Source organism: Myzus persicae, unplaced genomic scaffold, assembly GCF_001856785.1.
Source record: "Myzus persicae strain clone G006 unplaced genomic scaffold, MPER_G0061.0, whole genome shotgun sequence".
In the NCBI taxonomy this organism is placed as follows: Eukaryota; Metazoa; Arthropoda; class Insecta; order Hemiptera; family Aphididae; genus Myzus; species Myzus persicae.
The window spans coordinates 39,515-104,705 of NW_019104236.1; the positions used below are offsets into that span (position 1 = coordinate 39,515).

The 65,191-nt window shown below is 30.3% G+C and overlaps 6 protein-coding genes across 20 annotated transcripts in view; 2 read left to right on the forward strand and 4 right to left on the reverse strand.

Annotated features, from left to right (window-relative positions):
• LOC111040351 (protein PFF0380w-like) overlaps positions 1-4,895 on the reverse strand; it is a 25,908-nt gene extending 21,013 nt beyond the window's left edge. For 5 of the 10 annotated variants that reach the window (XM_022324239.1, XM_022324237.1, XM_022324235.1 and 2 more), the window contains exons 1-6: positions 4,466-4,894; positions 4,333-4,396; positions 4,067-4,174; positions 2,983-3,090; positions 2,796-2,876; positions 1,522-1,581 (exon numbers count right to left, since the gene is read on the reverse strand). In XM_022324239.1, the coding sequence (XP_022179931.1) occupies positions 1,522-1,581; positions 2,796-2,876; positions 2,983-3,090; positions 4,067-4,174; positions 4,333-4,348 (373 nt within the window). In that variant the 5' untranslated portion in view covers positions 4,349-4,396; positions 4,466-4,894. Of the gene's footprint in view, positions 1-1,521; positions 1,582-2,795; positions 2,877-2,982; positions 3,091-4,066; positions 4,175-4,332; positions 4,397-4,465 lie in introns of all 10 variants that reach the window. The other 5 variants (XM_022324240.1, XM_022324234.1, XM_022324233.1 and 2 more) reach the window with 4 other exon arrangements.
• Positions 4,896-5,140: 245 nt separating this feature from the next.
• LOC111040357 (homeodomain-interacting protein kinase 2) lies at positions 5,141-18,639 on the forward strand. Of its 2 annotated transcripts, none has more exons than XM_022324246.1 (21): positions 5,141-5,671; positions 10,399-10,749; positions 11,163-11,387; positions 11,460-11,552; positions 12,146-12,364; positions 12,518-12,692; positions 12,801-13,021; positions 13,083-13,271; positions 13,386-13,595; positions 13,686-13,892; positions 14,581-14,811; positions 14,882-15,164; positions 15,224-15,315; positions 15,392-15,492; positions 15,556-15,742; positions 16,006-16,163; positions 16,747-16,965; positions 17,036-17,206; positions 17,855-18,061; positions 18,130-18,303; positions 18,493-18,639. In XM_022324246.1, the coding sequence occupies exons 2-20, from the start codon at positions 10,405-10,407 to the stop codon at positions 18,287-18,289; spliced, it is 3,693 nt and encodes a 1,230-aa protein (XP_022179938.1). In that variant the 5' UTR covers positions 5,141-5,671; positions 10,399-10,404; the 3' UTR covers positions 18,290-18,303; positions 18,493-18,639. The 2 variants fall into 2 exon arrangements, with proteins under 2 accessions (XP_022179938.1, XP_022179939.1); XM_022324247.1 differs by lacking the exon at positions 5,141-5,671 and adding an exon at positions 5,981-6,209.
• A 4,714-nt stretch (positions 18,640-23,353) lies between these two features.
• Positions 23,354-34,792, reverse strand: LOC111040355 (glucosamine-6-phosphate isomerase). Of its 2 annotated transcripts, none has more exons than XM_022324243.1 (7): positions 34,774-34,792; positions 27,817-27,945; positions 27,618-27,719; positions 27,240-27,422; positions 26,501-26,685; positions 25,066-25,239; positions 23,354-23,924 (listed from the first exon to the last, which is right to left on the reverse strand). In XM_022324243.1, exons 1-7 carry the CDS (start codon positions 34,790-34,792, stop codon positions 23,874-23,876), a joined length of 843 nt encoding a protein of 280 aa, XP_022179935.1. In that variant the 3' UTR covers positions 23,354-23,873. The 2 variants fall into 2 exon arrangements, with proteins under 2 accessions (XP_022179935.1, XP_022179936.1); XM_022324244.1 differs by lacking the exon at positions 34,774-34,792 and adding an exon at positions 31,957-32,258.
• Positions 34,793-36,566: 1,774 nt separating this feature from the next.
• Positions 36,567-38,067, forward strand: LOC111040356 (signal recognition particle receptor subunit beta). Its single transcript, XM_022324245.1, has 5 exons — positions 36,567-36,782; positions 36,880-37,046; positions 37,123-37,262; positions 37,324-37,455; positions 37,514-38,067. Exons 1-5 carry the CDS (start codon positions 36,692-36,694, stop codon positions 37,707-37,709), a joined length of 726 nt encoding a protein of 241 aa, XP_022179937.1. The 5' UTR covers positions 36,567-36,691; the 3' UTR covers positions 37,710-38,067.
• Positions 38,068-41,358: 3,291 nt separating this feature from the next.
• Positions 41,359-49,179, reverse strand: LOC111040360 (histone acetyltransferase KAT2B-like). 4 transcript variants are annotated; one of them, XM_022324249.1, is made up of 15 exons: positions 46,925-48,046; positions 46,454-46,547; positions 45,975-46,141; positions 45,771-45,905; positions 45,527-45,660; positions 45,202-45,396; positions 44,996-45,117; positions 44,853-44,931; positions 44,533-44,644; positions 43,803-44,008; positions 43,140-43,360; positions 42,920-43,080; positions 42,638-42,862; positions 41,967-42,054; positions 41,359-41,620 (listed from the first exon to the last, which is right to left on the reverse strand). In XM_022324249.1, the coding sequence occupies exons 1-15, from the start codon at positions 47,108-47,110 to the stop codon at positions 41,421-41,423; spliced, it is 2,325 nt and encodes a 774-aa protein (XP_022179941.1). In that variant the 5' UTR covers positions 47,111-48,046; the 3' UTR covers positions 41,359-41,420. The 4 variants fall into 4 exon arrangements, 3 of the variants coding, with proteins under 3 accessions (XP_022179941.1, XP_022179942.1, XP_022179944.1); XM_022324250.1 differs by having other exon boundaries at positions 45,020-45,117; positions 46,925-48,042; XM_022324252.1 differs by lacking the exon at positions 46,925-48,046 and adding an exon at positions 48,506-49,179 and having other exon boundaries at positions 41,360-41,620.
• A 3,000-nt stretch (positions 49,180-52,179) lies between these two features.
• On the reverse strand, positions 52,180-57,217 carry LOC111040359 (transcription factor egl-13-like). The gene is made up of 6 exons (XM_022324248.1): positions 57,050-57,217; positions 55,765-56,398; positions 53,841-53,951; positions 53,679-53,732; positions 53,233-53,376; positions 52,180-53,026 (listed from the first exon to the last, which is right to left on the reverse strand). Exons 1-6 carry the CDS (start codon positions 57,197-57,199, stop codon positions 52,665-52,667), a joined length of 1,455 nt encoding a protein of 484 aa, XP_022179940.1. The 5' UTR covers positions 57,200-57,217; the 3' UTR covers positions 52,180-52,664.
• Between the last annotated feature and the right edge of the window lie 7,974 nt (positions 57,218-65,191).

Genomic DNA, 65,191 nt, shown 5'->3' on the forward strand with positions numbered 1-65,191 from the left:
ACTGACTCGTGTCTCATACATGTTAAATTTTGTGTTTTTACATGATTAAGATAAATTAATTTTATACTACCATACAAAGGAAAATTTGGTAGCTTCAATGTAAATTTTTTAAATTAATATTGTGATTTTTTTGTTATCAATTTACAAAATGTATACAATGCCAGTATTTACAGCTACTCCAAAAATATGTGTTAAAACCTTAAAATGATTGAAAACTTATCTTAGATCAACTATGAATGAAGTTATTCAGGACATATTTATTATTACATTTATAACCAAACTATGCAGAATATTTTTAATTTGTTTTGTACTTAGGATAGGCTAAATGTACTAGCATTGATGTCTATACATCGGGACATACCATTCAATGTGGATGCAATTAATAATAAAATGGCTCTAAGTCCTAAGGAATTGGATATTGTTTTTTAATCTCATGTGTTTTTTTTATAACACTTAAATATAAATTTTAAATTGTTGTAATAATAAATAACTAACTATTAGGTACCTAAGTCAGCAATTAGTTTACTAGTTAACTACTTACATAATAAGTTAGTTGATCTTGGTTTTATTATTATTACAAAGTTTATAATACAAATATACCTATATTATATAACATAATTAAAAACTCAACAATTTTACATGGACTTATAAATTTAATATGGTATATTTATTTAATAAAGAGAAATGGGGGAGGTTCTGATTTCTAAAAATTATCTGGACCCTCCCCATGACAAATTCTCAAATACGCCATAGGTTATACTTAGCTAATAAAATACTACTTTACTCAGAAGACTAGAAGCATATACAGAAGATATATTAGAGGAATACCAAACTGGATTTAGAAGAGGAAAGTGTACTACCTATCATATTTTTGCACTAAGATAGCTAGTGAAAAAAATGTATGAGTACAACAAAGATCTGCATACCCTGTTCTAGACTACGATAGTATTGGCAGATACCAACTGTAGACTGCACTAAAAAATTTCAGCATACCTATGAAACTAGAGGAGCTAGTTGAAATGTGTAACCAACAGACCTTGCAAAGTACATGGGAGAGACATCCTAAGCTTTTAAATGTAAAACCAGTCTGAGACAAGAGGAAACATTTTTGCCAATACTTTTTAACTAGGCACTTGAAAAATTAGTTAAAGATATTCAGGATGAGAGTAAGATGGAAACAATAGGAGTAAACACACTTTTGGTGTAAGCAGATGAGATTGAAAAAAAGGCAAAGAGATTATTAAAAGCTAGCCATCATTTGGGTTTGTTAGATAATGAAGTCAAAATAAAATATATGATAATGCCAAGATAGGTGATCCAAAAGAACAACATCAAGGAATGGATACGCATTCGAGCAAATGGAAGAATTTAAATATCTAGGAGTAAAACCAATGAGAAAAATAATCTGCATAACAAAATCAAGTTTAGAATGTGCGAGGTGAACAGAAGTTATTACACTATGAAAGAGATTGGATTTTAAAGATTGAATTTTTATGAAAAATAAAAAATATTTATACATACCAAAACCAAGTTGCAACATCTTTTTATGGATTTTTTTTGAAGGTTTTCTATTCCTATTAGCTAAAATCAATGAATATATATATTATACAATTTATTTTTTCATATTTGATACTTTTATAATAAATAAACAGTTAATATTTTGTTTTAACAGAGCTAACTAACTATAGTAGTTTTCAGCAAAAGTGGCGCTACTAGTTCTCCACATGGACAGGTAAAGAGCAGGTTATTAATGAGTAATTAATTTAAATTTGCCACGCTTTGTTTGACACATATTTAGTAACCACTGCGTAAAAACATCCACCAATCAAGCTAACGCTGTGAGCCACTTTTACTGAAAACTAATATAATAATAATATATATATATACAGAAGCGAGGTGTGAGTCTTTAGGTCAGGGAGACATTGATTAAAAAATCAAGGATAATAACATTATTATTGATGGATACTCATATATTTTTGACCAATATCACACAAGAAATAAACAAATCGGAAATTAAAAACCAGATAGTTTGCAACCATCGATGCCTAGACGACGACAATAACTGAAAAATAAAACAAAAATATAAACGGCAAGATGAATCTCGTAAAGCAAAAATAACCCTAACTCACTTACCAATCCCTCCCGCACACCATATCAGAGTTTAAGAGATGTCTTGTGCTTATTTGTATCGTGAATTTATACTGTGTTTTAGTGTTTGGGTGTTTACTGACATGTCTAGTAACAATGGGCACCACAAACTAACCTACAGGGCTTGCAACTAGTCTATCCTTTTTTTTTTTTTATTTTACACAATATATATACAATCTGTACAATTTTGCACAATTAGCATATTTGATAAGAGTTAAAATATAATACATGAGTACTTGAGTAAGAAGCCACCCACTAATGGCACTTAACTGGAGGTTGTATGAAACTAGCTATATATTTTTTATTTTTTTTTATTTTTTATTTTTATAATTTTTATATTTGATATTAGTTCCCTAATATTAGTTATTATTATTATTATTATTATTATTATTTTTTATTCCCTTCTATTAGTCTATCCTAAGAATACAATAATGGTACACCAAAAAAAATGATTTTGAAAAATAATGAAATAAATACATACATGTATACAAATATATGCACATTATTAAAACATTCAAATTTGTAAAATAAATATTTTATTACATTTATTATTTGAATTATTTGTTTCTATTTTAAATGGGTGGACGTTGTCTCATTGTTTCCTATCCGCTTCGCCACTGTATATGTATAAATAAATATTTTAATACCTGTTTCTGATTTATTTCTAATATTGTTAATTCTGGAACATTTATCCTTAATGACACTTGTTTCTACCAATTCACTGTTGTCTATATTATAAAATGAACATTTGAGAAGAAAAGTTTTATTAGAATAAATATTTAAAAAAATATACACTATTTATATTAGGTCAATATATAATTTTAATTGACTTACTTGTTAGTTGTTTTTTTAGTTTATTTCTCGTCATATAACCATTTTGTGCTGTTAAGACTGCATTATTTATTTCTGATTGAGAATGTTTAATGGATTTTTTTCTTTTATCTAAAAAATGTGCAAATACCAAATTAATCATTAGTAATCATAGACTATTTGTGAAGACGAGATAAATCTACAAAAATAAATACAACCGTTTTAGGTTTATATAACTAATATTATTTAGTAATCCATGTAATAAAAATAAAAAGTTGTTAATTGGTAAACACATCTATCAAGAATGGCTGAACCAATTTTTCTCATTTTTTTTTTCGAAATTCTTAATACTCCAAATGAGGTTTTAACAGAAAGGCCTTTTTTATATAAATAATTGCCATTGGTTGCATATAATATTATAGTACCTACTAAAAGTAGCAAATTAGTAGAAATTAATATTTTTATTTTATATAAATAGTTGCCACAGGTTACATAATATAATGTATACAATTAATCCATACCAAATAATTTTAACTTATAATTTTGATATTTGGTCACTATATTTTTAATTCTCTCTGGTTTATCCAAAGTTATAGACTCAAACACTACTGGACAATAAAAATTGATACCAATAGATTCTTTAAGATTTAGTATTTAAAGTTTAATTTTTCTAGGTAGCTAAAAAGGAGCTTGTTCATACATGCACTTTTTACAGCTTATGAAAAAACAAGTTTTTTTCGTTTAAATTAAATTTGCCATTTTTTTACAAATATGTTTATAAAAAAAAGACAAATCTTTAGAATGAGCAACACCAAGTAGTCAGCTAGTTAATATATAATTATTTAACAGATACAATCAGTTATTTAAAAATATACAGCATAAGCCTGAAGAATTGACCCAAAAACGAGTAAAAATATCTAGTTTATTATTTACAGACATATTTCTTGATATAAATTGATCATGTAATTTGTAGGTACCTAATACAATTTTTAATTATTATCTTAAAATTTTAAATGTTTAAGTTCATCACATAATAAATAAATCCTTAGCTGTTTTTATACATTAAAAAAAAAAATATAATGTATCATCACAAATAATAATTACTTACAGTAAATATCATTATCAGTTACATCAGTTTCTGATGTTCTAAAAAATGACCTTTTTCCATTTTTATTTTGAATGCATGATACTGTCTCGCGATCTGATGACAATTTACCTTTAAGTGGTAAAATAAAAATAAAACATAAGCATCTAATGAGAGATTTTATTGAATAATACATTTTTCTATGCTTGTCTTAAACACACAACATATAGTACTACAACGTTTTCATGTTAAGACATGACTATGTAACAGATATACCATTAAATACTTACTATTACTTGGGCTCATTTTCGAAGTTTGAATTTCAAATCACTCACGGCCGCTTAAAAATAGTTTCTGAAATTAAAACAAAACGTCCGGTTAAGTTTCACGCGGTTATTGCAATCACAGCCGAGTAGTATGTACCTAGTACACCGACAAGGACGAGTCAGACGAAAAGCATGAGTTTAAATCAGAAATCCACATGTTCACTCGGATCAAGGATAAACGTAATAAAACGTTTAACCGATTCCCGCTTCATAATACTTATTAACAAACCAGCAGGTCGCGACTAGTAACTACGTGAATGTTATAGATACAATTTAAAAATAACCTTTTTGTGGACAATAGTATTAACGTAATTCGTAACTATTAGGAATTAGAATATTCGTCGACTCGTCGTGCATAGTATCTAAATTCAAAACTACACTTATGAAAAGACCGACATTCAATATAATCAGTATTCGCTCACTTTAAAGCCGCTATCACACCGGCGGACAAAATCGAAATTTGTGATTAAAGAAAGAAAACAACAAACGAACCATGAGGCGAGAATGAAAAAGAGATGAGACGAGGCCACGACGGAGTGAGCGCAAGAGAGATGAACATGCTTACCGCATTACACTATTACGACAGTACGGCGTAGTAAAAGTGTCAGAAAGTGTTGCCAACTTAACTTATATTATTATTGTGAGCCTGAACATAATAATGTTATTAGTACACCGTGGGAAATTAAAACTATTGTATGATACAGGCACTGCGGTACTACGTTCTTTTGTCACGGCAGCCGCGTTCGCGATTTTGCGTAGCACTCAAGCAGTCAAGCACTTGGGGCAGCCAGCGGGCACAGTTTCGTTTACGACCCGGAACAGTGCGTACGTGCGACGGTCCCGTCTCACCGACCACCACTACGACTCGTTAGTGGAACACTATTGATGACCGCAACAGGAACAGCATTTTTTTTTGAGCCGCAGTCCCGCGCGGCCAGTCATTCGGCGGCCGATCGACGCAGTGTGTCTCCGAGACGCTCGTTCGGGCCATCACACTCTGCTGGTGCGATTTGTTAGCGGTTTCCATCTCGCCCGTGGATAAAAGACTGCTGAGATCCCCCGAGGGAGTCTACAGGAGGAGAACTTGGTCATCTGTTGTCTACAAGGACGAAACTGTCTGGCGTTTTGCGCTGGTCGCTCTACACGTTTGGTGGCTTAAAACGACGAAACGTCGAGCAATATGGCTGTGTGAAAAGTGGTGCGAACAACGATCACAAACGAACGGATTCGGTCGCTTCTAGACGTGGGGGAAGAAAATAATGAAAATTTGTTCTGGACCGGCATATATCAAACACCGTCCCAGGTAAGCTGCCGGGTGTTTGCTCGATCTATAGCTGATGTTATGCGAAATGTCGTTTTGATTTAATTACCTACCTGCACATTTTTATTATTATTATTATTATTATGTTACGTATAATATCACTATTATTGTTTTCACCCTTCCCCCGCCGACAAGTCCCGTTTACCTCCCGCCGCCGACCATCCGTCTACGACACGCGGCGACGGTGGCGTGTTGTGGTGCACTACCCACTGCCCGCCGCCGCTTCTGCCCCGTCCACGTCTGGTGGTAGGCGATGGGTATAATAGTACTAAATAGTAATAGTAGGAGTAAAAGTAGTAGCAGTTGTAGTAGTAGGTAGTGGTAGTAACATCAGTACAACAACTACAGCGAATAGTGTCGGTGCGCGCGTGTGTGCGTCGTCGGTCGTCACAACGGAATAAATGTGTTTACCGAAGAGTGAAAAAATAATAACAGAACGAGGTCAATATGGAAAGGCCGTCGTCGACGTGTTACCTGGCTATTGTGTTTTATTGCGGTTTTATCTCGTTATTGCTGTCTGGTACGTTTGCTCTAATATTTTCCGACTTTCCTTGCTACCTACGGTTCCTCTTGTTTGTTTGTCCACGTTGTGACGTGAACAGACGTGAGGCGAGCTGCTGATGACGCGCGTCATAATCCGAGCAAATGTTGAACCACTTGGCACCTGCCACGGTCCTTCCACTCGCAGCAATATAATATACGATTAAAAACCTTAATTGATTGTTATTATTTTAGATGTACACTGTTGACGTCAATAACAGTGTTTATCTTTGATTTTTTTTCGATATCAGATAAATAATAATAATATCTAAAAAAATTCATAAAATAAAAATTTAAGGTATATTTATGTCTTGCACGTATATAGGTACATTTTCCCATTATTGTATGTAGATATCAGTTGGAAAATATTTGTGGGATGTTTGTGTTCCATTCTCTAATTGTGTGACAGATGCTCATAATTATATTTATTCATATTCAAAAGCATGTTCTAAAATAATATTTCTAATAATCTTGTTAAAACCGTTTGAAATCCATCACTTTCTTATTGATAGTTGTTTGAGTTGTTTTATTTACCACTAAAATCACGAGTATCCGTGGATCTAAAACTATTTTATTAACCAATAGATTACAATTCAGTTATTAACCCTGATAAATGATTATACATTAGATGACCTAACTATACTATGTTAATTTAAATCATTTCATTTTAAATGTCTACAAAATATGAAGTACTTTTTTATTTGACTTCCTAAGGAGAAATGATCCATATTGATGAATTAATTGTTCCTTGTTTTTCTTGAGTTAATATCAGTTATAGAAATGGGTAGGTAGGTATATTAAGTAATTTATTCATTTAATAATGTATAGAATTATAGTTATTGTTTTTATCTACGATACAGTAATTATTTGATATTTGACTTTTTAGAAGATATAGTTGAATGAACATGTGAGCTCAAAAATCTAGTTGAAAAAGGGATGTTTTGTTTATTTACCAGAAACCCTTTTTTTTTATTTTTCACTTATGTAATTAACTATACTGAACACGATGGTGAAGTCAGAATTTGGTGGTTAGACTTAGTTTGAAGTTATGGCATAAAAAAGTTTGTTATTTTACGATTTTCATTCATTCGCTCATCATTCTTGTTTACTTATCTATTACGCATAACGAGGAGGACCTCGAGTTTGGTGACCAGAAGGGGTAGGCAAAGGGAGTCACTATATACTTATATTACTCATATTTAATGGCAAAATTTAAGTGTATAACTTACTTAAGTTGAGTTTATTCTCCTGTAGGCTGTAATAGTTTTTTATAAAATATTTGTCATTTGGATCATTTACAGTTATAAGTTTAATTTAAGATTGAAGCATTGATCTATATTTAAAAACTAATATATCCCCCTGGAATTTTCATATCACTAGACTGTCCGACTAAACAAATTCTGATCTCACCATTATTCTTAATTTTTTGTAGTACATAAATTTCCAAAAAAAAAAAATATTTGTAGGTTAGTAAACTATAACGATGTGGGAATGTGTAAAAATTGCAAAATACCAAACTTCATTAGGCCATAACTTAAAAATTAATTCTGACTTTACCATCGTTTTCAATATAGTTAACTACACAAGTCTAAAAAACAAATTTCAAATAAAGGGGCATCTGATAAAGTAACAAAGTTCCAAAAAAGGAAATAGTGTTAATACAGCTTTTTTTGCAAGAAATGTATACCTTTCAATTTGAATTAAGTTTTGATTGGTGCTTCTGCGACAAAAATTCATTAAATACATTTTGTCTTCTACTATGTTTTGTACTTAAAAGTCGAGATTTTTCAAAATGTATTCTCTTTGTAAATGTTCAGGTAAATGTATTCAAGGAAATTTTCAATAGGTACTTAGGTTTTTTCATTTTTTTTATATATAGTTATATATTTATATAGGTACCTAATGCTTGACAATAATAATATCATATTTTGATTGAATTTAGATATTTCCACAAAGTCGTAGAAAATTTTTTTAAATGGTTAAGTTAATTCAAATAAGTACCTACCTACATACATTGAAATATAATTTTACAGTAGGTATCATCTCTCTTATATTTTAAAAAGCATTCAAAGGTTGCTATTTATCCATTTATTTTTGATCTACATTCTTGATTTATTGTTTCAAGTTAGTATAATAACTAGCTTTTATATAGGTACAATGCTTTTATTTTTATTTGTTAATTTAGTATTCGTTTAGTACTCAGACTTATATAGGTACCACTTACATTTAATGTACTCATTATATCAATTTGTAAGTATGACAATGTATGAAATAAATAAGGTCATTGTTCAGACATTTTTATTTTTTATCATTATACGATAGGTATCTATTAAAGATAAATTTAAAAAATGTATCTAAGTAGTTACAACATGTTATTTAATCATAAATATGTGTCAGTGACTTAGCCAGGGATCTTAGGACGCTCTTCATAATATCAGGAAAATGTTTAAATGTTTTCAGTGTTCTGTAAACGTTTTAGGTAAATTTTACTATGTATTGAAGTTTGCAGTGAAGGTTGCAGCAACAGCCTGAATTGTTACATACCCTGCAAGGCAGTAAACGTATAAGTAATTTTATTAGTAAAGCTTTCCTTATACAACAAATTATTAGCTCCTCCTCACTAAATTCTGATAACATCACCGACAAGTTTTGCTCTAAATAAATCAATGTATTGCTAGGGGAAGCTGATCATTTATTGTATAAGTAGGTAAGTGTATTCATTGGTCTTATTTGGAAGATTAGCAACTGAACAAATGTTCTGTAAGAAATATAGATAGAAAGGAAATGTTATACAAAAGTGTAAAATTTTATGAAAAAAAATATATAGGTAGTGTTCAACATTTACATCCTCCCATACTACCTAATGTAATAGATGGCAGTGAGGAAACACAAACATAATACAACAATTGTGAGGGATAACAATATATTGGGTGGGGGCCATGGTATCCTCATTGACACTATGGCACTGTTTCCGTGTTGTGCAGTGAGTGTGCCATGTTTCTGTATGAATATCGTCATTACCTTCTAACTATCTACTGAAATAAGTATTTAAAAATGTGTTAACCACCTTAGATAAAATATGACTCATTGTGATTTTTACCAAAAATACATTGTTGATACTTGTGTTATATATATAGAATAAAGTACAAGAAAAATTGTGTTAAAATATTTTAATGTTTACAGTTTCCATAGTAAAGAATAATCAACTAAAAATTATCAACCATATATAATTCTCGTCATACATTATGTATTCAGTTTAGAATATTAAATATAAGTTTAAAACAAAAAACTTGGCTTAAAACTAAAAAACGTATGTTATGATATCCATTAGTTTAGAGTTTTCTAGTACCTATAAGGTTAAGACTTTTTACACAAAGTAATTTTTACATATTTTATGACTTATAACTTACCTTAGTAAATAATACATTATAAAAATAAAATATATCTTGTACTTGTTCTTATTCGAGTTTTTATACCTACAGTTATTACTTTAATGAAGTCGGGATTCAATCTTAGATTATTTACTAGTGATATGTTTTAAGAGGTTACTAGCTGATGGCTCCAATTGTCCCAATTTTCTGAGATAGGCACATTGTAAATTGTGTGCCTTTATAAACTATATTTACCTATATTAATATTAAACAATTTTTTTTTTTTGCTGCATAATTAATTGTATGGACAAATCATCATACATTAAATTACTATTAAGTACCTAGGTATGTATTACGTCTTTACTAATAAGACTGTTTTCAGTTTTGGTATAAGTATCAAGTCACTTATTTTTCTATACATAAGTATTCATTTAATGTTCTATGATACTTGACTAAATAGGTTCTACTTATATTTATGTTTATCCTTGTTACAATGAAAATTATGTATAATAATTACACAGTTCTAATTCAATTTTTGTAGTTAAACATAAAATACCTGTATAAATAATAGCCCTAATTATAATTTGATAAATTCTTCTTCCATTTGTAATGAATCAAATTACAAGAATGAATAGGTATATTACTTATGCTTCTATTCAGATATAAAGTTGTACTATTAACTACTAAGTACTAAGTTGATATTTACAGCTTGTAGATTTTGAGCAATTATAAAGAGTATCTACATGTATAATAATTCAAACATACCTATATAATATTATGTATTACATTATTTTACAGAGTGACATGTACAGCAGTCAATCACAAGGTTTGTGTTCAGAAAGGTTGGTGGCTGACGAAAGTGTCTCACTTGTCACGCATCACAAAAAACGCAAGCTGGACCAACTACATAACGCCGCTTGCGGCCCTGAAAACTACCACCATAATAAATACAAATTGAGTTCGCTTCACCACCATTACGAACCAATTGTTGAGTTGGTGCCATATGAACCTATTAAGTACCGCAAACATCATGGTACTTCTATTGCACCATCCAACATTAAGACCAGTCCATCATCTGCACATAATCAGAATTTCATACGGGCATCAACCATCAAATTATTAGATACATACCAACGCTGTGGACAAAAGGTAATAATAATAATATTATCTGAACTGCATTTGTTATCGATTTTAAATTAGATTTATTTATTATAATTTTAAATTAGCTTTAAATTCTGAAATATAAAATAATAATATATTCATCTTAGTTAATTTCTTATTCTTTTTTAATTTATTTATTTATGTATAGTAGATACTCTTAATAACCAAGGTATTTTATCATAATGTTAGTGAAATTTTTATTTTCATATATCCTGCCTGTTGATCAATTATTGTGTTAATTTTTTCTTAATTGCTTTTTTAAACACTCATAATAATTGTATTATTTTATTATTATTCATTCTTAAGGGTCCTATCCCACTTATTATGGAGTATCAAATTTATTAAATACACTTTAATATATTTATGATATCAATTTATGCTATTTAAAAAAAAATGTATAGCGGAAATCGTGTGAAGGCGGTATAACAAATGGTGTGGATTCAAGTTTTGGAGTTGGAGGAGCAAATACTGCATCAACTACTGCTACTACTACTACTACCACAACGGGGCAACAAGGGAAACAGGGTGCTGATGGTGATTATCAGTTGGTCCAGCACGAAGTACTGTACTCAATGACGAATCAATATGAAGTTCTGGAGTTTTTAGGTCGAGGAACTTTTGGTCAGGTAAACACAAAATAAATACAACAGTTGTGTTAGTTCAAAACATTAAATAATAATAAATGTATTATAATTTAGGTTGTAAAATGCTGGAAAAAAGGAACAAATGAAATTGTTGCAATTAAAATACTAAAGAACCATCCTTCATATGCTAGGCAAGGTCAGATTGAAGTGAGTAATCTATACATTCCTAATAACGTATGTAAATATTATAATAATTTAAAATTAATTTTTCCCAAAACAGATAGGTATATTTGATATATTTTGATTTTTTGCTAAGATTTATCGTTGAAATAATTAAATATTAAATAAAGCTTTATTAAAAGGATCTATATTATAAACCTGTACTTTTTCTTGGAACTTGCCAATTAGGGTTGATATGTAAAATCTGCCGTGTAAAACATTCTTTCTTACGCTTAACTACATTATTTTCGAACGATAATAAAGTATAATAAAATTCTAAAATTTAATAGAGATGTACAAGATGGATTTTGATAAAGTACATTTTTGTTTTTCATGTTAATGTAAAAATATGTCTTAGGCTACAAATTAATTTTGTATTTAATCATACCATTTTAATATTTAAAATAATATTATAAGACTAATAAATTTAAGGATAGTAATAGGGAAATTTTGAATATAATATACATTTAAATTGCTGAAAAGTTATATTCAAATGTATATATCATGAATTATTTGTATGAAGTTGAGTAAAGAAATAAATCTATAAACGATAATAATTTGAAATAATATTTATTCTTTAGGTAAGCATTCTGTCACGATTGAGCCAAGAAAATGCAGATGAATACAATTTTGTTCGGGCGTATGAATGTTTTCAACACAAAAATCATACTTGTTTGGTGTTTGAAATGTTGGAGCAAAATTTATATGATTTCTTGAAACAAAACAAATTTAGTCCACTACCTTTAAAGTTCATTCGACCAATATTACAACAAGTATTGACAGCTTTGTTAAAACTAAAGGTAACTCTTCAATTTATTTTGTATCTGTATTTAAATAGGTAATTTCTATGACAAGTTAATATAGTATTTTCCACTAATTACATTAATTTATAATTTATTCATCATTCAACAGTTAAGGGTTGTATACTTACATACTATTTTCTTGTCCCTCAGGATTTGGGTCTCATTCATGCGGATTTGAAACCAGAAAATATAATGCTAGTTGATCCTATCCGTCAACCTTACAGAGTTAAAGTTATTGATTTTGGTAGTGCATCACATAAAAGTAAAGCTGTATGCAACACATATTTGCAAAGCCGATACTATAGAGCCCCTGAAATCATACTTGGTAAATATATTGATAATTATTTTATATTTAGTCAAATGTATACTATACACATATTGTTTACAATGTTAGTTATGACGTACATTAATAGTTTTTATGATTAAAAACTAGGTTTACCATTTTGTGAAGCAATTGATATGTGGAGTTTAGGTTGTGTAGTTGCAGAACTATTTTTGGGTTGGCCATTGTATCCAGGGTCATCAGAATATGATCAAATACGTTATATATGCCAAACACAAAATTTACCAAATTTAGACATGTTAACAAATGCATCAAAAACCTCAAAGTTTTTCTATAGAGATGTTACTTATCAAAATAATTGGAGACTAAAGGTAAATTAACTAATTACATTCATTATGGATTTTATTTAAATGAATATAAAACTTTTAATAGATAATGGAAGAACATGAAGCTGAAACTGGAATTAAATCTAAAGAAGCAAGAAAATACATATTTAATTGTTTGGATGATATTGGACAAGTGAATGTGCCAACTGATTTGGAAGGAGGTGAACTTTTAGCAGAAAAAGCAGATAGACGAGAATTTATTGATCTTCTTAAAAGAATGTTATCTATGGACCCGGTAATTATTGCAAAAACTATAATTTAATTTAAATACACTTTTAAATCTGTTATTATTTATTTTATTATTTTTTAGGTTTTTTAAATATTATATTAAAGTTATTATATTTTACAGGCTAATAGAATACATCCTAATACTGCTCTTCTGCATCCATTTGTTACATTAGCACATTTGGTTGATTTTGCCCGATGTGATAATGTTAAAGCAAGTGTACAAATGATGGAAGTTTGTCGACGAGCCCTACCTGATCATCATTCAAGTTCCGGGCAAGCCGTACTAGTGCCAGCAACTAATGCCAATGTCACTCTTGCTTTTAATAACCAGGTATTTTTTATATATATTTTCACACATTTTTGATAATTTATTTTTACCCATAAATAAATTATTCTCATTTGTTTAATTTAAATTTTATAGTATCAGTTATATAACAGTCGATCAATGGCCCGACAATATAGTGGTAGCTCAAATCAACACCAAGCTCATCTATCAATACTTTGTTCTGCTGGTCCTGGAGCTTATCAAACTGGAACATCACCTCCAAAACATGTAGCTGTTATGCCACCTCCTCCTCACCCATCACAATTACAAATACAGCATTCAACTAGTTTGATCACACAACAGGTAATTAGTATTTAATATTTATGGACTGTTCATTATAATTTCCAGTAAGTAATAACCAAAATAAATTATAGGTACTTAATAAAAAAGTAAGAAGAAAAAGGTTTTTTTGTTTTTGGTTTGGTTTTAAATGTATCAAGTATTTTTGTCAAGACAACATCCACAGTATTGCTTTTTTTAACTTAAACACTATAACAAAAAGTCTGGTCTATAGTAACCTATACATCCAAAAATGTAGGCGTATGAGTCGTATCTCTAGACCAGTCGTTAGTACTGATGAAAAACTTATGATTTATTACACTTTGAAACATTCCATTAAAAATAATCAATTATGATTCGCCTTACAAAAGTTAGGTATCCTATATATTTACTATCAACAATTTATTGTTTTTTAATATTTTCTGTAATCGAATGTGAACCTTACATTTGTATTACTTGAAATATTGGTTTTTACACAAAACTATTGTATAATTATCTATTTTGTTATTATATGGATAACAACTGTTAGTACATGGTACCTAATCAAGTGGTTTTTCAGTACTAAGTTTTCGGTTTCCCTACTATATACAACTTACCATTCCTGGATATTATCTGTGAAAACAGTATTTACTGATTATTCAGTAATTAATTGTATTGTATATTATTTTATATCAGGTAAAATATTTATTTAAAAAAACATATTATACTATAGCCTGGTGGTGGTCAGCAGCAATATGTGCCTGTGTCTATGGTTGATGGAAGTCGTCAAATGATTGCTACTTGGCCAGCTCCTCCTGGACCTCATCATCGTCAAATGACTATTGTTCCTCCTGGAGCAGGAGCAGCTTCAGCAGCATGGCATTCTGCATCTGCTGCTGCAGCTGCAGCAGATTGGGCAGTTCCTAGGCCACTGATTGTTGATTCGGCTACTGCAATATTACAAGTACTACTCTTTATTTAATATTCTTTTAATACGTTGAGCAATTATTTTACAAATACACAATTTATTATAGGATCAACGTCAAGTTGCTTTTACTACAGCTGATGTTTATGATGGGCTGTTGGAAAGCCCCACAATGGTTGGTACAATTTGGGGTAGTTCAAATAATAAATCACGTTCAACAAAACACATGGCTCCGCCTCAATCGCATCATCATCATTCAAACTATCAACAGGCACCGCCTGCACATCACCACCATCATCATCATAGGCAAGATAAAAAGGATACTGTTATCAACACTACAAATCAACTCAGTCCAGTGAAAAAACGGGTCAAAGAAGGAACTCCTCCTCAAGGTTAGATTCACTTATCATTTTAAACTTTTCCATTTTTATATTTTAAAAAATACTTACAGAATATGATGGAAGAATTAATAGGGGAAGTTTATTATCTACTTCAGACAATATTCCAAATTGGCACCAACCTTCTCCTTCTTATAAACAATTGGTAATTTATTAAATGATTAAATTAACTTTAAAATGTGTAATTAATTACAATGTTAATATGAATATTTATTTTGTAGATTAACAATAGGCAACATACTATAACTATTCATGATACCCCATCTCCTGCTGTTTCTGTCATAACAATATCTGACAGTGAAGATGAAGCTTCAACTAAAGGGTATGTTGAGAATTATTTCATATACAATTGGATCCCTTAACATTTTTGTATTTTCTTATCCAGAGTTCAGTTAAATATCAAAACTAATCGAAACAACCGCAAAAATGTAATTTCATGTGTAACAGTTGGTGAGAGTGATAATGAAGAAATATTACCATCTAAACCTTTGACATACCATCAAAAACAACTTCAAAGTTTACGTTCAACTCCCGTAATTTACCAATCTCCATCCAAGAGTTCTAATATACAAGTAAGAATATTATTCAACTACTGTAAAATAATTATAGTACTATTTAAATTAAACATATAATTTAGTCAAATTGGAAGAAAAAAACAGATTTTTTATAAATGTATTTGTGTACATTGAGATTTGGGCTTTATTTGACTTAATTTGTAATAACTCGCTGTCTTCACTTTTCTGTGAATTAATCTATTGAGTTATAAAATAATTATAAAATTAATTAATTATTACTTACTAATGTATATAATTTATTTTTTACTTGACTTTTTCAGAATGGTGAATATATTGCTTGCCGTAATAGTCCTCCAGGTTTAGAGTTAAATGCTGGTCAATATTCTCAACATTCTTCAATTACCAATAATTCTCAACAACCTATTTATATGCCACAATCACAATTGCCCAGTGAAATAAAACACGAACCCCATTATAGGTACAAATGATTATACCTATTTATTTTATATTATTTGTAAGGTATTACTTATTAAAACCAACAATGGAGTTATTGTCTGTATCTGGATGCTACTGTATTCTGATACAATCATAACTGGACAACACACTGGACACATCAAACCAAAATTTAATTAAACTTGATTCTGTAACCTTTTAATTACATTTTCCTTACAGAGAAAATACTTATGATTTTATAAATGTTTTGCTTGGTTCCTGATGTTAAGATTTCTGAAATCTTATTTAATTTTTAACATAAATATTATGTTATATAATGACAATGTTTGTTTTCTCCATTTGTCCTGTAAGAAATAGTGTCAGTTTCAGTTGTTAGTATATTCTACATTTTCTTTTAATATAAGAAATTGTGGTTGTATATATTACTTATGTTCTGAAAGTTTAAAACAATTAATATTATTAACTATTTAGTATTTAATTGTATTTCACTATATTACATTTATATTATAATTCATAGTGAGCCTTAAATTATCCCTTTAGTGTATGTTATATATATATAATAATATAATAATATAAAAATGTATAAAAATGTTATGTTATGTTTATAGTTCTTCTCATAGTGGCAATACTATGTCTCAATCACAACTAAAAAGAATTGTATCAAAAGGTCAACATACTCATCAGAGTCAAGATTGTAGTATTTTCAACACTTTGGGGACAAGCAAACCAGAGCCACCACAAGCTATCGAATACTATTGTAGTGGGACAAACTGTAAAGATCCTTACCACTATGTCACTCCTCATGATCAACATATAGTTTATGCTGGGTACTACAAAAATAATAACACTTAAAAGATCTTTTACAGTGTATTAATAATTTATTAATATCTGTTATAGCGATAAACGTTTATCATATGCTATACCCTCAGCACATAAACGTAATATTTCCAACCCCATGGACTATCAATTACAGCCTCCGGTAGCGCATTCCAGTAGAGATTCACATATTATAAGTGCATCAAAAACAGCATGGACCCAACAAACTATACCAGTACATCAAGCTTACAGGTAAAGTGCTAATTTGATTAGCTCATTGTTAAAATTTTCATCACATTTTATATGATATTGAAAGTCGAGGCATTATTTTTGCTTCATTAACTTATTCTAAATTATTAACCAAGTATCTGTTGATAGGAAAAATAGTCTTAAGTAGAATTTAGATTTTGGAGCTGTTTACTATTTCTATATAATATGAGACCATATATTTACAGCTTATCGCATAGCATAAAATGCACAACATTTTATGTTGTTTTTAGTTTTTTCTTTACATTTTCCTTTTTTGTTATTTTTATTTTTAATAACTTTTTTGGTATGAAATATAGGTTATGATTGTCATTGATCATATTTATTATGTATAGAATGAATTTATGATTAAGCACTTCAATCCACTTAGGCAGGTAGCTTCGTCAGTTTTAATTTGGAAACTAATTAAAAACCAAAGAATTTAGTTTTATTTAATTAATTGGGTTTTTAATCTGTTAATCTGTACCTTATACTTTTTATGATTAATATTATTTTTATATTTTTTAACTGGTTTTTTTTAGAGCTTTATTAGGCTACAAAACCTAAAACTTGTCATAATTTGTTTCCTAAAATTACTAACTATTTTTATATATATTATTAATTAACCTAATTCTATAACAAATGTAACTTTAGAAGTCATGTGGCCGATTACACAGCTGCTCATCTTTCTCCACAAGCCCTCGGAGCTAACCGCGGTCTGTCTCCTTTAGCTGGTCAACCCTTGTATCACCAAAGTGATATTTACCGCCGACAAGCTGTCTACGTGACTACAGGTCAACCACCAACTGCAGCAGCATATTTGCCATCTCCACAAGTTCCTCCTACTGCTTTTACTACAGGGTAATTTATAATTGAATAAAAAAAAATACTCATTAAAAATATTAATATAATGGTTTTCTATTTTTCAGTCCCATTCCACCTCCTGCACATCATGCGAGTGCAAGACCTTTACTTACTACTCATGCTACACATCCGTTACCAGCTCACATGCAGCCAACTGCTGTATATGGTTATTTGAGTCCAGCAAAAACACATCATCAATACCAACCCCTTTGGTTCACTGAGTAGGGATTATCACAGAGGTAAATTTGTAACACTTATTATGAGGCATTTGCATTTTTAAATATTATAATAATTATCATTTGAAATATCATTGACACTAACACCTTGTAATTTTATAAAATAATTGTTATTAATTAATTATATTTATGTAGCACTTTAGTATTAATATACATTAACATGTGAATATTGTACTTTAACAATATTTCTAGGTCTGACAGTGAATTAATGGCACCACTACTTAACAACACAGATCATCTAGTCATTAAAATCAGACCTCTGTACATGTTAACAACTGATCCTGTACACACATAAAGTAATGTACTCTCATTATTATGTAAATATATTATACTAAGATATGTATGGAACTATTTTTTTTCAATTTGTAATTTTAAAATAGCATTCGTTAACCAGTTTAACGAAACCCAAAATGTGACATTTCAGACTAAAATATTACTAATTATTTAATTTAATTTAATTCACTTAAATAATATCTGAATTGACATTTTATATATATTATAAACTATATATATATATACTATAAACATATTTTCTGCAATTTGGTCAAGAAATTTCATGCTACATTTAGTAAAAAAAATTTTTTTTCTTTGTAAAATATTCTATACAATAATTTTATTTAGATATTATCCTAATTAAAAAACAATAATTAATATCATCTAAATAAAACTGATTTGCCATTACTTAATCTTTTCCTTTAAAATATTTTACCAGAATGTTAATTACTTATTTGACAATTTTTGTTTTATATTTATTATTATTTTGAATATAATATTAGAGAAACGATTTCCATCAAATATATTTTTATTATATAGTAGCTAAATATATTACATCATCCTAAACATTATATTTTTATTATGTAGTTGTTATTTATATTATTATTATTGTTTTTAATTACACAGCATTATTATTGGCTGTATTTATAATTATATCATAATTTTTATGTTTAATTTAAAGTGACAATAATTATTGTTTGAAAATTTGTAATTCAAAATATAATTGTTTTATAATATGGGTGATAATATAGGTTTAGACCTTTTTAGTAATTTTTTGATTTATTTTAGTCTGAATTAATATCAAAATATGTCACTATTAGATTTAAGATCAATGATTGCTAATATATTATATAAATATATGTATGACATAATTAATGTTCATTTCAATAAGCCACGTTTTTATTTTTTATTATAATGGTTGTGGAGTTAAATTAATAATATCACATTAATAACTTACTAATCAAAAAAAAAAATTTAACAAACTAACGGTTTTAAATTATATCTATTAGTTTATTTTTTTAAATTTAATATTTAATTGTTTAAAAACTATCTAACAGACATAAGTCTTTAGTTACTAAAATAGTATCTAAATATACTCATCATGCTTGTTTGAATTATATTTTTAAGTATTGTTCATAAAGTATACAAAGTTATTATTTATAAGTACTTATGATAAAATTTAGAATAATTTGATTAATTTAATTGGTTTGATTAAATTAATTGGGATATTTACTTAAATATTAGTATTTTTATATTAACAAAAGTTAATTCAGAGTAAATCCCCACAAAGTAATAATAATAATTAATTTGAACACTACAAAATGTAGTGTTTAGTACAAATTATGATCATTGTCAATTTGATGTAATTTTGAGTTACAATACCATTATACCATTATTGCCAATTATAAAAATAACACTTTCTGGTATTTATCTTAAAATATGGTTAATAATTTAAGCTGCATGCATAATTCTAGTTGATGTGTGATATTTCAGAATTATCCACAAGTTTTTAACCTAGCTATACATATTTTTAATTTATATATGTATTTTGGTGTTAGATATATTTGTACATAGAAAAGTATATTTTTTAAACATAGATTTAAATGTCAAATGCTATTTTTGTTATGCAAATTGGCTGCGTTTTGATTCAATTTATTTATTTTTTAAATAAAATATATAAAAATGGCCAATTATTGTTTAGTCATGACATTATTAACCATCTATTTAATTAAATTTTAAATATTCCGAATTTTCCTAGTGAAAAATTATTTAATGATATTTATTTTAGGGAAAATATTTGGTGATAGTATTTGTAACAATTTGCCTTATGGTTATGAGTTAGATATTTTTACAATATTATTCGATGATTGAAATGAATTGATCATAAAATATATTCTAATACATTTTCATTCTGATTTATTTATTTTTACTATAAATATAATAATACGCACCTTTTAAAACTATAATAATTCCTTAAAGTAAAATTATACGAACTTATATACAAAATAATAATTTAGTGGTTTGATATTCTTCTTTAATATTTTTTATCAACAAGTACAAAATATAACATTATTTTAGCCTGAATTTATTTCAATCATAACAATAATAATAATAATTTAATAATCAATATACTATATATTTATATATTACATAGTTTTAATATTGAATTACATAACGTTAATTGTTAATTTAGACTTTAGATGCGCCTTTGTGATTAATAGACGATAATAGCCATATATAGTAATGTATAACACTACATAAGCTATTTATTAGATTTTAATCTTATACTTTACAGGGACTTTTCAACCTATTTTTTTATTTCGAGTTTTACTTATATTGACAGTATAACATAATCATGCTGAATTAATAATATATATATAATATATGTTTGTATTAAAAATTTTAGCCATGCACTCTTATGCATTATATATATTTATATTAAAACCATTTTTAGAAAAGATTAGCTTAATTAATTTGTATGACTTAGTTCCATTATACTTATGCTCAGTGTTTAGTTAGTTAACATAATTTAAATAAATAACAAGTTTTAAAATATGTTATTGAATATTATGATTATCCTTGGACCATAAAATAATAAAACACGTTTTTATAATATTAAAATTTAAAAGCACTTGGCTAAACACATTTTTTATAAGTGTTAATGTGATATAATTTAAATAAAAAAATTTAAGCACCATAAAAGTATATATGATATTATATCGTATATGTATTTTTACAATAAGTTAATTATTTGGGTCAATCATTAACTAAACAAATAAATATAAAATTTATAAGAGTTCCTTTCTTAGGGTGTCGGTACAAATATAATACACAAGTATAATAACCAAAACGACGGTGTCTATTACTTTTTTTTTTTTAGTTATCAGATCCTATATATGCTATGTATGATAGTTTATAATTATTAATTTTAGCTTTAATTAGAGATATTGAATCATATTAAAAATTACTAACTTATATTAAGCCAAAATATTAATTTTAATAGTTTTAATAGAATTTACATTAACCTAATATTGTCAGTAATTATTTCTGATTTCATATGTGTTTTGAAAGTTTGCAATTAAGATATAACTAGCTGTACATAATAATATACTATATTTTTTTCTTGTTATTTAACTATTAAGGTAATAGATTTGTAGAATGTAGATTGCATTTATTATTTTTTTGAATGGTTAGCTCAATGGGTTTATTATTATAATTTCTATTTGTTTAATATTCTTTGTATTAATTTTTCATATTTTGTTAGATTATTACGCATAGTAATTATACATATTATATTTGATGGCTAGGTGTACCTTTGTATTTGTTGTGATATATATATATAATATTATATGTATATATACACAATGTATGTTAATAATATGATGATGTTTAATCTTAACACTATTTTGTTCTTTTGGTTAATTATTATTATTATTATTTAATTGATATCATTGATGTTTATGTTGAATGTATTTCATTAAAACCAAATATAATAAACCATGCGAGATCACACTTCACACTTTACCTATTACTTTACCAAATTTATTGACATGACAATCTATCAATTTTCCATCATATTATTATTTCTTTCTGTTGTTTTCCGGACATATTTTTCCACTTTTCTATTATTATTATATATTATATATTTGTGTAGTCAAAAGTCTTATTATTATTACTTACCTTCTACAGCCCTATTTCTTTGAATGTACATGTTAATCATATACTATGTGTTTGTATTATCAGGTAAAGAGTATATGAATTATTTTTCTTTTAATGTTAAAATCCAATTAGTATTTAGTACATAATATAAAAACCAAAATGATGCTCTTGTGAAATTACTGTGAATAACAGAGATAAAGACATTAATAAGAGCTGGGTTTCGTGATATTATTTAATTATAATATCTTTTATTTGGACCAGACTTGTTTTTCTTTTTTCTACTTTTTTATTGACTAAAATTCAATCATCAAAATTTAAAAAGATAAAAATACATATTAATTTATGTAGTTATAAGAAATGCATGTAACAATACTGATGTACAACTACTGTGATATTTGTCGTTAAGTAAAATTTTTACCTCTGATTGTTTAAAGTTTGGCCGCGCTAAGTGTATAAGACTGTCAGCACCTTATTCTTTTAAACATAAAAATATATAATCATATTAATTTTTTTTTTACCTTATTCTCACAGTACTGATTTTACTGATTTTATGTTATACTTATTATTTATTATTATAAATGAAAGGTATAGAAGTTAGTAAACTTGAAATGTAGTATTAATATATTGTCACTCCTGGGTTGACCATAATTTGTACTGAATTAACTCTTAACTTACATGTTTGTTTATATATTATATTATATTTATAGTCATATTATAGAATTATTATACTTAATCCTCAATGTTGCTTTTATATATTATTGTTTATTTATTATCATTGATATTATTGTATTTTAATCAAATATTGTCATCTGCGTAATTTGGTTTTATGGTATTAACCTATTGGAACAAAAAAAATATATACAAATATATAATAAGCACCAAAAAGTTGTTATATTCAAATTACCTTTTATTCAATGGTTACTAATCCTTAATTGTGTTTATCCTCTTGATTTAAAATTCAACTCTCTTTTCTGTATCTCATTATGTTTCTTAAATCTCTGTTTAGAGAAGACGTGATGTTTGTCATCATTATCATCATTACATTTACAATACTACATCTCCAACAACAAAATCACTGTGATTTAGGCTAATGCTAATGTTTAAATTAAAGCACTTATAATAAAATCCAATAATATGGCATTTATCTATTATTATATCACAGGTTTCAATATAAATAAAAAATAAATAATGAAGTATAGTTACCTCTCCCTCCCCACTAACATACTTTAAAATTATAATATCATCAAAAATACTTCTCGTACAATAAAAAATGTATCCATATAAGTTTTTAATAAATTATAGCTTAAAATGTTTTAATACATAACAAAGTATTTATACTACAATAAATAAGAAAAATGAAGGTGATAAATGTCGTGTTACAGTGTCCTCTTAAGATATAAGATTCTTATCATTTCTGAAATTCATAGATAACATAGTATTTAATTTGCATGTTTTGCTTGTATAATTTTATAAATTTTATTATTAAAAAGAAAAAGTTGTATTCGATATAAAAAATATGAATATTTAAACCAAATTCTTATAATTTATTATTTAGTATATACAATTATATAGATAAACTAATTATTGATATAATATTTTGTATGCATTTTAAAAAAAATCATTTATTCATCTGTGATTTATCACGAATCTGAGTTGTCATCAATGAGCTTTTCATGAACTGCACCTAAAGCCTGTAATTTAAAAACAATTTATTTAACTATACATTTTTACTTTTTTAATATAGTATGTGTATTGTGAGCATAACTACTTAGGAACTAAATTGAAATTTATCTTTTTCAACTCATAAGTCAGACATAATATTTAAGTGTTGAGTTCAAATATGCTTACTCAATTGTACACTGTAGTTGGTAATTGCTTAAATTCATGAAATGTATTTTCTTAATACATAACAGATTGATTAAAGATATGATTAAGTAATCAAAATAAATAGTTGTATAATTTAAACTACATTTTTATTGTCATACTGTGATATTTTATTTAACAAAAAAACATGTGTATAAAATATGTAGATGCAACAAAGATTTAGAAAAAAATTATTTAATAATCAATATCCTCTAATAAGAAGGTAAACTTGCAGAATACTTTTATAAGAAATCTTTTTTTCTAAATTTTTTATATAAGAATTCTAACTTTTAATATATATTATGATTTGTGTAAGTATAAATTTAAAATACCTACACATGCATATAGATACGTAGTATTTACACATAATAAATATTACTTTTAGTTTGATTAGTTCCATTATGTTCATAGTCAAAACTTACCCAGGTATGTATGTAATATACATCATGGTATGAAGCTATTTATTTTTGACATATTGATTATGTGGTAAGGGCGTAAAGCATGGTAATAATGGTAAGTCTGTGCAATATCACCATCTGTGATTTATTGTAGGTACTTATTATTACTGTACCCAAATTACAATTGCAATTTGAAAATAAATAAATTATTAAAGTAGAAGAAATGTTAATAAATTAATACTTTTTAAATAGGTATTAGGTACCTATCAACTGTATGGGGTTAAGAATATATTCAATTTATGTACCTTTAACTTAAAATAACAATTTTTTATACGTCTGTACTAAAGGTAATAAAATAATAGTAGAACATTTTCATTAGACTTTGAAAATTCAAACTTAAACATGATTTTCTTTTGCTTTTGGCTAAAAATAATAGATTAAAAAAAAGTAAAGTTTAATATACCTTGTTAAACAACCTGAATTGAAAAATATCTGATTTTTTCAATTACAAATATACTCGGTATTTATTAATTATCCATGCCTGCAGTTAGAATTATATGTACGAACTTACCTTAAAATATTTCACAGTCTTTACTTTCAATTCCAATGTAGCGTCCTCGTCGCATAGTATGATTGTTTTCGGATGTTGTTGGAACGCCGAGACGGTCCACATGTGATTGACGCCTTCTTCAATGGCTTTATGCAGAGCAAAGGCCTTGTGTGATCCCGTAATTAGTATCATAACCTGTAGTTAGTAAAATACAATGAGTAATTAAGACAGCATGTTAATGTGACAATATGTATATAATATATAATATGTATGTATATTGTTTATTGGAAATATTGTTTATACTATGGAGGAATAGTTAACTCTTACAAAAGTAGATAATCTCCTACGTAATATAAATTGTTAACTCATAAATCCGTATACAAGCCTTTATCAAAAAGAGAGTTTGAAGAAAATTTAGTTTCTACAAGTCTTAATATTTAAAAAAAAAATCAGTTTTATACAGACTGGTACATTATTACATGTTCAGAAACCAAATAATTTATGAAAATAAAAAAATAGTAATAATAACTTCTTATAATTTATACAACGTCAAGTTTTTGGCCATTCTTTGCTATATGTGCAAAACAAATGTATATTCGTTGGTTATTAAAAACTTTTTATCTTTTTCCCTAAATATAAAGTCCACTCTAAATCTCTAATAATATTTTTGAAAAATTGTGATACCTCGCGTGATATACGAGTGACTATAACTATATGCCTCTAGAGGTCTATGATGACTGATACATGGTGCGGATGCCATGTGAATTTATGGCATACTAGGAATTTTTACTACACTGTAGTTATAGTAGTTAATACTGAATACATAAGCCTAATACCCAGTATCCATCACTGTATCACTGAAAGAAACTGAGGTGGTCACTACTTTTGCCAAGCAACTGAGTAACCTTTCATGCTCTCTAGTTCACAGAATCACCTATATATAGTCTTTATAGTTTTTAAATTATAATATTAACATTGTAGTTAAAAGAATAATCGTCTTAATTTATATCAAGAAGATGCCATTCACACGTGAGTTGCTCCATCATGCATCTTTTATAATAGTACAACATCGCAAATTGTTCACATTTTCACAACTATCTATTTAATACTCTGTTATTTTTAACTAGAGTGAATCGACCTACTATACAATTTAAATATAAGATATCTAAGGACTAAGAAGTTTTTATTGTTTTAATTACAAGGTAAGTTATGAGCATTTTAAGTCTACATTTTCGTAAATTTTAAAATTGTCATAACTAGCTTTAAAATCAATAAAATCCTTCGATTGCTCTTGATAATTATCTTACCTAATAACTTTACATTTAATTTAGTACGTTTGTTAGACAGCATATGCGGATGTGGGGTCCTCTTGAAGGTATCAAATATATCAGTGTGTAAAAAATTGTTTTAACTTTTAAGTATTTACCTAAGGCAACATCAGTTACTGGGTACTTACCGTTTCGGCACTCATAACCGTTCCTACGCCAACCGTCAGTGCCTGTTTGGGGACTTTATCAATGTCGTTGTCGAAAAACCTTGCATTTGCCTCCAATGTCTCTCGGGCCAAAGTCTTCACTCGGGTCTTAGATGCCAATGACGAGCCTGGCTCGTTGAATGCTATATGACCGTCCGGACCGATGCCTTTTCGTAAAGTACAAAATCCAAACCGAATAAAACATCACAAATGTTACTATAGATAGGTAATAATATTGTCAAGGACAAGAAGATTATAATAATATTATATTCATTTCCAGTGCCGTAGCCAGGGTTATGAAAGGAGTGACAGCCGGAGTGGTTGAGTATAAAATATTTTTTTTTACAATTTTCGAAAAAAAATAATATAAATAATACATTTATTAGGGTGGAATGGTAATGAGGGGGGGGGGGGTAAACATCCAAACCTCCCTGGCCAGGGCACTGTATATTACTACACGGCATCGGGCGTGTATTATTATTTCGATTATAAATGGTGCGATAAAGACATCATCTTTTTAGACTTCATATACTAAGGTTTTACACTGTTAAATTATTTAAGTTTTGGCTCGTGGTGGGGATGGAGTATTAGGGCATCAATAATACTTTATGAGAACTAATAGTAGGTATTTCATGTAAAAATCATACCTTCTTTAAATTAATTTACCGCGTTCTCTACATCGAGTGTACCTCTATTCTGTAATAATTTGACAAGTACCTACCTCCAATGAATAGATGAACCCCACCAGCCTCTTCTATCATCCGTTCGTAACGCTTGCACTCCGCCTGCAAGTCTACAGCGTTGCCATCCAGGATGTGTGCGTTATTTGGATCTATGTCGACGTGCGTGAAAAAATTCGTCATCATATAATAATGATAGCTCTCCACATGATCTCTTGGTATTCCTGTGCACGTATGTTATTATTGAATATTATAAAATATAATTTTTAAATAATTTTTGATAGGTAGTCATATACCCAAAAAATAGCAAAACTTGACATGTTTAAAATAATTGTATATTATATTATTATATACCTATATTGTATGTATTCCAATTTTTAATCTTCATGCATTATTAGGTATAGTTCTTAGTTTCTTACCCACGTATTCATCCATGTTAAAAGTCTTGACGTACTTGAACGAAATATCTCCAGCCCTGTAATATTGGATCAAATATTCGTACATGCCTAATGGCGTGCCACCTACAATTTGACATAATATTTATTTGTTTTTGGTTACTGTTAAGAAAACCCAAATTGTATTGTAATAATAATAGTTAATAGAAACATTAAGACACACCCGTCGGTAACCCCAAAACAAAATATCTGTCTGGTCCTGGGTTGAAGTGTTTTATCCTCTTTGCCACATATTTGGCAGCCCACTCCGAAACTTTGTCTGCATTATCCATTATGATCAACCTCATTATCACTAGAAATTTAAATAATAAAAATAATTGCTTATATTTACCCCCTATAATTATAATATATGATATATATTTTGGCTAGGTCCTAGGTTTATTGTATATTCGTATATAATATATATCCTTAAATAGCTGGAAGTTCGTATGCTATAACTGCATCTTATACCTACATAGTCAGACAGTTGAATAAACATAGTCTAAATTGATGTACAAAAAGTTGACAATTTTAAAATGATCATGACTCGCTTTAAAATTAAAATATAAAAACAACTATGAGATTCACTAGATATTTACTAGTTACTTCTAATTTTTTTAATAGGTTAATATTAATTTATTTGCTATAATAATAAACATATCAGAGTTAAACTGATATTTGATTACCCAGAACGACCAGAACGTACAATATTATGAATTATGATGCGTTTATAAAATGGAGACAAGTGACAACGCATGTAGGTGTAAAATTCTCTTGACTCTCGCAGAGTAAAAATCCTAGATATTGGGATAAATGGGATATTTTTAATTATTGTTTTAAAATGTTCAATCATTATCGTAACGAACAAGTGATACCACTCGACCCTACGTGGCTGTATATACTACAATATCTTTTTTATTCACCCATTAAGTTTGAAACTTTACAATTGTACCTATAGGGTGCGTACGATTGCAAACCGCAACTTAAATGTTTTTCATTAAAATGCATAGCGCGTAAAATATTTGCTTTTTATTTTTTTTAAATAATGTTCATAATTATTAATTTTTAATTGTTATAACGTCTTAACAATTCATTCACTTTGTAAAGTTGAAAATTGAAATCTGAATATCTATAAAAAAAAATATTGTGTAACATAATATTAATTATTATATAGTTATTGATTTGTATTAATATACATTAGGTACATTGTACACGGTAAAATTAAATGGTTTAAAGTTACGGACACATAACACTTGTATTAGTAAATACTAAATAGTACATATTGGCAACGTTGCACTCATTTTCGTAATCAATCGTAATGTTTTTTAAGGGTCAACCAGAGATATCGAGTACGCAATCGTTTAAAAACGTACGCAATCATGCTACCTATTAAAAGTTACCAGATCATGGTAACAAACATACCTGTACTCATGTATCACCGTCCACCGATTGTATATTAATATATTATATACTGTATGGTACATATCCATTGGCCAGTAAATAGTTCTTTATTTAATTTAATAATGCTGGCAAATGCTCAACAATAGGAAGAGTTTTTTTAAATGTAGATATCAATGAGCAATATACATCAATATATAGATAGAATCTATTACATCGTATATATATCTATATTAGATACATATACGATGTATACAACGTTGAACGATAAAATCCTTAAATTCATAGTGTAAAATATATTTTTATTTTAGTTTGTATAAGTTTAAAATGTAATTTATACAAACCGGAAAAGTTTCTCTGATTAAATAGTAGGTAGGTACTTAAACGTTTTCAGTAATATGGATGTATTAAATTTGAATTAATTTATGAGCCATCACATAATGACCCATATTATTATATTATAGGTACGAAAAACGATTATAAACAGAGTTACCATGTTAGCCTCTATTTTGAAGGATTTTAATTTCATTATAGTTTATTTATGGTTCTGCAATACTGCTATTACTTATTTATTTTTCTATTACGTATGGTTGAACTTTTCTTCAAAAACAACGCGGCATGTATTTATATAATAATTATTTTAATATTATATCAATATCATATATTCATATTACCTATAATAATGTTGTTACAACTAATAACTAATAAGTCACTTAGTCACTTATAGCATAACTTAATTAATATGCAATAAATAATAATATGTATTTTAATCTATTTTTAATTATTTCTTATAACTATAACACTTGACGTAGTTATAGGTTAGGTTAGGAACCTAACCTAACCTACGTAGTTTATTATAGATGAACGGTCTCAATTGCAAATAAATGTTTGATACAAATTATTTTATTATGAATTAACCTAAAGACTGTACCCTTTGTGAGTATGAAGCATCATCACCACTCCATGATGTCGTTGCACACCAAAGTTTATCACCACATGTGTTTTTATATTTTATGTATTTTTTTTTTGTTAATCAATTTTTATCATAAAAAATAAAATACATACAACTAGATTAGGTTAGGTTTATAGACTCGCAGTATACATAATAGTATACAATTTTTCAAAATATTTTGAACATTTCATTCTGTTAGTAAAATAATTATATATACGCAATGCCACAATGGTAAATATTTTCAATTATATTATAAATTTCCCTAAATTATATTATGATGATTAAGATTTATTGGATTACAACAAGTCAATACATAGTGATTAGTGAACCAATACTAAAATTGTTTTATGAAAGATCACTATTTTTCATTTCAATAACCAATTTCGTCAAATTTTGAACTAAACAAATGTCTACAAAAAATTAAAATAAATTACGCCATTGCATCTTGGAAATTTAATAATTTTTATAAAAACAAAAAACAATACAATTATGTGGAACCTATTGTGTTAAATGTTCAGGATTTTGATTTTTGGACTGAGCATTAATAATATTTTTTTATATTTTCCTAATATTTTAAAAAGTATTGGGTTTTTTATCAACCCCCAACCACAAGTACCAACTAGATTTAATTTTCTACCCTGAATCACCTAAAAAGTTGAAGATTGAAGCATTTTTACTATACTTTTAATTTAATTTTACAGCTATAACACATTTTTTAATTTTAATAATAAACACAATAGTATATAAATTACTTTTATGCACGCAATATTTACTAGCGTTATCTTTTTTTTAATGCTACCTAAAAATATTTTATAGGTTTATACCTAATATGAACAAATACCCATTATTATAATATAATTAGATTCAGTATAAAATTGCATATATTTACTATAGTTAATTTTTATTATATTTTTGAATATTAGATTGGAATAAATTATTATTTAATGAACAAGAGCAAATGGTCACAGTTTCTCTACATCAACAATACAATATTAATACATTTATTATTATATATTTATAAATTTATTCAATTTGAGATTTGTGTACCTATATATATATGATACTAGATTCCCCCATCAATCAATTACCTATCTCAGATCTGTACTACCAATAATAAGGTTAGGTATACCTTCATCTACATTTCATACTTATTTGTTTTATAATTGTATATGGAGTAAACTGTCTATTGTGTCTACACGCGTAAATCCATTATCTTTCTACTTCCATTGTGTTACATAAAGCAGTCAAGCACACTTGACAGAGGTTAAAACAATAATGGTACCATATAATAGTACTATCCGAAAAAGTTTTACCAATATTGTGTTGTCCTACTATCGTGTTCATATGACATGCGTGTACTCTAATTCGGTGTTAATTATAAAGCTCACATTCGTGGGTTATTGAAATCTGGCCATCGGGCATCACAGTATGATATTCAACAAAATAGCTGAGATTATTCGGCCATTCATCCCGATCGTAGGTTAGGAATATTTTAGCATTGAGTTCAGAATTACCGGTTTTCGTGTAGGTAGGTATATACAACTATACAAGTATTCATGTTCATATCACACACTACCTACCTACTACCTACATACATTATTACTTATAATATAACATTAAGTTTAACCCTGTAAATTAAATCGTACGATGTGACATCAGGCTGGAGATGTATATACTTGTACAAGCAATTACATGGTCACATACTTGATCCGTAAAACCCAATATAAGCATTAGTTATAGGTTATATAGGTACGCACATTGCTACGTATAACTGCGGCAGTTCAGTGTGTAATATTATATAATAATATTGTATAGGTATACAATTGGCTGAATAGTAAATACGAGATATTGATATTATATTATTATTTATAAGTACACGCCTAAAATGCAGAGACACTTGTATAAGTTTTAAGTTAATAAGCCATAGCCTATGCACAGTAACCATGCATAATAATATTATAGGGACAAACTTACCGCCGGTATTTACCACACTCGCACGTCTGGTGAAACTGATCGGACGCAAACACGGTCGGCACGAAACGAGATAAATATTAAATATTATTATATTATTATTATTATTATTGGGTATACCGACAGGACACGACGAGAACGAAAACCACTTTAATAATAATATAGTATACTATTATACACTTCGGGCGTGCCGCTCGTTGTATGCTCGACTGATTAAAATAATAATATGTACCGTGTACACGACGCGCGCGGTCGTGGATATTAAAATATTATTGTTGTTGTTGTTGTTGTTATTGCTGTCGTCGTTGTCGTTGCAATAAGTGAGGTCTGCGTAGCATTGATTACTGTGGTACCTATATTGGTCTAATAATCGTAATCGTAACTAATTAATGTAATTAAATCACAATGAAATCGCTATATTTTATATCACAGTACCTATGTTTTATGTAATGTTATTTCAATGGCCAGTAATGAGTAATGATTTGATACACCGCGCACTGCTTCTGTAAACGGTGACGACGCTGCAGCTGGACAACAGCGTAACCGTCGTTGTTTGCAAATTGCAACGATAAGCTCGTTTTCGTAATTATTTTTCTTATGTAGAGATGTACAGGGTGATTTTTAAGCATGCTCGTTCTCATTTTTCCTTGAGTAGTACATTTAGGAAAGTTATGAATTTTAGAATTTTTAAGTAGGTACCTATGCTCAAAGTCCATATTTTCAAATTTCTGATATAGGTATTTTGTATTATACTGTGTTATGTTATGTTATGCAATTATTAGGAGTGTTCTGAGGCGATACAAACTTCTTTACTTCAAATGACCTCCCCCCCCCTTTTTTTACTCCAAATTATCTAGCGCATGATTTTCTTGATAATTTTAATGTATCTTAATCAAAATCCTAATGACTATAGTTTCTGAGTTATTATAGTGTTTATACTAAAGATAATAATCTTTAAAAATGATTTTGCCAAGGTATAAAATACATGCAATTTAAGATGTATCAACTAGTCATCTAGGTATTTTGTGGCAGGGGAACCACCCAACCATCAAAAATTTTGAAAGGAGCAATTGCTCCAAAATAATACCTTCGACACGCCGCTGTTTTTTCCACTGAAAAATATTATTATTATTATTATTATTCATGAGTACAAAAATGCATAACACAATTCTCTCAAATTTTGATTTAGATATATCAAATTCTCAAAAAAATACCTGCTAAATAATTAAAAGTGAAAAATGGTGGTTTCTTTATAAAAACAGTAGTTATAAGTGTAGGAATACAGAATATTCATTCTGAAATGATACAAAAAATCTCAAATATTCGAAAATATGGTCTAAAAGTACATTTTAAAATTACAAAATCAGAATTTGAATACATTTTAAGCGTAACAATTTAAAAGAGGGTGATCATGCTTTTAAAATCATCCTGTATATTATTGTTATTTGTATAGTTTTTTATTATTAAGATATTACTGAAACGTCGTTGTTCGCATTCATCACGTTTTTGTCTAGACACTAGGTTATACTACTTGTACTGGCCTATACCTGCGCGTATATACCTTCACTTTTATAATAATATACATGTAGTAGTCATCATGGGGCATAGGCGGATAGGTACTTTTTTACCAGGATATATTTATTACAACCACATAAACCTAGCGCCTATATATTGTATATAAAAAAAAATTAACTTCTTTTGAGTTTTATCGTTTACACATTTACTTAACAAATCTTGATCCATTTTTTTTTTCGTTATTCGAACATCAATTATATTTATTTATATCTATATTTTATGCATTATTTAGTCTTAACTTTTAACACAATAGCACTTACAAAAAAATAGATATGTACTTATACGAATATCGACGAGTTTATATAGAGGCTCCTAGGCCCTAATGGAGTATACAATTATTACAAATTCGCATTAATACTGCACAGCCGTCAGGGCGCCAGCCAATATTATAAAAATTATTTTTTTGGTTTTTTTTTGGGGGGGGATTGGAGCTTCAGAGTATAATATTGATGGGGGCCTAGCGGGAAAATCCCGATTTCCCGATAGGCCTATCCGCCCACGGTAGTCACACACTTATACGTTTTCGTGATACTTTTTCTACTTTCATAAAAAAAAATATATATTTAACCATTATGATTCTATTGGATTTTTTTTTTACCTTAGTTCTAATTTAAAGACCTTGTTTACCGAGTATAACAACCCTCGTATCAAATTACCCAAAGTGCGTAATGACAAAAGCTGATGGGTATATATAAAAAAGAATATATTGGATTATTTGTTCATTTCTCAAGTTGAAATACTTAGTTATATAAAAAGCAAAATGTTTTCAATTAAAAAATGAAAAATTGTAGATATAGCTCTGCAATTTGTTTTTGTTGAATTGAAATTTTTTTAATTTGTTTGTTTGTTTTAAGTGTGACTGAATTTATATAATGCATCAAAGAAAAGTTATGCAATAATCAATAATCAATGATATAAAATAATTATTACATGGTGGGCAATAAATGGATGGTATTATCATTATTCATTATGATAAAATATGATAAAATATGTAAATATTATAAATTTATAAAGTTTAATGTTTACTTATAAATTATAATATATAGTATATATTTTACATAATATGTTTCTATTGTAACTATATATGGTATACAAAAAGAGTATATGTTAAGCATATTTTAACAGTTTGAGGATTATTAAGAGAATATTTTAAGGTTTTCTTAGAGCAAATTAGAAACATATTTAAAATTTGTATGAACTTAATAATCGGATCTTTAGTCATTATAGTCATTAGTCATTACTTACCCATGTTCAAAAAATACATTTCCCACTGACATCGATATTAATATGAAGGCATGGCGCAAGATGCAACTATAATTAAAAATCTAGACGTCGTCGGGAAGTCGGTTCTTAGTTATATTTTTGGATTGGATTATTGTCCCCACCGATCCAACACCGGAGAGAGTATAATACGCGCGTCCGCACAACCCCACCACTCCCCGGAACCGGCATTTACGATCAGTTTTACCCCCGTCCAGTCAAAATCAGGATAATTGAAAACTATTTTTTGGATGCGTGCACCATAGGAAACAACTTACTATATTATAATAATTGCTATCTATTTCACTATCTCATGTAATAATATATAAATATAAAATATAAATTATCATTTAGCAATTAAATAGCATATTATCGTAAATTGTTTATGATTAATAAATAATTCATCAATTATTGACAGTGATTAATGTAGATATTCATCTTAGAATTTAAATTCAGAGCGGAGACACCGAGTAATGAATGCATTGATTTTACAGTTATGTGTTTTTTTGTATTCCTGTGTATACGACAAGTAGTCGAAATAATGTTTCGATTTTCAACTTCAGTACCTTTTCCGATGAGAAATAAAGTCTAGTTGGAGGTCAACATTTCAAATTTCCAGTAGTTTTCAAAAGCGCCCTTAAAAATAAAACAAAAAATTAAGGAAAAACGAGAATTTTTACTCAAAATTGGTTTTCGACACACATATACCTAGTTGGTTTTTGGTATAACTCTAAAAAAATGATCTTAGATACATGACATTTTCACTGAACGTTTATATTATCATATTTTTCTTTAAACCATGACAGTATTAGTATATTGATTCCTCATTTCTTATATTAGATTATTAAATCACAAAATTATACAAAATTCAAATATTAAACCTAATATTGATACAATGATACCTCAGTATAAAGTATATGAGAAAAGATTTTAATATTATATTTTATTTAAGTTTAATGAAACTTTATGTATTAAAAATCAATTTAAATTTTAAAGAAATAATGATCTCCGCAGACCTCGTTAGTCTTTACAATAATTATGCTCTACAGGACGCAGTATAAGTTACAAATAGTTGTATCATTGATTAATTAATGTTTTATATACTTATTATTCAAGATTATTCATTTAATCACTAGTTATAACTTATTATGTACCTATATTGGTATCAATGTATCATATTATTCTCTCATAATTATACAAATAATATAATATACCTCAGTTTATCGCAGTTCCGACTTACCGAGCGTTCAGACTTTAGCCTGCACGGTAGACCACAATTGTATACCTATAATAGCAATTGGTGCCTGGTTTAAACTAATGAGTAATGACTATCTTAAGTTAAGTACTTGAATACATACCTAATTAATTAACGATTGAACAATATGTAATAATTAATATTATACATAGCGAATGTTGGAATTACGAATGATAATAAATAATAATCAATGATTAAACTTTATCATGTCGTCGTGGGTAAAACTGGTTACGACTCTACCACTTGTGTGGTTAATAAAATATTAACAATAATAAGGATTATGTGTAGGTATTAGCCATTAGATTAAAGTAATAAGTGTATTGACGAATTGACGTAGGTATTGTGTATAGTTACAATTGTATATGGGTTTTCGACTCAAAATTCAAAATATACCGTACAGCCAAAAGTAACCAGCTGGTGGTGTCTGAGCCCTTATCAAAAATCCGAACACGCGAGCACACGACGTATCGGTGACGTACAGTATGTACTGATAACGCACTGGACTGATATGAAAAAGTGATAACGTTAGAAAGTTCGTTCTATAGTGTTGTATACACCATACTTTTGTCGTGGTTTTTTCATTTTCACGACCGATTTCAATTTTTGATTTCGTGTATTAGTTATCCGACTACCCACCGCTCGTCGACCATGTCTTTAAACGTGGCTAAAGCTCCGGGAAACGATTATTTTCTCACTAGAGAGCTACTGGTTGCTCTGCTCGTTCTGTTCTTCACTGTCGGTGAGTGACGATTTGCACCCCACATCCTCCAAGAGCTATTACTCCAAATGCTTTATGTTCAATAATTTATAATAATCTTTTTTTTTTTTGTTTTCAGTTCTATTTGTTTTATGGAAAAAGAGTCGTAAGACTAACCGTGATGTACTGCTAGTTGGGTTGTGCGATTCTGGTAAGACCGCTCTATTTTCAAACTTATTGTACAATAAACCAATACAATCTTTCACGTCCCAAGTGGAAAACATAGGCGAGTTTAAAACCAAAAAGGTATGTAAAACAGTGATATATTATGTCACCAATATTAAAGCGTAATGATGAACTAATGTTATGTATTGCTTCTTAGAACTTGTTACGCCTAGTTGATATTCCAGGACATGAAAGAGTGTTCACAAAATATTGGGATGCATACAAAATGAGTTGTAAAGGTGTTATGTTTGTTGTGGATTCAGAAACTGTTCAAACTGATATATGTGATGTGGCCGAGTAAGTTTGAAAACTAATATAAATACCTATATTTTTCCAATAATTTTCATTTTTTTTACAGGTTATTGTACAGAATTTTAACTGATGTAACAATTCAAACCAACAAGACTAAAATTATAATACTATGTAACAAACAAGACAAAGTATTGGCCAAAGGATCAGAAGTAATCAAGACATTGCTCGAAAAAGAACTGTAAGTATTCATCACTGTTCAATTTATTATTACATGCTTACTTTATGTTGTGTTTTAGGGATACATTGAGGTTAACAAAATCAAATCAATTGGAGAGTATTGATGGAAAAAAAAATAAGACTCTGTTGGGGAAAAAGAAAAAGCATTTTGAATTTACCCACTGTCAGATGGCAGTTGAGTTTGCAGAAGTAATTTCTTCATCTCAAGACATAGTTTTAGAACCAATTAAAGACTGGTTAGAAAGTATTCAGTAAATGTATATTGTGTTACAATGTTATATTAATGTTTCCCATTTTTTAAATCACTTTGAGCTTTTTTGTTGTATATACTGTTTTTTTCTTTAATCTATATGTTATATAAATATATTTTTCTTGTTAAATTAAGAGATACACATTTCAACCATATTGGTTGAAAGGTATGATAAAAAAAGACTTTACTAGTCAAATATAAAATTCTTTCGGATATGTTATTTGCTGTACATTATGTACTTATAACAGGTATAATACGGTTTAATCTATTTTTTTATTTTTTACCTAGTGTATGTATTTATTTGTAACTTTTACTGTATAAATGGTTTTTTATGGTAATTAGATTGAGTATTAAGATTTTAAACTTTGTAATCAATGACATAAAAATTGTACATAAAATGCATGAATTATATTTATAATCTAAATTCTATAGATTTCGACATCCATAATCATAGTGGTGTGGTAAATATACCATTTATAAGTGAACAATGTATGATAACATTAAAAACTAGAGATTGTCAAAATCTGAACACCTCCAAACTGTTACCTAAAATTTAAATACTGCAAAAAAAATGTAAGGTAGCAGAAAATCTTGCAATCGGGGCAGCTGTCTCCCCCACAGGTGTGAAACAATATCATGGCACAATTTACTTACAACTGTAGTTATATTCTACTGTTTGTTGAGTGCTAATCTCGATTAAAAATACTATTTATAGTGTTGATGTAATATAGTATGAGATCCTATGTTAAACAAATTGAGGACAGTAAAAAAAACCAAATTTTGATCATTTTATGCAGTATAATGAAATCGAAATGTTTAACATGCAACAAACATACAATAAATCATTTTTATTATTATGCCATTTTGCTATAATATGTTTGCTTATGTACTATTATAACGTTTTACAACAATCAGAGAAATGCTTACGTCAGAAACTCGTGATGCGCACGTATGTGGAATAAACATTTCTCCGATTGTTGTCAAACATTATAATAGTCTACAAGCAAACATATTATCCAGCTTCAAAAATACTAATTTTATTTTATAATTTAGTTAAGTGTATTATTAAATTGTGTTACAACTTTAAAGTTCAATTATTATCGTACAATATTGTGAACTCATTTTTTTTTTATTATTATTTATAAATATGCCTCACTACCGAGGTTATTGGCGTTTCAGAAACGATTGTGAATTCATGTGTATCACAATTGTATACAATTAAATCCCATATTAATTTGCCTTTATGTGCATCTATGGATCTATGTCGTTGTGGTCCGTTCATTTAAATGAAGTGCTCATTGAGAGAATTAGTGCATTTTCTTTGTTATTCACTATTGCAACCCCAGTGGTGAGAAATATTTTAAAGTTGGCCTGTACAATAACAATAACATCATGCCACGTACCTTTATCTGATGAGTATGTTGTCTCTTTGCAATTACCATATCTGTCAGAGAATCCATCTGTGGTAGTAGAAAAAGTATCGTTTCTCTATTCTCTTATTTTTAATCCGGTAACCACCCCTTCAAGTGGAAGGTGATAACTTAATTTTTGGTGAATTCCGAACAACGTGAGCTGCCTAGTTCCAATATTTCTGTGAAAGTGTGAAGTAGCCATGTTCTACCGTTTATGAATCTTCTAGTACTGAGTACCTCGATATGAAATAGTTTATTATTATTGAACATGATTTATAAGGTGTTGAATAAATGTCTGTTTTTTTGTATTAACTGAATTCTCTGAATATGTTGAACGTTATCTATAGAGGCATAATCGGATTACACAGATCTATAATTAATATTCTACAATTATTGTCGACCCTCATATTTGCGTTTGAACAAATTTCCTAATAATTATTAATTTCATATTTTCATTGATTTGTAATCAGTTATCAGTTATGTCTACAATAAACTGCGTTGCTTATAATATAATGGAATTAAAATTTCGAATATCCGATATCTAATAATAACTTCGGTGGCGACCGTGTTCTCGCCGTACATTTTTAATCGAAACTCTGTGGTGACGGTAACACTGCAATTCGTGTATCTTTAATTTTATTTATTATAAATACCAATATTATAAAAAAAAAAATTTTTTTTCTTAATTTTCTAATTTATTTTTACGTAATTATACATGGTGAAAAAATTCCAAGGGGGAGACCACCCCTCCACCCGTGTGTACGCCACTTGTATCGATCGATATGATTAAAGGTCTTCTGCTAGATAATTGGTTGGTACAATATTATTGTTATAAATCAAAAGTTAAAACAAATAATATAATCTGAAAATCTGTGTAATCCTTTTGAAATTCTTAGCTGCGCACCTGCACTGAATATTATAATATATAGTATTGTTCAGATTTGTTCTATGATAGTATAATACTATATTTTAACTAAGAATTGTACGATATTACGGTGTAGTTGATAACAAATTTCGAATACATGACCTCGACAGCCCCCCCCCCACCCAAGAACACCTGTGAAAACGTACAATAGCATAATTTTAATATTTCCACCTCATTACTTACTATTGACGGGTCTTTTTTATATACCTATTTATCTATTTTCGGGCAGATATCTTTGAATAATGAATAATTTATTATTATCATTGAATTTAACATTAAATTTTAACGTGTATAAATGTCATAATAGCAAATCACACGGCGGCTAGAGGGCGTAGCCCCCAAATATTCCATAAGCCCTTCCAAAATACACAGTATTTTAGTTGTGTAGGACCGTGCCCTCCTTCACATTGATTTTTAAAATCTTGGCCCCCTGAAATTTTAATGGCTCTGCGCCAATGACGCGTACAATGTACATTACCATTTACCATAAGTCAGTACCTAACCTACTAAATGACGAAATGTCACCAACAACTGTGCTTTTTTTATTTTATTTAGGTAAATATATTTAATATGTAATTTGTATGTAATTTTTCATTTTGATGTATTCATATGATAGTACAGTGTTATAGACAGTTAAGTGTATTGTGTATTGTGGTTATTAGTGTTTAATAGTTAATACAATTTAGTTGGAACTATAAAAGTATTGTGTATCTTGTATCATGTATCTTTTATACATTCACAATGTATCTTGTATCTTGATACACTAAATGCATGTATCATGCATCATGATACTATTTTAATTTTATTTTGCTCAACCCTGGTTATTGTGCATAATTAAAAATTAAAATTGGCTATTTTTGACCAGCTTATACATTTGCTGTAAATACCATCTATATACTTAATAATGAGGTACCAGTTAGTATTGGTATTATCATTGATTATAAATACTAGTATTTATAATCAATGGTATTATCTATAGTGGTTCATGCAATTATAATCTACAGATATGTATTAAATTAAGAATAGGTACTAGTGGTATGTATAGAAAGAGTTTTTCATTATTTTTTTTTTGATTTTTTCTGACACTTTTGAAAACTACTGGGGATTTTAAATTTAGATCTTCCAAATACCAAGTTTCCTAGTGCCACAACATACCTAATTAGTTACTAATTATTATTAATACTATGGAAATAATACAATAAAAACAATACACTGTTAATTGATATTATTTTCTAGAAGTAAAAATTTTATAATATTAACATATTATACTTAAACAACATAATAAAAATAACTTTTATGTAAAATCAATTTTTAAAAATAATCTTCTATAGAAGTTTTAAAATTACTAATATTTGTCATTCAAAAATGTATAAAAAAAACTAAACATAGTAATCCCAGAGTTCCATTTCTTTCATTTTAATCTGGAAAAGTTTTTCCAATTCAACTGCACAGTTTGCCCAGTATGAATCTTCTGGATTAAATGTTTTACAATTGCTAAACATTCGTTTCATATCTGCAGTAAACAACTTTCTACTCACATAGTAGCCTGAAGCCAAACGTTTACTAATTGTACTCAAGTCTGTAAATCAAATAGAATTGTTAATTAAAATATAATAAGCAAATACAATCTTCATAGAACAACAGTGACATATTATTTTGTTAAGTAAAAATAATAATTATATATTGTATGTTCACAATTTTACATCAATATACTGATATTTTATTTTGATTCAGACATATTTTTAAAAATAAAATAGTAAATTGGTAAAAATACTTTTTAACTGACACATACAGTTTACATACATTATATTTTAAAATTCACTTTATAATACTATTATTTTAATAATGAATGGTATCATTTAAATAATTAAATTATTTTCCATAATTCAGAGAACAAAATTATATTTTTGAAAAAAAAAACTTACCCATAGGATACTTTATTAGCTCATAGTAACCAGGAACTTTTTTATCAACTGGAATCAAAAATGGTTCAGACAATGCATTGTTTTTTACCTAAAGAAACAAAATTGACATAATTATAAAGTGAACTAAATAGAAAAATTATTAATATCCACAATCTAAAAAAAAAAAAGGAATACTAGGCATACAAATATTAATAATAAGCATTAACTAAGATAAAAAAAATAATATTGTATGATTAACAAGCTATTAATAATACATTAAGAGGTTATCAGTAGCTCAGCACACTATTTTTTTTTCTCTCTGATCAACGTGCAACATATACAAAATGCATTTGCTCAAAATTATTATTTTTTTAAATTTTTTTTGAGTAATCTTACGAATTACAGTAAGATAACTTGTCATAAAAATGATTGAAAATAATATTTTTAAGAGTTTGGCATCCCATTAGTTTAACTTATATTGTCTCAAAGTAAAATAATAATAGTAATAATAAAATATAAAACATAATCAAACCTTCAAAAATATTGTTCTCTATCATTTGTGTAATAGATATTTTTACTACTCAACAATTGTAAAAAACAATTTTATGTGAACGAGTTTTGTCTTTGATAGGCATGAGTCTGTGATAAAACAATTATTGCATTATTAATATTATTATATTTTATATACCTACAAATTTCAAAACTTTTGTTAGGTGTTTAGTTAAAGCAACAATATCAGTAGATTCTTCAGTGACACGACTATTTCTTGTAGCTCGAGTTGATGGGGTCCAACCAGTATCCATGACGCCGGGTATTGATTCAATTGGGATTATGCGTACACCATCTGAGAAACAAGTTAGGCCTGGGTAATGCCTTTCCATTTGCATGTGTTTTTCTTCCACCAAACTCTTAACTATCTATAAAAGTGTTTGAATATTAGTTGTTTATGCAAGAAATATATGAATTTAACTTACTTCTTTTTGTATACGTATCACTGGTGTTAATTGAGTATAAATAATTTTTGGGTTTAGTTCACAATGCATGAATATTGCATCCTGATAATGTTTAATATATTCTAGATGTATTTTCTTCGATATTTTCACATCTTGGCTAAACCCTTGTTTCTTAAAATATTCTATGAAAAAAATTCAAGTAAGTTATAAAAATCTGGTATTAGTTATCAAAAAGCCATACCAATTGCTAGCTTATCGGCATAAGTAAGAAAATTAAGTATATTATGCTGAATATGATAATCCTTTAAATGATTCAATAGTTGTGTTCCATATCCATTTTCTTGTTGATCAACTTTGACAGCACAGAACACTATTTCTGTGAAACCTTGAGGGAGAAATGGACAAAAACATATACCACCAATTGGAACGCCATCTTTCAACAAAGCTAATGTCTTGTGTTTCCTAATTTAAAAATATTTAAAGGTACAATAAGTTGTAGTTATAAATAATTGTTTCAATCTGTTCCAGAATTTTATTGTTAAAAATATGTATTTAACTTTACAATTATGAACTAATTGTTAATTTATTATTTCTTTTAAAAGTAATCAATTCATTTTAATTTTAAGAACATTTTAACAATTAAAATTGAAATAAATAAATAATATTTATTATAATACGTCATACTGTTTTCAAACGTTATATAATATATCATTTAATGTTTGACTGACTATACTACCTATGAGCTATGTATACCAAGAACAAAATTAGCAAATTCAGAATGGGAAACTACTGATTATTATAATCTTATACTACATTTTATAGATACCTAGATATCCAAAAAAACATATAAATAATTATCATCAGTCATATTATCATTGAAATTTTAGTAAAAATAATTACTCACGTATCAAATACTAATCGAGTGATGTACCTAACGGGCATTCTTGGCAATTGAATTCGAAACAAATTTCTTAGTAGCATAAGCCACAACATAGTACTTTTTTCGACTTTGGAGTTTATTGAATTACCTATAACAACAAAGCGTATACTTCCATGCTCTTCTTCTGTTCGAGCTTGATGTCCTCTAGGTCCAGTTTCTAATCCAAACTCCTAAATTATTTTTGTTTCAATAACAAAAATTCAAATGCTTAAAACAATGTATTGTGAACATACAAATATTAAGATTCAACCATTAAACAATAAAATAAATAATTTAAGTAACCTTTATTAGTAAAAGTTATAAGTTGCAACATTTAAGCTTTAAAGATACCTTTCAAATAATTATGAACACCAAGAAGATAATATTAACGAATAGCAAAATTACAGCTTAAAAGTATACTAAAATACTCAAAAAACAAACGTAAGAATATTAAACAAAATGTACTATTGTTTATGTAAATAATCTAAAAAAAAATAAATAACTTTAATAGATGATGAATGAATATTTGTAAAGAACTTGATTTATAACTAAAAATAAATAATATGGCAAAAAAATACTAATTTCTATGATCTGGTTAATATAACGATTATTTGTGATGATGGTTCTCAATAATACAATAATGGGATGGGAAAATTATTTATTTTCATAGTTATAACTAAATATATAAACATCTAAAATAAGTATTAAATTTTACCTTAGAGTAAGTGATAGGCTCACTTTGAACATTTTTCAGAATGTCTATCATTTTTTCTTCTAATAAAATATCTTCAATACTCTGTTTTTCATTTAGTTTCATTGACATATCTCTAAAATATAAATTAAACAAATTTATTTTGAAAATTAGTAATAATCTTATATGGTTATTTTCAAATTGTTAACTATAAAGGAGAGGAAACATCAGAATAATACTTTTTTAAGTTAATAATACAAAAATATTGTACCAATTAGTCTCTTTAAATTAAAAGTAGGTAATATTTGTCTTTAAACTTTATCAGTTGTATAAATCATACATACTCATTCAGATGTTTATCTTTTTTTTTACCATCTCTATGTTCTGCTTCGTTGGTTTCATCTAGCTTTGAGTCCAAGGAATCTAAAGTGTAAAGATAATAGATTTAAATTAAGTAATAGAAAGACATAATTAAAACAATAGGTACATATTGAAGAATTATTTTGTTTACTAGTTAGAATAATTTTTTGTAGACCAGAATTTTTAAAATGCAAATCCCATATTGGAGAATGAACAGCATACACTTCTTCTTCTAATAAATTCATGTATCTAAGATTTAAAAAAAAAATAACGTCATGTATTTCTAAATAAATATGTTTGAAAAAGTTTTTTTAAATTAAATTAATTATTTACTTGGGTAAATAGCTCATGTAAAAGTGTTTTTGATGATTTGACCATTTTGAAGCTGATGCATGACACCAGTCTGTTAAATACATTCTAAATGATTTTAATGTGTACATAAGAATGTCTTGACCAAATATCAAACTCATTTTATAACTTGGTGCAATCGAATGAAGATATTTGGGTAGTAGACAAAATACTAAATATCTAAAACACAAAGCCACAATATATTATAAAAATATTTACTTAGTGCAAACAGTTTAATATATACAACTATTGATAGGTACTTATATCACAGAATGGGCGAGATTTCACCTATTCTGTGCTTATACATTACCTTTGATAATAGAATTCATAATTTTTCCTATATTGAAATGTTTTACAATTTGGCAATTCCTTAGGAGAAGTCAATTTCCAGAGATCAAAATACTTTGTTACAAATGTACTGATTTTTAAAGCAATTTTTAGTTGCTGAAATATGACATTTATTTTTATAATTATAAAATTATTTAAATATTACATAATATGTATTTTAAATTGAAAACATATAATAGTATTTAGTAATTTAATGTTCGACTTACAGAGCTGTCATGACCAAACTTAAGCATATTAAAGTTCATTAAAACTTTAACTATATTTGGATTTTCAAATGGTGGAGTTCCAAATAATTTTTCAAGTGTAATACAAGATCCGGGATATACAAAATTTCGTAATTCCTAAAACCAAAATTATTTAAATTATTTCTAGAAAGTTAAAAATGTGATAACATTTTAAACATTACTTACATGATAAACTGCACTATATGTGTCTTCTTCTACATAATTTCTCTCAATATTTGGTTTTTTTAAATCTTTATTTACAGTAACTGCTAAATTATCGAGATCAAATACTAATCCTAGTAAGGTATTCAACTGTTCTTCCTTGGCACTCTCTAAATGTGATACATGAGAATCTAAAACATAATAAATAATAGTAAAAACCAATTATTAAAATGATTAAGTATGTTATTTTTAATATTATAGGTATAATAGTAAAAATAGTTGGAGTTAGAGTAGCAATTAAAGAATTAGTTAATATTGTACCCATTCAATTAGTATCAATAATTCTTAAAATGTATAGGAAGTGGTTAGGAAAATTACGATCATACTAAATTTGAATTAAATTTTCATTATATTATACCTAAATGTTTCTAGTGTCTGCATTGAAAATTGCAGTAACTACATAATGCATATTTTAAATGGTTTATTTCTAAACTTTTACTCACATAGAGGATGATTACAATCAGATTTTGTACAAGTTGAAGACATCAAACGATTATCGCGCCTACCTCGCCATCCACTACAATGGCAATTTGAATCCTAAAAATAAAGTTAAATGAAATATAGAATTAATCTACTTGTCGAAAAACCTCAACTCATTGACACAGTACAATATCTGTAAAAGTGCACACATTTTTAATCCTTCCTAAATTCTAATTAGGTAATTTGTAATTTATACATGTACAATTTCAGAAGTGCGTGCACTTATTATAGGAGGTATAAATAAGGCTAAAATTAAAACTAAAATATTAGAAATAAATATTTATGCGCAAAAAAAATGTTTGACCAATTAGACTATTTTTATCACTCAAAAGTCTGGAAAGAAATTAAAATATGATAGACCAAAGGTACGGATGAAAACAATTTGAGAAGGGTTAGCGTGACTTGGGTTGACGCGAGGTGAGCTATGTAACTACCTGACAGGAGGATTTACTGGATAGCTTCAACAGTTTTTCGTGCCTGGGCAATTTGCATTCTGATGCCTTGAACTCAAGAATCGTTTGTATGATTGGATCGTTCTCGACGTAGTGGTCGGGCAACACCACGACAGACGCGGACGAAGTAGACGGTAGACATCTCTCGAGTTTTAGCGATGTTGCCATGACGGCCACTTCACGGTCCCGTCAGACAAGCAGGTGTCGTCACGGTATCAACTGGAATGTCAGAGAGCGTACGGCCAGGATCTATGGTTACCGTAAAAACGCGACTTTGACGACACCGCCGTAGGAGTCGCGATCTCAATCCTGTCGTAGACGTGAGACAGAGCGTCAACGGCGAAAAAAAAAGTTTTTCTTCAGAATCGATCAGGCCTTGGAACGCTGAGACTCGAGAAACAAAAATGGCAGGGACAGCGGTTTCGTTCATCGACGGCAATTTGGTCTAAAGAGTCTTGGCGGTTGAAGTCAAGAAGATACAAATAGACGATACCTAGTCCAAAGCGGTGCATAGCAGCAACCTGGTGGATTTTTGATGCGTCGTGTGTGGGGGGTGGGGGGCTGGTGATAGAGGGACACGCTTGGGTTTCCCTGTGCATTTGACATCCACACTAAAGACGTATTGCTGTGTATTTTTAGAAATTGGTATTGAAATAATATTGGATTATAATATTTTCATCGTACGATGTACATTGTGCACTGCCACAGGTCTATACATAGCTGATAATAGAAATATTATGTAGGTAGCCATGAAGAAAAATAAAATTATTATAGATGGAAGACAAGTAATGGAGTAAAATATTCAAATTTAAAACGCGTAATGTGAAATCAGCCTATCGTTTTAGGATTTTTGACTGAACAAAATGTTTTTTCTTCAATCAAACTTAATAAAAAAAACTGATGAATTCAAAATGTTGTCATGCCTATAAAATATAAGTAGTTCAAAAAGCGTCAAAATATTTTGAAAATTTTGAAAAAGCAAATCCAAACATTTGACGAGTATTTCATGTACCTACAGTGTAGGTCCTACACGGATTGTACACGGTTATTTTTTGTTCGTTACACCAAAAAAATCAAATCGGTTTTGCCAAAAAACTGGTTCTAATTATTTTTCTTTTGTTTCGACACTTCATAAAGTCGGACATTTTACCTAGTTAATAAAAAATAATAACTTAAACAGTAACTTATAGAGTTAACCACAAAATAGTACCTATACATTGTTTTTGTTTTGAACTATAATTTTGGTTATACTATATTTATAGTAATCATGGTTTAAGATTATACTATATAATAAGTTTATCCTAAGACGTTAGTTTTTTATGAACAATAATTTTCATATGTACCAAATCTAAATAGGCACCTAGTACCTACTGAATTGTATTGTCACTGTCAAGTAGTGAATCGCACTATTTCAGAATTCTAAAATAATATTCTGGTTAACTTGCCTAGCTTAACTTCATATCATTGAAGTCCTTAATGATCATACATTACATATATTTTAGGTCTTCGAAGAAGCGTTCATGAATAATGTTATTCAAAAAAAATCATAATACATTTACTCACCTTTATTCAGAAGAGTTACAACATCCCCGTACTTGGAATAAATAAAATAAAATCATTGTATAGGTAATTATTGCTCACGTTCTACGTTTAATATGTCTATAATTTATGTCTTGTACACATCCGTACAACTCACGCTTTTTGTTTTGATTTTATATTTAAATAGATCAGTAACTCATTTATTAATCACTATTCACTGTTGTTCACGGAAATTAATTATCATAGCTTTTATACCTATTATACATTTATAAACTTCCCTGTGGGCTGTGACATCACTAATTTACAGCCACCCTAATTTCTGCAATATATTTAATATACATATATATATTTGCCAATATTTGTTTACTATTGGCCAACTGTAAGTTTTGATTTTGGACCGGTAGTATTACTAGTATTAAATGGTTGGATCTAGTTCATGATCGAAGCTGATTATATTATGTTACGAGTATTTCTAATCAAATTTAGTAACAATAAAGTATGGTACTTGTGTTGTGTACCGTCACACTTCAAGGCGTCTCAACAAATACTGTTATTTACATTTTTTCGTACTTGATTATTTATTACGTTTAGAAAATATTTACCGCACCATACTTGTTGTAGAACTATCAAATTTTCACAACACGTAAAGAAGAACTTTATCTGCGCAACAGTGTGCTTTTTTTTTAATTACACTATCCAATCATTTTTTATAAACAGATGAAAAAAAACAAAATGTTTAGAAGCAAATAATTTTCATTGTATTTATGTTATCTAAAATATAGGCACGCTGACGCTGTTGCATAGATAATTTTCTTCTCTATATGTACAGAAATTTTGGAGCCACTGCCACAAACACAGAAAGATAAAAGTTGTCCCGCGCAAAACAGTTTTTGTTATGTCGTACATTTGAAAGACGGAGACAACACACGCGAGTGTGGCATCCTCTTAAGGAATAATTCAGTGTAGGAAATGTTGACAAAAAACTACTTTTACAATTTCTAATGTGTGCAGAAACTGGTTTACCGGAACCAATGTGGTCTTGGAATAAAATGCTATTATTATATTATATGTATCGTTTATAAATAGGACTTAAATTAAAATAATTCACTTTGAAGTTTTGTGTGTAATTGTTGCAGGTGTAACTACATTACAATATAAGTAGGTACTCATAAAAACGTAAATGCATCTCTTAACATTCAAAAGTAAAAATATGACGTGTTTGATAGATTTTTCTCTCTAAAAAATTCTGTACAACACGATAGAATTTATATGTAATTTTTTTTACATATTTCTTGGATTTTTCAATAAGTCGGTAACTTATCTAAAAATACCTAAGGATGGCCAGGCTTCACCAAACAATAAACGTAAAATAAAAACGATTAATAATAATATCATCATGTTTACTATATTTTGTTCAATTTTTGTTTATTGAATTTATTTTTTATTTGTTTTTGTTTTCTCTTTCAACACGTTGACAAAGAATAATATTATCATATAATAATATGTTTATTAATTATTATAATAATTCAGACAATAAAAGAAACAAAATAAATAACTATCTACCTAAATTGTATACACACACTATTACATGGTACAACACACGGGATTACGAAATACTTCATATTATATTATATAATAATAATAATATATTAATATATTATATAATATGTATGTACTTACGTTTATTTATAATAATTATTATAAATGTATATTATCATTACTGTACACAAATCGACGACACCATTTAGCTAATAAAAAGGAAAATTGTACAACGGCGATTTTAACTTTCCGACGAATTCCGTTGCGCTCGACCGACGTCGGTCGTACAATTATTTTACAAATTAATTATTATTATTATTATTTTTTTTTTGTACACAATATTGAACAATCGGTCTACGAAATCGTTCGTCAAAATTTTACAATACAAAAAATATAATATCGTATCTACACAAAATAATCATAGTAATAATAATAATAATAATAATAATAATAATAATAATAATAAAATAATAATAATAATAATAATAATTAAAGTAAAACAGACTTTTGTAATATAATATCAAAACATATTATTTCGTATTCAAATATTATGACTTGATAATAATCATAATACTGTAGTAAGATATTATATAATATATATAAATCAAATAAAATGTATATCCACAAGAGAGGGGTATACTCAAAAAAAAAAAAAAAACAACAAAAAACAAACGTTTGTAGCGGGAAAGTTTATACAGTCGAGGATTCGAAAAATAAGCTTTGACGACTGAACCTGATAAATTTGAGGGATGGGATCGTGAGACCATGTCTGCAGAGAAGATAAATAGCGAAATTCATTTCAATACATCTACCTACGTATTATTATAATAACAATATTTTAATCTATCTACTTTATTTTTATGTGTACAACATATACGCATAACGTATATATAGATACATATATATAAGTACTGTTATATATTGTGTCTTAAAAACTTTATACGTTTCGATTTTTTTATGCACAATTTATAGATATACAGGGTCTTCCAAATGACGTGTGTAAAAGAGTCCGATTTTTACGAATGAATCAAAAAACTATGTATGTACAAAATATGAATAGGTAGTGAAAAAAAAGGTTACATTTACAAAAAAAAAAATATTGTTTATACAAACACGATACAATTAATAAAACATATATAATAATAAAAACAGAGATCATAAAGCCGACGACGCCGACTAGCCGTACTCATGTGTACCAAAAACGTATGTAAGTATGTATATGTATTATATTATATATAGGTACAAGCACGTATCTCGTCCCAGTTGGAGTAAATAAAAACGAAACCCAAAGTATATTACAATATAACATTACGCGTTTATGCTTGCACTACTCGATATATATATATATATATATGTATGTGAAATATATATACAAACAATACAAACAATATAATTACGATATTATAATAATTATTACAATTTACTATTATATTATTACATTCTGTCGCCGCGCTCGATCCGCCGTCTCGTACGACACGTCATTATTGTATAATAATAATAATAATAATAATAATAATAATATAAAGATATTACCTACTCACGAACTCACTCAATATATATATATATATGTAATAATAATAATATATATATAAGTAATTGTAGGTATTAGGTGCGATACGCCTACGCACGCAACAAATGTATTATATTATACGCATAGGTACTACGCGCGGACGAGGTAATGAAACGTTATCACAAAAAAATTTATCATATTTATACACACGCACACAAACACACGTCACATCGGTACAACCGCTATTATAAGACGACGTTTTTTTTTGTTTTTTCTTTATTTTTTTTTTTGGAATTTCTCATATTTTTTCGATTAATCATAATCGATATTATACATTATATTATTAAACTAAATTATGTCTGTACAAAATATAATTAACGTACCTACCTATACTATAATACAGGTGCGAAAGAAATCCTACATGTTCAATATTTTATTATTTTATAATCTATATAATATTATAATATGTATAAAATAATAATATATAATAATAATAATGATAATGATAATAATAATAATATTGTATACACTCGAATCATAACCACTAAAATATATATAACACATAAATATCGTGAACGCGATATAATTCTGTTTTTTTTTTCGAATTTTTTCTCGGCTTTTACGTTTAACTATATAATAATAAAATCGCGTAATTAGAAAATCATAATAATAATAATAATAATAATAATAATAAAAATAATAATAATAATTTACACAATTTTCTGTACACGGTAATTAAGAAAAAAAAATTGGTTCATACACATGAGGATTAGGGGGTTTACTTTTGACTATTTCCATGTCTACTAACGCTGCACTATAATATTATATACATATATATAGTGTAATACAGGTACTGTTGGTAGTCGTGGGGGTTACTGGCCTGTTTCGCCGGTCGACTTGGACGTGGCGTGGAGGAATAGTGGGTGTCGATCGGCAGAGCAGCTGCAGTATATCGATAACCTCGGTAGCTGCGCAGCAGTGGTGTCCTGCACCGATGACCGCGGTAGCTGCGCATCATGGCGATGGCGATGACTCGAACGCGATGGCGTCGCGCAAAGCTCTTGTAGGTACAACACTGTACACCAGGCGAACGATAGCGACAGTGGTGCAAGCGGCTTACTGCACCGCCGTCGCTTAGTCCTCGTCGTGACTGTCGCCGCCAAAGGACGGCGAGTTTGCCGGAGAGTACATCAGGTCCGGCGATATGGACCCGTCTGGTGGATACCCGAAACTGGTGCCGGCTACGTCCGGCCCGGAACCGGAAGGACCGGCCCCTTCGCCCCTGTACCACAGCTGCCGCATCTCGTTCCGGCGCTGTCGCATCAGCGTCTTATACTCGGATATCCTCATCTTCTTGCCGTCCACGATGCACGTCCGCTTCGGCCTGGGTCGATACCGGTAGTCCGGGTGCTTTTCCATGTGCAACTTGGACAGTCTGGACTGCTCCTCGTAGTACGGCTGCTTGTCCGCGTTCGACATTGCCTTCCACCTGCCACCTGCAGCCAAAAAACAAGCGATTATTATCATCAGGTTTATAGGTAGGTACAAGAGTAAAAAAAAACCAAATAACTCTGTTCCCATTGTGGCATCAGCAAAGAAAGTACTTAAGAGTCAATTTTGGTATCGTTCTTTTGGTACTTAACAAATAATTTGCCACAGTGGCACCGAGTTCTCTTATCGAGAAAACAGCATCTCTACCCACCTAATATTTTCGAAATGTTCGAATTGTGCATGTCGGGACAGGCTTTCAAGATCTTTCGCCTCTCGTCCTTGGCCCAAACCATGAACGCGTTCATAGGTCTCTTGATGTGCTCGCCGTCTTTCTTCTGCTGCCGTATCATGCGACCTGTGATTTCCAAAAACAAAATATTATATTATACAATCAACCATCGTATTGCGGCGTCATTGGGCAGCGCAGTGGGTACTATGTGTTATAATACAGTGAAACTTTCATTTAACAACATTTTCTGTTTAACGTTATCTTGTTGATAATTTAACTGGTTAGTAGGGATTTGAACCAAAATTTATTTAATTTTACATTCAACAACATTCTCAATAGTATGAATTTTCTTTTTGTTGCCCACAAGAATTATAAGTATAGTTTTGAAGTTTCACTGTATATTGGGTTAGGTTCTATTGTACACTCACCTCTGTCACTTGTGTCGTCGGTGAGTTTGAAATTTGGATCACTGGGTCCCCAAGCTGTGGGAAAAAAATTGAAAACACGTGTTAAATACCGTACTGTTTTACATTACACTATCGAGGACCTTAGAATATAAGTCGTTTGTAGAAAAAAATTATTATGCTTACATAGATCCATGTTTTCGGAATGTTCGTCCCTGAGGAGCTGAGGAGGACACAGTTGGAATCCCGAGTAAGGTGACATCTTGTCCTTGCCGGGCGACAGGCTTAGTTTGCCACCTGAGATTAAAAAAAAAAATCACCACATGACGACAACAACAATATAATAATATCAATTTGGCTACGTGAGTAATTATCGGGTATAATGATATATAGCGATAGCAATAATCATAATAATAGCGTTATTTTGTATTATATTATAATATTATATTTGTTTTAACTTTTAATTGAGTGCGAACTTTAGTCTCTAATTTATTCGTCTACATTATTTTTACACGAGGTTTTTTATATATACCTATACCTATATATATTCAATTAGATCGCGATCGATGAACGGTTCAGATGATAAGGCGAACCGGTTCAAAGTACGCTCTAAATAACACATTATATTAATTCCACCGATGCGATTATATTATTATTATTATGTTTTTACGAACACGTATTTCATTACCGGTGGTTGTACTAGGATTGAACTATCTCTATCTCTATAATATTATGCAAATATTGCGAATACGTGCACGTTAGTAATTATTGTATTGTTTGGTCCGATCACAATAGCACATTATGAACTGGAACCTTAATACATATATTATATTGTATTGAATTATGCAATATTATATAATATATCTATTTATATGTATTTGTGTTTACTCTTTATTTTTAAATGTCTTTCGCGCTATCAAATCCGCGTACTATAATGATTTAATTACAAAATAGTAGGCTACATGATATTTTAACGGTTCGCTATTTATTGATTGACCTCGGACGTGTACCGCCGATAACGTCTGTTTAAGCGACCAAACGCCGACGATTGACCCAAAGGCGGCGCCAAAAGTCGTCGGGCGACACCTTTATTGTTCAGTTACGCGCCTAACGATCCGCCGAAACAATTAATAAAAATGCGTACGAATCAAACACGTTTAGGTACGTCTTGAACAGTTGTGCCTGCATTTAGGCGCCGGGGACGCGCGTTAATCGTTTTTTACGTTATTATTGTTTAGAGAGATGTTTATGAAATATTGGACGGTGGCGGAAACAGCCTTCGCGGGCTTTATAACATATTATAATAATGTACCCATGGGTGTAGGTACTAATGTAATATATATTGTGTCTAATCTAATACGAAACGAATACAATTATAAATTATAATATTATTCTCGTTTTCAAATTATCAAACAACAGCAGGAGGTGCGCGCTGCAGATAACTCGGGAGAATAATTATTGCATTGAACCGTGAGCTAGCTAGTATATAGCCATATAGGTACGTCGATAATGCGAATAATAAGTCATTAACGGTTCGCCGGACTTCGAATAAACCGATTTCCAACGCTCGCACGAAAATAATTTATGCGGTCTGAATTTTCGCGACCGCAATTTTCGTCGGCTCGTACGATTTATAGCGCTCACGTCGGTTCTGAAAAGAAATATGTTTATTTTAACGAACTGATATAATATTATAATAAGTTATAACACAATATTATATTCATCGTACAGTATTATTATACTATAGTATAATGTGATTTTTTTCCTGACGTTCCAATAATACGTGTTACCCGAGTACCCGACGGTTCAACAGGTTGGCGGACATCGTAAATACATAATAATATAATTCTATAGGTAGGAATTTTTCATTATTCTTTTAAAATCTAAATGACTCGTTTACTCGAAGACCGGTTGATGAAAAAGGAGGTTAGGTCGGTTAAACCCATACTATAGTACGTATACCAACCTCCTATATATTAAATTTTGCGCCTATTCGTATTGTAGATTATGTTTAACTGTAGGTAATAGCTAGTGGGTAACCGCGGTATATAAACGTTTGGACACGTCTGTGTACCGAATTCGGTGGTGATCGAGGAAAAACTGCACTTACCGGCAGACGAGTGGTGCGGCGGAGGAGGCGGTGGTATGCCGGCGTACGGCATGAATCCTCTAGGCACCGGTATGGGCGGCGGCAGGAGTTTCGGCGTGGCCGCGGCCGGCGGGCTGACCAGTCCCTGACCGGAACCGGACCGCCTGTTGGCAGTGCCAGGCGTGGTGGCCGGCGGCGAAGACGAAGACGAGTTCCATCCGGCGCCGCCAGAACTCCTAGGCGCGAACATGTTGTTGGCCTGTTGTTGCAGCTGGTGTTGTAACTGCTGCTGGTGCTGTTGCTGCTGCTGGAGATGATGGTGTTGCTGCTGTTGCTGTTGCTGCTGTTGCTGTTGCTGTTGCTGCTGCTGCTGGTGGTGGTGTTGCTGTTGCTGCTGTTGGAGATGCTGGTGGTGGTGTTGCGGCGTCGTCGACGACGGAGGATGCGGCTGCGGCGTAGGCGACTTTCGCTTGGTCAGGTTCAGCGGCGCGTCCGGGTCGGCGGCCGTCGTCGGGTGTCGCAGCTGTTGTTGCTGCTGCGCCTGAGCAGGCGGCGGCGTATGTTGCTGTTCCTGTTGCAGTTGCATGGAACACTGACTGGCCGACGACGTCGACGGTGGTCTGCCGTTGTTGGACCACACGGCTGTCGGCATGACCTGATGTGAAAATCGAAGACCAAAATTATATAATATGTCAATAATTCCGAGTTGATATAAAATCCACAAGCTCTAGCTTCTAAGGTTTAATCCTGGACCAACGTCTAACCTGGGCTGACCGTATATAAAAAGTAAACCAATAGTTCTTAACTCGACGCTGAAATCTTTCTGTTACTTAGTCCGCAAACTTTCTAAACTCATCATAAAAACATAGCTACTCTGTTACAACAATACTCTATTGATGCCTATATCTGCAGAAACCGCAAAGGTATACCATATACGACTGTTTGTTCGTTTCTGCCTAACCAGCCATCCAAATCCCTTAATATCAACTCTAAATTCCGAATCATTCATGGAATATGGTGTCGTATATTAAATATATACATTTTTATTGTAACCACAATTCACCAATTTCATAAAAAAAGTGTCATAATTGGGTGTCTTGTGTCTACTTTTCTAACGTGTTTTATACATATACAGATTGTTAGTTTTAAAATAAAAAATAAAAAATGTAGATTATAATATGATATATATTATGATTAGGTATATAACAACGAAAATTGAAAATCCCACAGAAGAGTTGGCCGAAAAGACGGACCGAGAAGAAGAATTGTAGTTTAGATTAAGTCGAATCATGATAGAGGTACTCACGTTGCAATTGGTGGACGCCGTGGTGGTGGAAGTCTGCTGCTGCTGTTGTTGACCGGCCATCGCCGCTGCGTTGGAACAGTGCGACAGGCCACGCAGTTGGTCCAATAACGGCAGGAAGAACAGCGACTGAGGGTTCGGAAGGCTCGGCATCCCTTTCAGGTGGTTGAACTGAAAAAAGCAAAAAACACGATTGTTAAAGATCATGAAGAAACCACTTATTTACAAACAATTCTGTTTTATTTAAAAAACGAACACCAAAATAAAATATTCATCATAGTATAAAATACGAAGTTTTATATAACTTGATGTCGTGCTGGGCAGTATAATATTGTATTACGATTTACGAGTATTTTCAAATGGTAACTAAATCTTACATATAGTTATATAACTATGATTTACGACGAAAATATATTTCTATTTTAGTTTAAATAATAAAACGAATATACTCAAAACCCTCAATTAGCAGAACTATACATTAAAGCTTTAGGTCGTAAACATATTTTTTAATATGTGTCAAACAATGGGACCAGATTGTTTTTGATACAGACGAAAGTATGAAATGTACTCTTTCGGGTTCCAAGGATCGCACTGCAGAATCGATAATTATTGTAAAATATATATTGCCAATTATTATATTTTCACAGTATAATATGGGCGAGGGATATTGCCAATATAGTCCCCAGGTATACTCACTGTTTAGTTAATAATTTGATGAAATAATATTTGAAGACGAACAACAGACTAAACATGTTATACTATTGACGCACTATAATATACTCCGAAGCAGCAACAGTCTATACTACAACTGCGCTTGATTAATGAACGTAAATAAAACGTATACTGATATACATGTATAATATTTATATATATATATATATATATATATATGTATTATAATATTATATGTGCACGCAGCATGCGTGTTACACACATCGGAGCCAAGTGTATTAATTCTGCACACGACTGTCGAGGGACAGCGGGTCTTTTTTTCTCGTGTCTCGTTTACACACTCCCCCGCGTGACAGTTTTATTGTTCTTTAAGACGGTAGACGATTTTTTTCCGCTTTAATCATCCGAATAGTTAAAAATCTTTTTTTCCCAGCTCTCGTCCGCGCTCTCCCGTTACTGACACACCCCCTCCCCACCATCGGGCTTCATATAGCGTAAAATATATTATATTATTCACACATAGTATATATACACTGAAGCACATCCTGCCGCCCAACTTCGTACGTCTATTCTCATTTCTGGCGAAAACCGTCTCGGCTAGCCGCGGCAGGAATATCGGGCCGCATGTGCTAATTTATTTATTAATATGTCGTCGCGCGTGTTCCGGTTTCCGGTTGCGATTAAAACACATGTTTTCGTCACGACCGCGGTGAATCATCTCAATATCATTGCAGTTCGATTTCCATTTACGCCCGAACAACGCACAACGATGAATAAAAAAAAAAATAAAAATAATAAAGTCGTCACACTCATCGCCGCATCAGGTGGTCGGATCATATGACGACCGGAACGATCCAGAAAAAATTAATAAACCGGCAGCACACATAATTTATTATACGCGTGTGTGGCACAACGTGGTATATCGTCTTCTCCGACGCGTCATTCCAAAAACTCGCGCGAATCTAACCGGAAGTGACGACGAACTGCAGATGATGGCCGGAAACGGTAAGACCTACCTACTTGCGTCGCAAGGATTTAGTACGTTCCGGCGCCTACTATTTAATATCGTATAAGTACCATTTCCAAAATAAATAGATCGCCTCCACTCGTCATTCGGAGACACGGCTCATATAGTCAAGCGGAGGTATATGTGTATAAAATATATACATCGTTTGTTCATATTCTGTCCAGCTCTCAGCTGTACGGTTGTGCACTTGTGCACACACACACACCAGCGAGCGTGGGGCATTTTAAAAAGATTATGGCCGTAAGACAAAGTGCGAAATCGTGGCAACGGTCCAGTACTTAAAATATAATAATATACAGTCGTCGTCGTCGTCGACGTCGTTGTCGTATTATACGAAAGTTTGTGGCAGTGGAGCCTATATAGCGGTGACATCGGAGGCAACCATCCAATTCTTTAGATTTATTATTATTTATTAGATTATTTAACGCCTATACTACAATTCTCGCTCGTACACACACTGACATATATACATGACGGCAGCAATTCGACCGGATAATAGTGTGCAGTATATAGTGCGAGTGTGTGTGCACGCGCGCGCATCGACAAAACGTAACGAAAATAGGTACATTTCGGGATGCAAAAATGTCGCTAATTTTTATACAAAAAATCGGGCTGTGTTTGGCTTACATAAAGAACAAATTAGAAAAAAATATTCAAGGAGAGCGAGCGGGAGGTTTTTGGTGGAAGTGGCAGTACATGCGTAAATATATATATTTTTTCATCTCTCTTGCTTGCGGTGTTCTTGTGCAAAGTGGGTTTACCGCTGGCTTCGGCAAAAGCACTTACGGCTACGTCACCTCTCTCTTCTGTTGACTTATTCATATTATACAATGCTCGCTTCGAGGATAAAAAAGAAAATGCTTTTAAATTATTCTTTTTGTCGTATTTTTTTTTTTTAGACGTGACCCGAAATTTGTGGCGCAAAAGATTTTTGTTATTATTATTATGTATTTCGTGGGGGCGCGAAGTTCATTTATGAATATTGAACGAACTCGGTCGCCAACGCTGCGGTCTTTGAACCGCGCGCCTCGTGTTTACAACGACCACCACCGCCGCTGCCGTTGCAAAGCCCTTTTCAATATTTAATTCGTGATAGGTAGTATCGATTGCGGACGACTTTTCACGTTTGTCATTATCGGATGGCGTTGTTTTACCACAAAAAAAAAAATGCCTGCGGCCGGGAAAACTGAAGAAAAAAAAGCTTAAAAGTATAAATTATATTCACATTAAAAATAAAATAATAACCGCTTTCCCGTCGAGAACAAGACCCTCTCTACTTTACCGTTGGGTTTTTTCACTTCATATTTTATTCTAACGCTTATTCCACGTCAACCGGCACCGCCACTCGGTAAACAATGAAGATATCGTTTAAAACGACGACGTCTCGGGGGCAATCGTATAATAACATGGACGAGGGAGGATGTTGCACCGGGAACCGCAGACCAGGAGATTTCAACACTGCGCTCACGTTTTACGCATATTATATATTATAATGTATTATGAAGACCGCCGTCGATTCTTGCGGCATCGCGGGGACGTGCGTGTATCATTGTTGACAATATATATACTTCAAAGTGAACTGTGTGTGCTTCTGCAGCCCTGCTGCTCCCTCCTCGCCGTGTGTCTGTCGTTATTATTATTATTTTTTTTTTATTTTACGAGTGGTGTACCGAATGCAAACAATGAAACTGCGTTCTAATTATGCACCACAACTATATAATATACATGTTTGGATTTACTGCGCTTCTTTTTTCCCTTCCCCACACCACCCCACCCATCGCCGCCGTCCCCAGCTAATCTCGGCCGACGGTACATGACGCAATATATAACAATAATAATATGTAAGTATTTGTTTTAGATTATTGCGCGTGTGTAGCGTACGCTCGCGGAGGAGTGACACAATATCAAAAATGTATAAAGGGCCCGACCGGAAACCGGGAAAGACGATACATAATAATCATAATAATAATAGTAGTAGTAGTAGTAGTACATTAGTACATATTATATATAGCTGCCGGGGATTAGGCGAATAATCATCACTGCAGTGCATATTATGATTTTTTCATGGTTTTTTTCCCCCCGACCGATCCAAATGACATTGTCCGATCGACGGGAAAAAAAATCCGCGCACTATTCATACGCGAAGAGCACGTGCCGCCGATTTCCCGAGATCGAGACCGCACGCGACCTACGGTTTTACTGTTGTTTTTATATTATTAGGTACACCGTGGTACAGCAGCTGAGCTGCTAGAGTACTCTAATGCGCAATTCCAATTATTATCATATTCGATTTACTCAAGGACACACGCGTATCGTCAAATCGCGAGAATCCAATAATTGGCTGCAATTGCAGATTTCGTTGCAAAAAAACAGACACCTGCAGAATATATACAGTGTCTATGTGCAATATATAGTCGGTGTTTGTAGTTTTGTGTTTTCAATTCGTAAACGCGTTATCACGCCGTCGTCGAAATTATGTGGAAAAAAACAAAGAAGAAGAATCATATAATAATATAGTATTAATGTGTATAGTACCTATTGTTTCACAATGTCGAAACAAAATCATTGCGCAACGTTAATGGGAGGCTGCTAAACGTGATGACATTAAGAAAAAAAAATTATAAAAAACCCGACTCACCACAAATTAAATCTTATTGTTAATTTGAAAGAAACCATTTTTGAACACACGCATACTACATTAGAGATGTAGCTTATATAGAAACTCATAGGCCAGATGCCTATATTATGGAACAATATAATATAGTTTCGACATTATTATATTGTTATCTGTTCATTGCAATAATATACACTGATGTCACTATATTATATCACTATATACGGTATTATAATAATGTAAAAAACATGTTGGCGAGTTTCTCAACAGATTCCAGTTTATATATTATAATAATAAATTTAACAGTGGGCAAAGTGCGTTTAGCCGTTAATAATAATAATAATAATAATAATAATAATCGAGAACGGCATTCGAGGCCCACAGAATCGTCCGGGCTGCAGTTCGGGGGGGGGGATAGAAAAATAAACAGACACCTCACATAAGCAAAGCGTGATTCGTATAATGCAATAATATTATACATATTTTATAATATACACGCGACCGTGTGATAATTTTACACGACATATTATTACTATTATCTGTAAACTTGTATAAAAGGTCGTTCAAAGGTCTCAAAAAAAAAAACAAAACTGTCACGATACGTATACGGCGCGTTTAATATGTACTGCAGCACAATATTATGTATAACGCGGCGTTCGCGGTGTATATATATATGTCATTTTTGTACACAATATTACAACGATTTGTGCGACTCGGCAGTTGTATATATATTTTAATACGCGTAGATAGGTAGGCATATATTATAATTTTAACAATCGCACTGCAGCAGCAAAGACCGACACAATACGCGACGAACGCCGTGTGTGCTCATATAGGCCCTTGAGGGGGTCGTAGCTGCGACGACGGCAGTATCAAAGAGATAACGTCGCGGATAACAGAACGCGAGCGGGCAAACAATGTGGCATTGTACACACGCTCGGCGCGACAGTGGCGGTACACACACACACACACACACACACACACACACACACACACACACACACACACACACACACACACAAACACACACAAACACTCACACACATACGGTATACATTATTATTACAGATATATACGTGTACGTGATGACGATAGCGGTGAGTGTATTCTCTTTATAATAAACATCAGAGTAATAATAACGTCCCCGCGCGGTCCGGTCGTACCTATATAATGTGTGTAGTGTGTATATATATATAGGAACAGTGCGTGTAATCACACAGCTTTGTCGTCGACGAGCCACCACCCTCCTCCCACCCCTACTCGTTCGTCACCGAAAAACTTAGGGATGTCCGTCCGACCCCCCTGCAGCAGAAATCATTGGGTACGCATTATACGTATATCCGTTGTCCGGCGACTTTTTTTCTCTTCTACATTCGTCCCTCTCTCTATAATACAAGCGTATACAAGCGGTTCTGTTTGTTCTGTCGTTATTTTTCGGGGGTTTTTTTTTTTTGTTATTCTCTAATTCTCTATATAGATACGCGTATTATGTATACATTCATTGGCGGGGTCATTAGCTTCCACTTGTCTCTGTAATAAGCTAAATGGATTCATGTCGGTTTTTTCCCGTCCACGGGCACATTTGAATAGGTATAAATGTATAAACGACACATTTTGCAACGGGGAGGTTCTTATCTGTGTGTGATATCTCGGCACGAGTTATACAAAACGCGGTATATAGGTACGCATATACATAGGACGTGATCATACGTTAAAATGGTGGAGATCGGTAACGATACACTCACGAGAAAGGCCAATTACGATATTAACATTCACAAATCTCGATGAAATACAAATAATTTTATCACTGCTTTCAGAGGCATCATATGTCCGGAATTACCCTTTATTCGGTTGCCGTGAATTTCATGCGCTTATCTACACTGCACCTTCAAAGGAAGTAATGATGAGAAAAATATAACAGCCAGAATACTAAGTACTGAGTCGACATTATGTATTATATAGTCTTATTATGCTCTAAATTACAAAAGAATAATAGGTATAGAAAAATATTCTGGCCGAAATGGGCTCAGATACATCTCAAGTTTCACAGATTTTTGGTAGTGTTCCGAAATTTATTCGTGCAAAATTTCATACTATAACACTACGCTTTACGAAATAATGTTTTGAAGTTGTTTAACAGAATATATTATAATATAATATATACTTATCTATATTATACCACTTATGAGTACATTTTACAAATAATTTAGAAGGAAAATAAATCCAGCTATTATACATAATATAATAAAGATATTGTTTACCTCTGCTACTGCAGTACATAAAAATATTATACACAATATAATATGTATTGCACGACATACACAAATTCTGTACAGACACGCACTTTTGTAGACACGGATTGTTCTGGTGAAAAACAATCGTCGACAGAGGTGGTACAGCACGCACACTCTCACATACACTTTCATTACATCAGACTTCACTATTGGCGGTGACGAACTACGGGTAGGCGGAGAGAAACTCTTCGAGTCGGTAGGGATACGTGGTAATAATAATAATCATAATCGTAATTATTATAATAATAATCGCGTGCAGTATTATACTTTACGGCAGCAATAGACCCACGGAGAGCGCGAGAACAAGTGGATATAAGTCACAATGGCAAACACCGCCATCGTGGCAAGAACACTCGCACAAAGAGTTTTCACTTTAGAAATAATAATAAATTCAAATGAATAATAATAATAGAGTTTTGTGTTACTTCGGTGGCGGTGGGCGACGACGGTGGTGAAGTGCTGCTGCAGTGTATACATAATAATATGTACGCACCGCATCGGCCGTCCGATCGGTGCGCGAGAGTGTTGTTGGCGGGGGTGTTTTACAAGTGTGTCGCTGTTTTTTTTTTTTTTAACAACGCGGTTATTTCAAAGAATTATTATTTTTAATGAGGCCTAACCTCCCCTTGTCGGCCCCCCCAACTCGCGACACGAACAACAGTCGTGTGGTTTTTCAATACACAATATAATAATACATATACATACATAATAATAATATACACTTAACATCGCAGCACACAACTTTATTGGATGGCAAAAATTAAAAAATATAATAACAAAACATAACTATACGCGTTAAATAAAATGTATCATTCGGCATAACAATAAGACTGCGAGGTCGATAATATATTTTTATTTCAATAGTGTTATTGATATTATAATGTTCTGTTAGGTACTCATACTATCGTGGCTATCAGGTGGTGGTGTGACGTGTGCGCCCGCGCTCATGTACCAACGCCGAGTGCCAAGATAGAGCAATATCGGTTCATTAGGTCGGACAGGACGCGCCAAAATAGTTACTGCGCGATTTCACTTTTCTAAATAAAGGTGTGTGTGCATGTGTGTGTGTGTGTGTGTGCGTGCGCGCGCTTGTGTCTCGAGTTCTTTCCGGTTAATTGATTAATATCGTTGCCAAAATCCAGTACGAAATGTGTGATATGTGTGCGCTTCACAGTTGAATGGTTTGGATTGCTAATGACGGTACCTTCCGTGATTCAATAATGGAAAATAATCGTTAAACGCCATCGCCGCAGCGGTGAAAAGCTCTCTTTTCTTTTTAGTATTATTAGATAATATAAGTTTATATCGCCAGTCACCACTGATCGCAATGATCAGGTGATAATTATTGATTATATATTATTACTGTTCGCTAAAATAATACCTCACATTCATGAATTTCGACATTTCGGATATAAATTCTAAACGTGACGTAGGTTTTATATAAAATATACATTAGAAATATTATATTTGTCGAAAACTAAACCCCAATGGCGAGGGCTTTTCAAAACATACCAATTTATTATGCTGTGGATAACACT

Bases quoted from the DNA above. Each gene is read 5' to 3' on its own strand.
- LOC111040355 (XM_022324243.1), bottom strand. The intron at 27,423-27,617 runs GTAAGAAACTAA...ATACGTGCACAG, and splicing joins TAACATGGATGAATACGTGG to GAATACCAAGAGATCATGTG. The intron at 26,686-27,239 runs GTAGGTACTTGT...CTTTACGAAAAG, and splicing joins GGTTCATCTATTCATTGGAG to GCATCGGTCCGGACGGTCAT.
- LOC111040357 (XM_022324246.1), top strand. From the start codon at position 10,405: ATGTACAGCAGTCAATCACAAGGTTTGTGTTCAGAAAGGTTGGTGGCT. The intron at 12,693-12,800 runs GTAAATATATTG...ATTAAAAACTAG, and splicing joins AGCCCCTGAAATCATACTTG to GTTTACCATTTTGTGAAGCA. The intron at 16,164-16,746 runs GTACAAATGATT...TTATGTTTATAG, and splicing joins AAACACGAACCCCATTATAG to TTCTTCTCATAGTGGCAATA.
- LOC111040356 (XM_022324245.1), top strand. From the start codon at position 36,692: ATGTCTTTAAACGTGGCTAAAGCTCCGGGAAACGATTATTTTCTCACT. The intron at 36,783-36,879 runs GTGAGTGACGAT...TTTTGTTTTCAG, and splicing joins CGTTCTGTTCTTCACTGTCG to TTCTATTTGTTTTATGGAAA. The intron at 37,456-37,513 runs GTAAGTATTCAT...GTTGTGTTTTAG, and splicing joins ACATTGCTCGAAAAAGAACT to GGATACATTGAGGTTAACAA.
- LOC111040359 (XM_022324248.1), bottom strand. From the start codon at position 57,199: ATGCCGAGCCTTCCGAACCCTCAGTCGCTGTTCTTCCTGCCGTTATTG. The intron at 53,952-55,764 runs GTAAGTGCAGTT...TTTTAATCTCAG, and splicing joins GCCGCACCACTCGTCTGCCG to GTGGCAAACTAAGCCTGTCG. The intron at 53,733-53,840 runs GTAAGCATAATA...TTTTTCCCACAG, and splicing joins TTCCGAAAACATGGATCTAT to CTTGGGGACCCAGTGATCCA.
- LOC111040360 (XM_022324249.1), bottom strand. From the start codon at position 47,110: ATGGCAACATCGCTAAAACTCGAGAGATGTCTACCGTCTACTTCGTCC. The intron at 45,661-45,770 runs GTAAGTCGAACA...GTCATATTTCAG, and splicing joins AGTTTGGTCATGACAGCTCT to CAACTAAAAATTGCTTTAAA. The intron at 42,055-42,637 runs GTAGGTATATAA...TTGTTTCTTTAG, and splicing joins TAACAAAAGTTTTGAAATTT to GTAAAAAACAATGCATTGTC.